This window comes from Rhinoderma darwinii, chromosome 1 (genome assembly GCF_050947455.1).
Source record: "Rhinoderma darwinii isolate aRhiDar2 chromosome 1, aRhiDar2.hap1, whole genome shotgun sequence".
In the NCBI taxonomy this organism is placed as follows: Eukaryota; Metazoa; Chordata; class Amphibia; order Anura; family Rhinodermatidae; genus Rhinoderma; species Rhinoderma darwinii.
Window position 1 is genome coordinate 414,921,475 of NC_134687.1, and position 72,089 is coordinate 414,993,563.

Below are 72,089 nucleotides of genomic sequence, written 5' to 3' on the forward strand. Positions count from 1 at the left end.
GCTGCAGCCAATCACAGGCTGTAGTGGCGGTCACGCACGTCAGGATGACGTCAGAAGGCCGGCCTCCAGGGATGACGCTTCATCCCACGTGACCTCCTCTGCAGCCAATCACAGGCTGCAGCGCACTCTACACTACACTACACTACACTACATTACAAATCTTCGTGGGAACGTCTTAGGTGAGTTTATTTATGTATGTATGTTTGCATGTATTTATGTATGTTGTCATGTATGTATGTGTATATGTGCATGTCTGTATGTATGTTTGCATGTATGTATGTTGGCATGTATGTATGTTGTCATGTATGTATGTATGTATGTTGTCATGTATGTATGTATATATGTGCATGTATGTTTGCATGTATGTATGTATGTTTGCATGTATGTATGTTGTCATGTATGTATGTATGTATGTTGTCATGTATGTATGTATGTTGTCATGTATGTATATATGTGCATGTATGTTTGCATGTATGTATGTATGTATGTTTGCATGTATGTATGTATGTTGGCATGTATGTTGTCATGCATGTATGTATGTATGTATGTATGTTGTCATGTATGTATTTATGCTGTCATGTATGTATGTATGTATGTATGTATATATGTGCATGTATGTTTGCATGTATGTTGGCATGTATGTATATATGTGCATGTTTGTATGTATATTTGCATGTATATATTTGCATGTATATATTTGCATGTATGTATGTATGTTTGCATGTATGTATGTTTGTATGTATGTTTGCATGTATGTATGTTTGCATGTATGTATGTTGGCATGTATGTATGTATGTATGTTGTCATGTATGTATGTATGTATGTGCATGTATGTTTGCATGTATGTATATATGTGCATGTTTGTATGTATATTTGCATGTATATATTTGTATGTATGTATGTATGTATGTTTGCATGTATGTATGTTTGTATGTATGTTTGCATGTATGTATGTTTGCATGTATGTATGTTGGCATGTATGTATGTTGGCATGTATGTATGTATATATGTGCATGTATGTATGTTTGCATGTTTTTATTTTTGCATGTATGTTTATATATATGTGCATGTATGCAATTATGTTTGCATGTATTTATGTTTGCATGTATATTTGTGCATGCTTGTATATATGTATGTATGTATCTTTGCATGTTTGTTTGTATGTATGTATGTATGTTTTCATGTGTGTGTGTATGCATGTATGTATGTATGATAGTTTGCATGTATGTATGTATATATGTGTGTATGTTTGCATGTATGTATATTTGCATGCTTGTATATATGTATGTATGTTTGTATGTATGTATGTCTGTATGGCCATGTATGATACTGTCTGCTGGCGCCCTGTATCTAAGTCAACTTCGCGGCAGGCTTCTATACATGGTATAACAGTCAGTATCACACATTAAACTGAATCTAAGCCTACGACATGTTTTATTTCATTTTTATTTTATTTATTTTTTTACAGGTTTGGTGTTTGGACTACGTCGGTTTCGAGGACTACTTAGATGACAGTTTTTTTTTCTACAACAAAATGGTTAATGAGGGTTGTGCTGGGGGTGCTTTATTTCAATAAAATATTTTATCTATATCTTTGTCTTTTCTTTTCAAATTTTATTTCTACCACTTTAGTAATGGCCGCTGTCTGAGTGACAACATCCATTACTAAGGCGAGGCTTAGTGTTAGCCGGTGCAGAGGCTAACACTAACCACCATTATTACCCCGGTACCCACCACCACCAGGGGTGCCGGGAAGAGCCAGGTACGATCCAGTACCCAACCATCTGTTGTGATGGTCGGGCTCTGGGGCGGCCGCAGGCTGGTATTATGAGGCTGGGAAGGGCCAAAAACAGTGGACCTTCCCACCCTTGTAATGCTAGGCTGCTGCTGCTGTGTTGTATCTGGCTGGTTATAAAAGTGGGGGGGACCCCACCTCATTTTTTTAAATTATTTATTTATTAATTTATTTTTATTTTTTTTAAAAGACATGGGGTTCCACCCATTTTATCATAACCAGCCACATACAACACAGTGTTATTAACCTGGGAATGGACAAAACCAGTGGCCCTTCCCACCCATGTAATGCCAGACTGCTGCGGCCTTGTATATGGCTGGTTATTAAAAATGTGGGGGACCGTCTATTGTTAAATTTGTTAAATTCCCAAAAACAAAAAACCACGTGGGGGTCTCCCCCATTTTTATAACCAGCCCGATACAACACAGCAGCAGAAGCCTAGCATTACAAGGGTGGGAAGGTCCACTGTTTTTGGCCCTTCCCAGCCTCATAATACCAGCCTACGGCCGCCCCAGTACCCGACCATCACAACAGATGGTCGGGTACTGGATCGTACCAAGCTCTTCCCGTCACCCCTGGTGGTGGTGGGTACCAGGGTAATAATGGGTGGTTAGTGCTAGCCTCTGCACCGGCTAACACTAAGTACCGCCTTAATAATAGACGCTGTCAATCAGCCAACTGCCATTATCTAGGCACTAATAAAGTTTAAAAAAAAACACAAAGACAATTCTTTTTTATTGAAATAAGAAATCCCCAACAAAACCCTCGTTAACCATTTTATTAAAATTTGAAAAAACGTAGATCTACGCAGTAGTCCAACGAATCGAAGATGTAGTCCAATCGGTACATCAAAATCTGCAACAACATAAAAAAACAGTTATCAATGTGAACAATACCAATACTTCTACTCACCTACACACATATATACACGCACACACAAACACACACATATATACACAAACACAACAAGATATACACACACACATAAACAGACAAACACACACACACATATACACGAAGTCACACATATACAAACAAAACACACATACCCAAACACACACACACACACACACACACATATACACAAACACATGTACACAAACAGACCCATATATACACACACACACAAACATATACACAAACACATATACACAAACACACCCATATATACACAAACACACACACATAAACACACACCTATATACACACATATATACAAGCACATGTACACAAACAGACCCATATATACACACAAACACACACATATACACAAACACACCCATATACACAAACACACATATACAAAAACACACACACACACACACAAACATATACACAAATACACCCATATATACACACACATATACACAAACATATACACAAACATATACACAAACACATATACACAAACACACCCATATATACACAAACACACATATACACAAACACACATATAAAAACAAAAACAGACAAAGACACATACCCAAACACACATATATACACAAACACACACATACACAAACACACACACTGCTTCTTTTAAATGCTGCTGGGGAACCCGCTCGATCCACTATATAAGGCTGCGCTGCAGTGCAGCATTTAAAAGAAACAGGACCCTGACCTGTCCATAGAGTTTAAGGCAGCACAAAGTATTTCAGGAGATGAGCGTGCAGATTCAGTGCTGCTGTAAACTCTGCTCTTACCATTACGTAGCTCAGTTGTACCTCTCCTCCACTCCTGTCCTCAATAACACCTTCACATGATTGGCAAGTCACCACGTAATGGTAAGAGCAGAGTTCACAACAGCACAGAGTATTTCAGGAGATGAGCGTGCGGATCTTGTGCGGGGTGGTGACTTGCCAATCATGTGAAGGTGTTATTGAGGACAGGAGTGGAGGAGAGGTAACACACTCAGCTACGTAATGGTAACAGCAGAGTTCACAGCAGCACAGAGTATTTCAGGAGAGGAGCGTGCAGATTCTGTGCTGCTGTGAACTCTGCTCTTACCATTACGTAGCTCTCAGTCTGTTACCTCTCCTCCACTCCTGTCCTCAATAACACCTTCACATGATTGGCAATTCACCACAAGATCCGCACGCTCATCTCCTGAAATATTCTGTGCTGCTGTGAACTCTGCTCTTACCATTACGTGGTGACTTGCCAATCATGTGAAGGTGTTATTGAGGACAGGAGTGGAGGAGAGGTAACAGACTGAGAGCTACGTAATGGTAAGAGCAGAGTTCACAGCAGCACTGAATCTGCACGCTCATCTCCTGAAATACTCTGTGCTGCCTTAAACTCTGTGTACAGGTCAGGATCCTGTTTCTTTTAAATGCTGCACTGTAGCACAGCCTTATATAGTGGATCGAGCGGGTTCCCTAGAAGCATTTAAAAGAAACAGGATCCTGACCAGTCCACAGAGTTTAAGGCAGCATAGAGTATTTCAGGAGATGAGCACGGCCGGCCACGGGCAGCCGGTCGTTTTTCCGAGCCGTGCTCCCATTATGCACACGACCGTAAAAACACCCGTTATTGCGGGTCATAATTACGACCCGTAATAACGGGCTCATAGACTTCTGTTACCCGTACTGTCATTATAAAGTATAGGAGCACGGCCCGTAAAATAAAAAAATAGAACATGTTCTATCTTTTTAACGGCACGGGCACCTTCCCGTGAGAAAACGGGAAGGTACCTGTGGCTAACAGAAGTCTATGGGCCCGCTAATTTGGGTCGTAATTACGACCCGTAATAACGGGTGTTTTTACGGTCGTGTGCATGAGGCCCCGTAATGACGGGTGGCTACATGTGTGCACCCGTCATTACGGCAGCGTAGCTAGGCGACGTCAGTAAATAGTCACTGTCCAGGGTGCTGAAAGAGTTAACTGATCCGCAGTAACTGTTTCAGCACCCTGGACAGTGACTACCGATCACAATATAGAGTAACCTGTAAAAAAAAAAGACGTTCATACTTACCGAGAACTTTCTGCTTCCTCCAGTCCGGTCTCCTGGCCGTTGCCTTGGTGACGCGTTCCTCTCGACATCCGGCCCGACATTCCTTGATAACGATACAGCCCATGTGAGCGCTGCAGCCAATCACAGGCTGCAGAGGCCTCTGCAGCCAATCACAGGCTGCAGAGGCCTCTGCAGCCAATCACAGGCTGCCGCGTCAGAAAAGAAGGTCGGACTGGAGGAAGAAGAGGGACTCGTCACCAAGACAACGACCAGGTACGTATGAAATGCTTTTTATTTTATTTTTAATCAGCAGCCTCTTTTCTCTATCAGTGATTGATAGAGACAAGTGGCTGCCGATTTGTATAATATTTTTGACCGGGTTCGGTCAAAACGGGTTCGGCCGAACCCGGTGAAGTTCGGATTCGCTGCGAACCGAACTTTTCCGAAAGTTCGGACCGAAACCGGGTTCGGTTGTCCCGGTTCGCTCATCTCTAATCATAGATATACCCCAAGACAACACAAAATGATTGTGGGAAGACCGCTACTACCAGGTCCCAGATTGATGGGGGAAGAGCAAGCCACTCAACATGGATAGTTTAAGCCACTAAATGGGCAAGGAGTATCTCACTATTGCTTAACATATTAGGGGTGGCACATTATACCCAATATAGGTAGCAGCCTCCCCTACGGCGTGGTCTCATCGGCTCTACCAAAGAAATAACAAAGGGGGGATTTAAAGAGACACAGCAGTCAGGGGCACTTTCTTTATCTGCAGCAGTGTTCACCAGCCTGGCAGTGTGCCCAAACAGCCGTTTATAACCAAACACGGGGTATTACTGCACTTAAGAGAAGCTGCTTAAGAATTTATAAGGTGTGTGTCTCCAGTGGCACAAGCTGGGAAAAACTTATTGCGCACTGAAATGGCATATCTGTGGAAAAATTGCTAAATCCATTGCACACTCATTTTTGAAAAACACCTATGGGGTCAAAATGCTCACTACACTCCTACATGAATGCCTTGAGGGGTGCAGTTTTTGTAAAAAAAAATATTGCACTTCAGGGGAGTTTCACTTTGTTGGTAACTCACTGGTTTTTGCAAGTGCGACATGGCACCGAAAAGCATTCCAGCTAGATATGTGCTCTTATCCTTTTGCGCCTTGTGTGCCCAAGCAGCAGTTTGCAACTACTAATGGGGTATTACCATACTCGGGAGAAATTGTGTAACAAAATGTGGGGTGCAAAGCTGAAATGGTGCCTGGTAAACATCCTAATAAAAAGCAAGCCCTAAAATCGACAAGGTGCTACTTCATTTATGAGGCCTGTGTTTGAGCCAAGTACCACACTAGCGCCATATGTGGGTGGGACATTTCTAATAATTACAGAAGCAGGGAATTAAATATTGAGCTTTGTGTCTCTGTTAACACTTGCTGTGTTACAGAAAAAAAATGGATTAAAATACAATATCTGCAGAAAAAAAAAAAAGTTTTACATATCACCTCCACAGTATTTAATTCCTGTGAAACACCTAAAGGGTTGAGAAACTTTCTAAATGCTGTTTTGAATACTTTGGAGGGTGCAGTTGTTAGAATGGGGTCATTTATGGGGGTTTCTAATATATAGGCCCCTCAAAACCACTTCACAACTGAATTGGTCCCTAAAAATACTGTATATGTTTTGGAAATTTTCTTGAAAATGTGAACAATTGCTGCTAAACATATTAGCCTTATAACGTCCTAAAAACAGATAAAATAATGTTTTTAAAAAATAAATAAAAAAATATCTCTCTCTCTCTCTATATATATATATATATATACACACATACGTATATATATATATTTTGAGGGTTTAGCATCAGGAGAGGTTGGTACAGCGGTTTCTTTGTAGCCAGAGACAGGGACACCGTGCATTAAAAGTCATAACAGGGCTTTGCCTGTGTTTTTATTCTTGTCAAAGAGACAGCCTCTTGTACAACAAGGCAAAATACAAAATAAATCCTGCTCGTCTGAGCACTAACTAAACAAGATATTATCTAACTATACCAAGTGTCTTCCTACCAGGCACTGGACACAAAGTAACACAGGTCTTTACTCACATAGCATACAGGCTACTCCAGCCTTAGTAGTTTCCAGTCTGAGTCAGGGGTGAGACTCCCACACACTGTGTTTGCACCTTTTTATACACAGGCTACAGGTGCAGATAATTGAGCAGCAGCCTTGTCCTACAAACAGAGATGGACTAGGGTTTGGGGAACCCGCCCTGCTCTTCTCCAATCCAACTCCAGGCCCTTTTTCCGGCTTTTCCTTAAGCCGAGATTGGAAAGCTAGAGCTTTCTATGCAAGAACTACTCATTCCCTGGAGCCTAGGATACATATGACAGGATTCTAGGGGAAATGTACCTTCCCTCAATGACTTTACCTGTCACTGTCTCACATACCCTCTTCCTCTGTTCGAGCCCGTGGAATCGGACACATTTAGCTACAAGGCAGTGTGTCCTAGACAAAGCGTCAGCATTGCCCTGCAGTTTTCCTGCTCTGTGTTCCACAGTATATTTGAAGTTCTGCAAAGTAAGAAACCACCGTGTAACTCTTGCATTTCTCTCTTTAGCTTGACACATCCACGTAAGAGGAGAGTGGTCTGTAACCAACCTAAACCGACGACCCAATAAATAATATCTCAGGGACTCAAGTGCCCACTTAATTGCCAAGCACTCCCGTTCAACTATGCTATAGTTTTTCTCAGCCGGGGTAAGTTTTCTGCTCAAATAGGTCACAGGATGTTCCTCACCACCCACCTCTTGTGACAGAACTGCTTCGAGCCCCACATTAGAAGCATCAGTTTGGACAACAAACTCCTTTTTGAAGTCAGGAGTGACTAAGACTGGTTGGTTACACAGGGCCAGTTTCAACTCTTGAAAGGCGCTTTCAGCCTTCGTGTCCCACTTGACCATGACAGACTTACTTCCCTTGGTAAGATCTGTCAGGGGCGCTGCTGTGCTGGCAAAGTTTGGAATGAACCTGCGGTAATAACCTACAATTCCTAGAAAAGCTCTGACCTGCTTTTTGGTTGAGGGCAGGGGCCAGTTTTGGATAGCCTCAACTTTGTTGACCTGTGGCTTTATCAACCCTCTCCCAATTATGTACCCCAGATACTGTGCTTCCTCCAAGCCTAAGGATCATTTCTTTGGGTTTGCTGTTAACCCCGCGGCTCTGAGGGAGTTTAGTACTGCTTGTACTTTTGGTAAGTGGCTTTCCCAATCATCACTAAAGATTATAATGTCGTCCAGATATGCCGAAGCATACCGACGATGGGGTTTGAGGACTATGTCCATTAACCTTTGAAAGGTCGCTGGAGCCCCATGTAGCCCAAATGGTAAACAAATATATTGAAACAGACCACCCGGGGTGATGAACGCAGTTTTCTCTTTGGCGCCCTCCGTGAGGGGTACTTGCCAATAGCCTTTGGTTAAATCAAGTGTTGAAAAATACCTTGAATGGCCCAGTCTCTCTAGTAACTTGTCAACTCTTGGCATTGGGTATGCGTCAAACTTTGACATCTCATTTAACTTGCGGAAGTCGTTACAGAAACGCAATGACCCATCTGGTTTCGGAATCAATACAATGGGACTTGACCATTCACTTTTTGACTCTTCAATAATCCCAAGGTCTAGCATTTTCTTGACCTCCTCAGATATGGCTTGTCTACGAGCTTCAGGGACTCTGTAGGGTTTCAAGTGGACCCGAACCTGAGGCTCGGTCACAATGTCATGTTTTATTATACTGGTCTGTCCTGGCAGTTCTGAAAACACGTCTGTGTTTCTCTGCACAAACTCTTTTGTCTCCTGTTTCTGTGGCTTTGCGAGGGATTCTGACACATACACATCTGGGTTAGGACTATAGGGGGTCCTTACTGCCACGAGGGTCTCTCTTTCTTTCCATGGCTTAATTAAGTTTACATGGTATAACTGCACTGTCTTCCTTTTACCTGGTTGGTAAACTTTATAATTTACATCCCCCACCTTTTCAATTATCTCATACGGCCCTTTCCATCTAGCAAGAAATTTGCTTTCTACGGTTGGCACTAAGACCAACACTCGATCACCAGAGTTAAAATTTCTAACTTTAGCCGTTCGGTTATACACCCTGCTCTGAGCATCCTGAGCTTGCTCCAAGTGTTCCTTAACTATCGGCATGACTGCAGCGATTCGGTCTTGCATCAACGTGACATGCTCAATTACACTCCTATAAGGTGTGGACTCTTGCTCACAGGTTTCCTTGGCTATGTCCAGGAGACCACGGGGTTGTCTGCCGTATACAAGTTCGAAAGGAGAAAACCCTGTGGATGATTGAGGAACTTCACGTACAGCGAACATCAAATAGGGCAGAAGACAGTCCCAATCCTTCCCATCCTTACTAACCACCCTCCTCAACATGCCTTTTAATGTCTTATTGAATCTTTCGACAAGACCATCAGTTTGAGGGTGATATATAGAGGTACGCAGGTGTTTAATTTTCAGCAGTTTACATAATTCATTGGTGATTTTGGACATAAAGGGAGTTCCCTGATCGGTAAGGATTTCCTTAGGTAAACCAGTATGGGAAAACATGTAAAACAACTCTCTTGCAATGGCTTTTGAAGAGGAATTTCGCAAAGGGACTGCCTCAGGGTAGCGTGTGGCATAGTCCAACACCACTAGGATATATTGATGTCCTCTAGAGGATTTGACTAAAGGGCCGACCAGATCCATGGCAATTCTTTCAAAAGGGATCCCAATGATAGGCAAAGGCACCAGCGGACTCCTAAAATGTGGCATAGGAGCCGTTATCTGACACTCCGGGCAGGACTCGCAATACCTCTGAACTTCCGTATATACCCCCGGCCAGAAGAATCGTTGTAAGATACGCTCTCTGGTCTTTTCGCAACCTAGATGTCCACTCAGCACGTGTTTATGAGCCAGGTCCAACACCGTTCTACGATACGGTTGGGGTATCACCAGCTGTTCAACAACCTCCCCACGTACGTTATCTATCCAATACAGCAAATCCTGGTTAACCGCCATGTGTGGAAACACCTTATCAGCCCCTGGATGTTGGGGCACTCCATTTAATACCTTAGTATTTTCCCTGGATTTTACCAATGTGGGATCGCTAAGTTGAGCGGTCCCAAAATTGTTACGTGATACATTTAACTCTGGTATCTCAGAAATTTCCTCCTGCTCATCTGTTTCACCAGCAAAAATAGCCAGAGGAAATTTATCAGGCTCAGTGGTCACCCCTACTGCTGGCACCTCAGCATCTTCGTTAAAGGGTTCTGGGCTAATCACAGCGCACACATTAATACTATCATTAACATTTACAGTGGAGGTTACATCTTTCTTCCTCCACAAGTCCCAGAACACTGGGAAGTCTCTCCCCAGGATCACACTGTGCATCAGGGACTTGACCACACCCACTTCATGGCAAGCGGTTCCACAGGAAGTCTCTAAAGTGACCAAAGCGGTGGGGTATTCTTTAGTGTCCCCATGTATGCACAGGACCCCTATACTATTTCCGCTGAATGTTCCAGGGTCTATCAGGCTGGCATGCACCAGGGTAACCAGACTCCCAGAATCCAGCAAGGCACTCACAGTACACCCTTCCACTTTTACGACACACATTTGTTGCTCAGTCTCGTAAACAGTCTCAGCAGAACAAACAGGACGTGCAAACAAGGATATTCGCCTTGCTGCATCACACTCCATTGGCTCAGTAGTCAGGGGACAATTGGCAGCAATATGCCCAGGTCCATAACACCGCCAGCACTGTATGCGGCCCCGGTCCCCAACTTGAGACCCTGGTCTGGCCTTCAGTGTCTCTCTGGGATTTCTTCCCTCCGTCTGCTCCCCTTCTGAGCCACCTCCCTTAAAGACATTTCTCACCCCTCTAGTAAATGGAACAGTCTTACCGGGTGCTCCGCACGATTTGCTGTTCCTGGGGTTAGAACATCCAGGCGGTACTTCTTGGAGTAGATCCTGAGTAGCTCTGTACCTTTCAATCAGGTTCACCAGCTGTTCCGCATCTGTAGGATCTCCTTGACCGACCCAACGCTGAACCTTCGGTGGTAAGGAGCGGATGTATTTGTCAAGCACCACTCTCTCCACGATCTGCGCAGGGGTTGATTCCACTGGCTGTAGCCATTTCCTTGCAAGATGGACAAGATCATACATTTGTGATCGCGCAGGTAGGTGTTCCACGAAAGTCCAGTTGTGCACCCGTCGAGCATGCACATTCATATTAACAACCAGACGGGCAAGGATCTCACCCTTCAGCTTGGAGTAATCCTTGGCATCCTGCTCATTGAGATCAAAGTACGCCTTTTGCGGCTCTCCGATTAGGAAAGGTGCCACCACTGCTGCCCACTGATCTGAAGGTAACTTCTCTCGTTCTGCCACTCGCTCAAACACCATGAGATAGGCCTCAACGTCGTCGGTGGATGTCATCTTCTGCAGAGATGTCTGTACCGCTGCACGAGTGGTTTGGCGCAAACCATGAGGCCCCGCTGACCGCTCCACTAAGGCCTGAATTTGGTCTTGCAAATAGCGATTAATTTGCTGCTGTTCTTTTAAGGCCAGTCTGTGGGCTTCACCCAGCAGAATATTGGTTTCAGCCTGTGCACGCATGGCTTCCTCATGCACCATTCGCTGAGTCGCGCTGGCTTCTTGCAAAGCTGTGCTTATCTTCCCCTGGTTGATATTAGCCTGAATCAGCTGTTTAAGTATTTCATCCATTTTAACAGGCTCTTTTAGCCCTGTTGCCGCCTTCACCCAAGACATACACTTCCAAGCACTCTCGGTGAGAAAAAATTGTGTTGTTGACCCTAGCAACGATTTTCCACTTGGAGCAGCAAAAAGTCCTTTTAAATAGGTGTATGTCTCTTTAAGACCGTGCCCGCATCCTCCAACATATGTGAGGGTTTAGCATCAGGAGAGGTTGGTACAGCGGTTTCTTTGTAGCCAGAGACAGGGACACCGTGCATTAAAAGTCATAACAGGGCTTTGCCTGTGTTTTTATTCTTGTCAAAGAAACAGCCTCTTGTACAACAAGGCAAAATACAAAATAAATCCTGCTCGTCTGAGCCCTAACTAAACAAGATATTATCTAACTATACCAAGTGCCTTCCTACCAGGCACTGGACACAAAGTAACACAGGTCTTTACTCACATAGAATACAGGCTACTCCAGACTTAGTAGTCTCCAGTCTGAGTCAGGGGTGAGCTAATTGAGCAGCAGCCTTGTCCTACAAACAGAGATGGACTAGGGATTGGGGAACCCGCCCTGCTCTTCTCCAATCCAACTCCAGGCCCATGTATGTAGAAATAAATAATAACGGTAAAAAGTTAAGTTGAAGGATAAAAGTAGATTACACATCAGAATACAGTAAGACTGTAATATCTACAATTATACACAGACACATCATATATAGTATCACAATATCAATTCATATATACATCCATATTAAATTGATCACAGGTCCAATCATCCATATACATAATACATAATATTTGGAAAAAAGGGGGGCAATTTACATATATATAATAAAAAATAATAAATAATAAATAATAATAATAAAAAAATATATTAAGAAATAATATGATAATACAAGTGAGAGTGAACAACACGTGCAAAGTGAAGTGATAAATAAAAAGAAAGTAAATAAAGTGAACCACACGTGACAAATAATACCTTTAAAGATCTATACTTCTGTTTATTAATGTTTTAATACATACAAATAAATATAGGTCAATTCCCAAAATGTGATACCAAAAAATTTGAAAATAATATTGATAATGTATGAATATATGTGAATATATTTTAATATCTAATACGTGTAACCAAAATATACACTTAGCGTATTTTAATTGTTTGTGCTTTTTAGGTCTTGATGGCCATTATGTTCTTGTATTTATTGTAATAAAGGATATATATTTTTTGCAAATTTCTTGTGGTATTTGGTTATATTTTTTTCCCCTACGGGGTGTCATTATTTTGTCCTCACATACAGTTATAGGTATTCATATACTGTAATAAGCTGGGCACTAATAGGCAGCAGCCAGAATGCACAGTGAAGTGACAGGCTATACTGTAATAAGCTGGGCACTAATAGGCAGCAGCCAGAATGCACAGAGAAGTGACAGGCTATACTGTAATAAGCTGGGCACTAATAGGCAGCAGCCAGAATGCACAGAGAAGTGACAGGCTATACTGTAATAAGCTGGGCACTAATAGGCAGCAGCCAGAATGCACAGAGAAGTGACAGGCTATACTGTAATAAGCTGGGCACTAATAGGCAGCAGCCAGAATGCACAGTGAAGTGACAGGCTATACTGTAATAAGCTGGGCACTAATAGGCAGCAGCCAGAATGCACAGAGAAGTGACAGGCTATACTGTAATAAGCTGGGCACTAATAGGCAGCAGCCAGAATGCACAGAGAAGTGACAGGCTATACTGTAATAAGCTGGGCACTAATAGGCAGCAGCCAGAATGCACAGAGAAGTGACAGGCTATACTGTAATAAGCTGGGCACTAATAGGCAGCAGCCAGAATGCACAGTGAAGTGACAGGCTATACTGTAATAAGCTGGGCATTAATAGGCAGCAGCCAGAATGCACAGAGAAGTGACAGACTATACTTTAATAAGCTGGGCACTAATAGGCAGCAGCCAGAATGCACAGAGAAGTGACAGACTATACTTCGTGCTGCTGGAGAACTGACTAAGATGCTGCACTGATAGGCACAGGAGCGGCTGAAGGGACAATGTTAGTAGTTTATTGCATCATAAGTTATCTATCCAGGGATAGTTGCCAGTATTTATTTTTTTTTTCAACAAATCCATCACCTGGGGACAATATTGTACTTGTATGATACTGTTTGCATTTCCCCGCCTCTCCTGTGCATTCTTTGCTTTCTCGGCAGTGGAAAAGCCGAGTACGAGAGAGAACCTTATAACAGGAAGGGAATCAGTGCGCGATACTTGAAAGATAGATCCGCTCCAGCATGTTCCCAGCACCTTTCATGCCTAGCAGCATGCATTTCCATTGTCTCAAATTAGCATCACCAAAGTCCTGTGAGAGTGCAGGAGCCTAGCATACAAAATCCTGCAGCCTCACAAGACTGTTGATGCCTCTTTAACCCCTTCCTGACATCTGTTGTATATATATATGGCGCACGCCGGGTGGGGGAATATGGAGCGGGCTCACGGGCTGAGCCAGCTCCATAGAGCGAGTGTGTCAGCTGTGTGTTACAGCCGACACTACCGGGTAACGAGCGGGATCCCGTTTGAGCACGATCCCGCTTGTTTAACCCCTTAAATGCCGTGGTCAATAGTGATCGCATTTAAATTACTAAAAACAGGGGGGCGACCCCCTGTAACGTCCCAATGCCTGGGGTGCTGTTGGTTGGCATGACAGCCTGGGGGCCAGATGAAGTCCCACAGTTCCGCCATCTTTGTACTCTCCGGCAGGGCTTCATAGGAGACTGTCAGAATCATGATATAATACAATACATTAGTATTGCAGTATATCGTGCAAGCGATCTAACGTTCGCTGGTTAAAGTCCCCTAGGTGGACAAGTAAAAAACAGTAAAATAAAGTTTTTTTAACAAATTAAAAAAAATAAAAGAATTAAAAGCTAAAAAAAAAAAACCTTTTCCCATTTTCCCTCAAGCACAATGTAAAAAAAATAAAAAGCTAACATAACTGGTATCGACGCGTCCGTGAAAGTCTGAACTATTACAATATATAATTATTTAGTCCGCACGGTGTACGCCGTAAAAAATGTAAAATTAAAAACATCAGAATTGCTGTTTTTTGGTCCCTTCATCCCTGTCTCACGTACCCCAAAATGGTACCAATAAAAAACTCCAGCTCGCCCCGCAAAACATAAGCTCTCACACCGCTAAATCAAGGGAAAAATAAAAAAGTTATGGCTCTCAGAATATGGCGACAAAACTCAAATTTTATTTATAAAAATCAGTTTTTTTCCTTGTAAAAGTAGTAAAACATAAAGAAAACTATATACATTTGGTATCACTGTAATTGTATTGACCCGCAGAATAAAGTTAACATGTCGTTTTTACCGTACGGTGAACGCCGTAAAAACAAAACCACCCAAAAGTTTGAGGAATCACTGTTTTTTTCCTATTCCACCCCACATATATGTTTTTTTCTCGTTTCCCACTACATTATATGGCACAAAAAATGGTGCTGTGAAAATCTACAACTCGTCCTGCAAAAAAGCCCTCACACGGCAATATTGAAAAATAAAAAAGTTATGGCTTTTGGAAGATGGGGAGGAAAAATCAAAAATTTAAATCCAAAAAATGGCTGCGGAGGGAAGGGGTTAAGGGGAGGGTTACACGCACATGGTTGAGGCAGAAAAATAAATTGCTGCAGCTGATTTTCAAAGCGTTTTTGATCTTTGCAGGTGTTTTTGAAGCATATTTTAGCGCATTTTTTGTAGTGCCAGGGGAAAATCAGCTTGTAAACTGTTTCGAAAAGTGACGTCACTTCTTTTTTACAAGGCGTTTTATAATTCAGCAAGATAAAAATACGTCTCATATGAACTACACAGTATATTTTCCATTTAAATGAATCGGAAGATGTTTGCAGGCGTATTGCAAGTGTATTTTGGAGCGTAATATGAGCGCTTTACGCTCCAAAGTATGCCTAAACATAAGCTTTGTGAACATGCCCTTAGTCTTACCTCTTCTCAAAACTAAAGAAATATAACTCATAGCAAAAGTTCTTCATGCGGCTTTTAAATATTAATTTCCTACGAACCGGAACCAAGACCTGAACTGCATATTCTAGATGAGGCCGCCCTGTCCCTTCATCCTATGCCTTTTTTTTAATACACAACAGTATCTTGCTGGCCTTAGAAGCGGCAGATGGGCTCTACACATGACCCTATTATATTGTTATGATCTTCAAGTGTACACAGATCCTTCCCTACAAGCAATAACCTCCTGTTGTTGAATAAATGGTGTTGAGCTGTAAACTGTGCAAGTACCTTCTTAAAAAAAAACAAAAAAACTTTCCTAAGTACAACGGATTTATCTGAAATTGTGTTCATTGTACATAATTCAATGCTCAGTAGAGGGCGCCATAGGCCTAAACCAGAATGCAAGTCACCTCAGAGCTGAAGAATTTTGTCTAGAAATGTAGGTCTAGTTGGCAATAGATGCAGTTATGGGTTATGTTCACAAAGGGCAGATACGCTACGTAAAAGTAAACAGCGTATACGTCCTAAAGCCAGTAGAGAATTCTGCCCGAAAAACTGCACAAAATTGTAGCGCAGATTTTTGGGTGGAATATCGGCTGCGGAAAGACTGTTGAAGAAAAACATGGGGGAAACCTGCAACAGAAGAGCATTGATTCTATCTAGGAACGCACCACAGGTCAGTTTATGAACGTTTTTTCGGCTGATTTTTTTCTACTCTGCTGCTGCTGTAATATGCTGCAGTTTTTCCACATTGAAATCTATTGCGGAAAATCCACAGCGTTTACGCTGCGCGTGAACATACCCATACTCTACTTAACCCATTATTGAGTCCCGCAAAAGACAAGCCCACATACGGCTCAATCAGCGGAAAAATAAAAAAGTTATGGCTCTTGATATGCTACAATGCAAAAAATATATATATATTTTTTAAGTGTTTTTATTGTAATAAAACATAAAAAAAACTATACATATTTGGTATCGCTGTAATTATACCGACACATAGAATAAAAGTAACATGTTATTTACACCGCACGGGGAACTGCATACATTATAAATGCAAAAAACTATGGCGGAATTGCTGTTTTTTTTCCATTCCCAAAATAAAAAATGTAACAAAAGTTCATCAATAAAATATATGTACACGAAAATGGTGCCATTGAAAAATACAACTTATCTTGCAAAAAACAAGAGCCCTATGTCGACGGAAAAATAAAGGGTTATAGCTCTGTGAATGTGAGGGTTAAAAAATGCAGAAAAAAAAAAGGTTGGCCTAAAATAGGCAGGTCACTAAGGGGTTAAACTACATTTTATAGGGTTGAGCAAGTTACGAAATGATATTTGAACAATATTCATCAGGCAGGTTTGCGGTGCATTAGCCGCGTACACGGTGTGACACATGTTTTCGTTGCAGAGATACTGGAATATTTTAGGTGCACCAGCGTGAGTCAATAGAGGATCATGCGTTACGGTAAAACAAGGTGGGTGGGGTAGATATCAATGTGTTATAGTCTGATTACAAGATATGTCGTAGATATCAATGTGTTATAGTCTAAATACAAGATATGACAGGCGGACATGGGGAAGCAGCGCTTGTTTGTTACCTCCTGACACTACAACACACTGCGGACGGACGTCTTAGAGTCATAGTGAGTATTTATAATATATTGTACAGCACTTTCACTTCCTACTGCATGTGTGGATTACTGACAGTTATTTCGTTAATGGCGTGTTTTGTAACGAGTCGTTGGGTAAGTAGTTATTCTTTTTTTATTTCCACATCTTTCACAATTTTTATGTAATACATTGTAATCATTACAGACGTATGGTCCGTATACTCCTCGACAGCAACTGGTACTAGGGGGCTTCAGAACAAAAAATACCATGTATAAATGAAAAATAAAAACATCCGTCCAAAAATGTAAAATGACGCACACATTATATTTTACAAATAGACAGGAATGCCCAGTGTCGTGTATGGATTCAAGATCTGTTATGTAAAATAGCCTCGTAGAAAGAGAAGGATGAACTAGGTGAGAACCTTATGAAAGTCTCATTCCTCTATATCTTACATTCCTATCAGTGAGTAAAGCAAAATGCAAAAAAAAATAACAAAGCCTTAGGGCTTATTTACACGACTGTCGTATACGTCCATTTGACGGCCGTTAAAACAACATGTCTTATTTTCTTCAGTTTTCACGGATCCCTCAATAGACTCAAGTCTATGAGGGATCCATAAAAACGGGTCCCGCACGAGTGCAACTCAGACGGGAAAAACAGCTCTTTTTCACATCCGAATTTGCACTGGGTCGTTTGAATCTAGCCTTACACTGTAAGGGTATGTTCACACGTAGTGTTTTCAGCCGTTTTTGCCATGTGCCTGCTGCAGCCAATCACAGGCTAAAGCATCACCAGGCCTGCAACGTCATCCAGGGAGGCCGGAGCGGACGTCAGAGGAGGGAGAAGGTAAGGCTATGTTCACACACAGTGCTTTCAAGAGTATTTCGGGACGTTTACACCCCGAAAAACGACTGAAAATCGGAAAGCAGAACACCTGCAAACATTAATTTCAATACGAAATACGGCGTTCTGTTCCGACTGTGTTTTTTTTACGAAAACGGCATGTAAAAAGACGCCCGCGAAAAAGAAGTGCATGCCATTTCTTGTGCCGTTTTTGGAGCCGTTTTTCATTGACTCTATTAAAAAACAGCTCCAAAAACGGCCGTAAAAAACGCTTAAAAAACATCTTAAAATCAGTAGCTGTTTTCCAGGAAACAGCTCCATATTTTCAGACGTTTTTGATTAACCCCTTCCTGACATTTGATGTATCCATACGCCAAAGTCGGGTAGGGGGAAGTATGGAGCGGGCTCACGGAGTGAACCCGCTCCATACGATGCCGTGTTGGCTGTTTGTTACAGCCGACACTTCAGAGTAACGAGCGGCATCGCACTAGCATTTAAATCATTATAAAGAGGGGGGCGACCCCCTCTAACAGCTCATCGCGTCCCCCCTCCTGCAACGCCATCGCGGGGGGGTAATGGTTGCTATGGGGCTTAACCTCTTAACGCTCAGTGACGTACTATTACGTTATGGAAAGCGCCCTGTTCGTGCTCCATGACGGAATAGTACGTCACGGGAGTAACGGCAAAAAATAAGTCCTTGCATGGCTTTATTGATGGAAAAATAAAAAAGTTATGGCTCTTAGAATAAGGTAACACAAAAAGTGAATGATTGTTTACAAAACGTATTTTATTGTGCAAACGCCATAAGACATAAAAAAAACTATAAACATCTGGTATCGCCGTAATCGTATCGCCCCGCAGAATAAAGTGAACATGTCATTTATAGTGCACGGTGAACGCTGTAAAAAAAATAGAATAAAAAAACAATAGTAGAATTGCTGTTTTTTAGTCACCACGCCACTTAAAAATAGAATAAAAACTGATCAAAAAGCCGCATGCACCCCAAGAAAACTACAATGTATTCCTCAAGGGGTCTAGTTTCTAAAATGCTGTCACTTTTGGGGGGTTTCCACTGTTTTGGCACCACAAGACCTCTTCAAACCGGACATGGTGCCTAATAAAAAGGAGGGCTCAAAATCCGCTAGGTGCTCCTTTGCTTCGGAGGCCGGTGCTTCAGTGCATTATCACACTAGGGCCACATGTGGGATATTTCTCAAAACTGCAGAATCTGGGCAATAAATATTAATTATTGCGTTTCTCTGGTAAAACCTTTTGTGTTATAAAAAAAAGTGGTAAAAAAAGGATTTTCTGACAAAAAAAAAAGTAGATTTCACCTTTACTTTGCTCTAAATTCCTGTGAAACACCTAAAGGGTTCATAAACTTTCTAAATGCTGTTGTGAATACTTTGAGGGGTCTAGTTTCTAAAATGGGGTGTTTGATAGGGGTTTCTAATATATGGGCCCCTCAAAGCAACTTCAGAACTGAACTGGAACCTAAAAAAATAAATAAATGAGGCAATACTTCGCTTCTTACATTATACTGATAATGAGCCGTGCCCACCCCGAGATAACCCCAGTTTTGACCGTTTGTATAAATGGAGACCCCTATTAGACCGTTTCAGTGCCCGGTTTTCCCAAGCATACACCCCCGCGAAGTGTATTTCTATTGATGAGTCCTTGGTACATTTTAAAGGGAGGGCTCAATTCCGCCAGTACCTGCCGGGTAAGAGGGCAAGGTATGGCGTAAAGATGTATAAGCTGTGCGAGAGTGCATCAGGGTATACCTACAAATTTAGGATATATGAAGGGAAGGACAGCAGTATTCAGCCCCCAGAATGCCCCCCCCTTACTGGGAGTTAATGCGGGATTTGGTGCACCCACTGCTGGACCAGGGTTACCTCCTCTACCTGGATAATTTTTATTACCAGTACCAGTACAGAGACCCCCAAACCAGACTGCATCCTGGGCTACAATAGGTACATGGGAGGGGTGGACTTGTCAGATCAAGTCCTGAAGCCCTACAGCGCCATGCGGTGTGGTATAAGAAGCTGGCCGGGCACATCATACAGATGGTTTTGTACAACGCGTACGTGCTACATCGATGTACAGGCCAGACGGGAACTTTCATGGAATTTCAAGAGGTGGTTATCAAGAAACTAATTTTTATGGACCAAGAAGGGGGGGGGGGCACCCAGTACTTCTGGAGGCGAGGCCACACGCATCGTACCAGGGCAACACTTTCCGGGAGAAGTTCCCCAAACTGGCAAGAAAGGAAAAAGTCAAAAGAGGTACAAAGTCTGCTATAAGAGGGGGATAAGGAAGGACACAATATATCAATGTGACACGTGTCCCGAAAAACTAAGGCTCCGTTTGAAAGAGTGCTTCAAAATGTATCATACATCCCATGATTTTTAATCTACCCCAGTTTTACTTACCCTGATGCACTCCGCACAGCTTATTCCCCCTCGTCTTTCCCCTCTGAACCCTGCTGCGTGCCTAGGCAGCTGATTACAGCCACATGTAGGATATTGACGTACCCGTGAGAACCCACATTACAGTTTATGGGGTGTATGTCTCCGGTCAAAATGCTCACTACACCTCTAGATGAATGCCTCAAGGGTGTAGTCTTTAAAACGGGGTCACTTCTTGGGGGTTTCAACTGTACTGGTACCTCAGGGGCTTCTGCATACATGACTTTGCACCAAAAAATCCCCAGTAGGCCAAATGGTGGTCCTTTCCTTCTGAGCCCTCCCATGGGTCCAAACGGCAGTTTATCACCACAAATGGGGTACTGCCGCACTCAGGACAAATTGGGCAACAGAATGGGGTATTTTATTTCTTGTGAAATTTAGAAATTTTCAGCCAAAACTACATATTATTGGAAAAAATAATTTTGTTTTAATTCCCAGCCCAATTCAAATAAGTTCTGTGAAAAAACTGTGCGGTCAAAATGGTCACAACACCCATAAATGAATTCCTTGAGGGGTGTCATTTCCAAAATGGGGTCACTTCTGGTGGGTTTCCATTGCTTTGATACCCCTGGGGCTCTGCAAATGCGACATGGCACCCGAAAACCAATCCAGCAAAATCTGTACTCCAACAAACACATAGCACTCCTTTGCTTCTGAGCCCTCCCATGGGCCCAAACGGCAGTTTATCACCACAAATGGGGTATTGCCGCACTAAGGACAAATTGGGCAACAAAATGGGGTATTTTGTTCCCTGTGAAAATAAGAAATTTTGATAAAAAATGCCATCTTATTGGAAAAAATGTAATTGTTTTTTATTTCACAGACCAATTCAAATAGGTGCTGTGAAAAAACTGTGCGGTCAAAATGATAACCACAACCATAAATAAATTCCTTGAGGGGTGTTGTTTCCAAAATGGGGTCACTTCTGGTGGGTTTCCATTGCTTTGATACCTCTGGGGCTCTGCAAATGCGACATGGCACCCGAAAGCCAATCCAGCAAAATCTGGACTCCAACAAACACATAGCGCTCCTTCCCTTCTGAGGCCTCCCATGGGCCCAAACGGCAGTTTATCGCCACAAATGGGGTATTGCCGCACTCAGGACAAATTGGGCAACAAAATGGGGTATTTTGTTTCCTGTGAAAATAGGAAATTTTGATCATAAATTACATCTTATTGGAAAAAATGTCATTTTTTTTCATTTCACAGCCCAATTAAAATAGGTGCTGTGAAAAAACTGTGTGGTCAAAATGAAAACAACAGCCATAAATTAATTCCTTGAGGAGTGTAGTTTCCAAAATGGGGTCACTATTCAGGGATTCCTACTGTTTTGGCACCTCAAGACCTCTTCAAACCTGGCATGCTGACTAAAATATATTCTAATAAAAAAGGGGCCTCAAAATGCACTAGGTGCTTCTTTGCTTCTAGGGCTTGTGTTTTATTCCACGAGCACACTAGAGCCACACAAAAAAAATTGAATAAAATTGAAATTCAGCAAGAAAAATGAAATTTGCAAATTTCACCTCCACTTTGCTTTAATTCCTGTGAAATGCCTGAAGGATTAAAAAACTTTCTAAATGCTGTTTTGAATACTTTGAGGGGTCTAGTTTTTAAAATTGGGCGTTTTATCAGGGTTTCTAATACATAGGCCCCTCAAAGCCACTTCAGAACTGAAGAGGTACCTTAAAAAAAAGGCTTTTGAAATGTTCTTAAAAATATGAGAAATTGCTGTTTATGTTCTAAGCCTTGTAACGTCCAAGAAAAATAAAAGAATGTTCAAAAAACGATGCCAATCTAAAGTAGACATATGGGAAATGTGAACTAGTAACTATTTTGGGTGGTATAACCGTCTGTTTTACAAGCAGATGCATTTAAATTCTGAAAATGCTATTTTTTATAAATTTTCCCTAAATTTTGCAAATTTTCACCAATAAACACTGAATATATCGTCCAAATTTTACCACTAACATAAAGCCCAATGTGTCACGAGAAAACAATCACAGAATCGCTTGGATAGGTTTAAGCATTCCGACGTTATTACCACACAAAGTGAAATATGTCAGATTTGAAAAATGGGCTCTGAGCCTTAAGGCCAAAACAAGGCTGCATCCTTAAGGGGTTAATGAAGGCCCCCAGGTCCGCCAGCTTTGTACACCTATTAAGCCTTGCCTCCGGCAGAGCTTAATAGATGCCTCTCAGTATCATGATATACTGCAATACATTAGTATTGCAGTATATCTTGCAAGCGATCTAACGATCGCTGGTTGAAGTCCCCTAGGGGGACTAATAAAAAAAGTAAAAATTAGTTAAATAAAGTTATTTTTTTGTGTAAAAAAAAATAAAATATATTAAAAGTTCAGAAAACCCGCCGTTTCACATTTTCCCCCTAATGCATAGTAAAAAAATAAATAAATAAACATAATTGGTATTGCTGCGTCCGTAAAAGGCTGAACTATTATAATATATCATTATTTAACCCACACGGTGAACGGCGTAAAAAAAAAATAGTAAACGCCATAATCTCTATTTTTTGGTCACCTAATCTCCCACAAAAAATGAAATAAAAAGTGATCAAACCGTCGCATGTACACCAAAAGGGTATTATTAAAAACTACAGCTTATCCCGCAAAAAATAAGCCCTCATACCACTTAATCGACGGAAAAATAAAAAAGTTGTGGCTCTCGGAATTTGGCGACACAAAATAAATTTTCTTTTTTACACTTACGTTTTTACTTGTAAAAGTAGTAAAATATAGAAAAAACGATATATATGTGATATCGCCGTAATCGTATTGACCCACAGATTAAAGTTAACATGTTGTTTTAATTGCACAGTGAATTCCGTAAAAACGGCGCGCAAAAAGCCATGGAGGAATCACTGTTTTTTTCATTTTCTACCCCACAAATAATTTTTTCCCGTTTCCTAGTACATTATATTGCAAAATAAATGGTGCTACGAAAAACTACAACTCTTCCCGCAAAAATCAAGCTCTCATAGTACTATATCGACGGAAAAATAAAGACGTTATGGCTTTTGGAAGGTAGGGAGGAAAAAACGAAAATGAAAATCTGAAAAAGGGCTGCGGCGGGAAGGGGTTAAGCGTGTGAATATACCCTAAGAGCGAAGTGCTTTAACTTTTATCTAGCTATAGTCTTAAAAGTTCTTGCCAAATTCACTGATGTGTTAGCCCGTACAATACAATAGGCGGATTATTCATATTAAATGCATTTGCCAAATGTATCCTAGAGGCAGGGGTGTAACTAGGAAAGACAGGGCCCCATAGCAAACTCTTGACCGGGGCCCCCTTTATAAATAGTGCCCTCTGTAGAATGTGCCATACAGCCCCCCGGTAGACAGTGCTATATAGCCCCGCCTATAGATAGTGTAACACCGCATTTGTAGATAGCGCCCCTGTAGATATCGCCATAAAGCCCCCACTGTATATAGCGCTGTACAGCTCCCACTGTATATAGTGCCACACAGCCCCACTCCCTTGTATACAGTGCTCACAGCCACCCTTAGTAGAAAGTGCAGCACACAGACCCCTGTAGATTGCGCCACACTCAGGCCCCTGTAGATAGAGCCACAGCCCTCCCCTTGTAAATAGTGCCATACAGTTCCCCCATGTGTATAGTGCCACACAGCTCCCCCTTGTGTATAGTGCCACGCAGCTCCCCCTTGTGTATAGTGCCACACAGTCCCCCTTTGTGTATAGTGCCACACAGCCCCCCCCCCCTTGTGTATAGTGCCACGAGGCAATGGTGCATCTGAGAAAGTTGTGTCAGCCAGGGAGATGTCACTCAAACATAGAAAGGTGGGTTTGGAGGCCGGACTATGTGACTCTTCAGGATAGCGGCACCGCCCCATGAACCTCTAATGAGTAATTAGCATATAGTGTGCGCTGTTTTAAAAGTGGATTTTAAGGATTTTGCTGCATCTGAAAAAACATACAAGGGAATGTTTGGAAATATTGTCAGGTCATGTGTTACCGCATTGAGGCGGTTCAAGGGGTTAAAACTACCTGACAGATTCCCATTAAATATACAATGAATTGAGAGCAATTCCATCTGCCCTGCAATTTTGTTATTATAAATATATCCTATATAAACTACAGATCCCGAACCAAGATCTGACATATATACAGTACCACAACCAAGCTCAGTACATAAATACAGTACAACAACCAAGATTAGTACATATATACTGCAGCAGAACAAAGCTCAGTACATATATACAGTAACAGAACAAAGCTCTGACATATATACAGTACCAGAACCAAGCTCAGTACATAAATATAGCACTAGAACCAAGCTCAGTACATAAATACAGCACTAGAACCAAGCTCTGACATATATACAGCATCAGAACAAAGCTCAGTACATATATACAGCACTAGAACCAAGCCCATACATATATACAGCCCCAGAACCAACCTCAGTACATAAATACAGCACCAGAACAAATCTCAGTACATAAATACAGCACTACAACCAAGCTCAGTACATATATACAGCACCAGAACCAAACTCATTACATATATACACAGCACCAAAACCAATCTCAAACATATATACAGCAACAGAACCAAGCTCAGTACTTACATACAGCATCAGAACCAAGATCAGTACATATATACAACACCACAACAAATACAGCTCAATTTAGTGCAACCCCTGCCGTTATAGGTTTGTACGGCATAAAACTACAGCTCTCAGCATGGCCAGAACAATGGTAAGGATATGCTGGGAGATGCTGTTTCACAAAAAAATATCATACCACCATCATCTCGCTGCAGATCACACAGTGACTACAATACTGATTAGAGGCAGAATAAACATTTACATTAGGTGACTCACCGGTGACGTCTCAGATTCTAGTTCTTTTCTTCTCCCTCAGGTCCAGACATCTATGATGGATTTCTACCGGCCATGACCCATTTCTGCAGATTTCCGCTCAGATGTCTTCAGCTTCTCACTTTTAAAACATTTCTGCACCTATAAACAAAGTTACAATTCTCAACACCTCTAAATATAATAAAGCACCATACACTGCACCTCTAACTATAATAGCACCGTACACTGTGTCCCTGATTATAATAGTACCATACACTGTCACACACACACACACCGTGCCACCTGTAGATAGTGCTCCCATAGCCCCCTGTAGATAGTGACCTACATAGAAGCCCCTGTAGATAGTGTGCTACATAGAAGCTCCTGTAGATAGTGCCCACATATGGACTCCAGAGCTGCAAGGCAATAGTGCTAACCACTGAGCCACTGTGCTGTCCTACATATAGCTTCCCCTATAGATAGTGCTCCACGTATAGCCCAACTCTGTAGAAAGTGTCTCACATATACCTCCCCCTGTATATAGTGTCCCACATATAGCCCAACCCTTTAGACTGTGCACTACATATAGCCAACCTGTTGCTAGTGCCCACAGGTAACCCACCCCTGTATATAGTGTCCCACATATAGCCCACCCTATAGAAAGTACCCTAAAAAATAGCTCCCCTATAGATAGTGCTCTACATATGGCCCACCCCTGTATAGTGTCTCACATATAGTGCCCCACATATAGACCCCCCTGTAGATAGTGCCCCACATATAGACCCCCCTGTAGATAGTGCCCCACATATAGAGCCCCCTGTATATAGTGGCCCACATATAGAGCCCACTGTATATAGTGGCCCGCATATAGAGCCCTCTGTATATAGTGGCCCATATGCCCTACATATAGACCCCCCCTGTAGATTGTGCCCCACATCCCCAAATACAGACCTCCCCTGTAGCTAGTGCCCCACATATAGACGCCCCCATATATAGTGGCCCGCATATAGACCCCCCTGTATATAATGGCCCACATATAGACGACCCCCCCTGTAGATAGAGCCTCCACTATAGATAATACCACTCACATCTTTATGAGAAAAAATATATAAACTTGACATACTCACATGATCCCGTTCCCACGCTGTTCACTGGCGATGCAGACATGCTCTCTCCTGAGCATGTCTGCTGGAGCTGAACGAGCGTCGTCCAATGACGCTGATTGGCGGGGCAGAATGACTTGGCCCGTCAATTAGCACCTTCCAAGCATGGAAGCGGCGCGATGATCTCATCGCGCCGCTAGCCAATCAGCGTCATTGTAAGGCAATGGATGGTCGGGCACGGAACATGCCCTGCCATTCATTGCTAATGCATGTATTTGGCTGTCGCTAACACCGGGGCCCCCTCCGGTGCTAGCGATACCTACAGGCATGAGAGGGCTTGTGTCGCACTGCCCATACTTTGAGGCTCGGCGGCGCGCGCCCCGGTAGCGCCGCTCTAGCAGCCATAACGGCTGCTAGCGGCGCCACTGGGCATATGGGGGGGCGTGTCGGCTGGTGGCACGGGCCCCCTCAAGCCCCCGGGCCCCGTAGCAGCCGCTACGGCTATGTACGGCTGCTACCGCGGTAGTTACGCCACTGCCTGGAGGTGAATCAATTTAATCTCATAGCTACCTATATAGGACAAACTCTGGCATGAGATGACATCCGTTTTTACACTTTGTTTTCACTCTCTAATGTGATAAAAACAAAATCATGATGTGAAACTATCTTGGGGTTAAAATAATGTATTAAAAAAAAAAGCAATTCTGCCATTGTCTTTTTGGATCTATTTTACTGTATGGTATAAATAACATGATAACTTAGGGCCGGTTCACATCAGCATTTGCTTTCCGTTGAGGGGTCCTGTAGGAGGTTTTCGTCGTGCAGGGGCGTAGCTAAAGGCTCATGGGCCCGGGTTCAAGAATTCAGCTTGGGCCCCCCTACCCCTCCCCAACACCACCATCATCAGACCCCTGCGTGCGCTTATGCCCAGACGCCTTGCCCAACAGCCCCCATAGTATAATGCCCCCACACAGTATAATGCTCCCATAGCTGCTCCCACACAGTATAATGCCCCATAGCGTATAATGCCCCCCATATCAGCACCCACAGTATAATGCCCCACATAGCTGCCCCCATACATTATAGTGCCCCCCATATCAGCCCCCATACAGTATAATGCCCCCCATATCAGCTCCCCATACAGTATAATGCCCCCATATCAGCTCCCCATACAGTACAATGCCCCCCATATGAGCTTCTCATACAGTATAATACCCCCCATATGAGCTCCCCATACAGTATAATGCCCCCATACAGTATAATGCCCCTCCATATCAGCTCCCATACAGTATAATGCCCCCCATATGAGCTCCCCATACAGTGTAATGCCCCCATATTAGCTCCCCATACAGTATAATGCCCCCCATATGAGCTTCTCATACAGTATAATGCCCCCCATATGAGCTCCCCATACAGTATAATGCCCCCCATATGAGCTACCCATACAGTATAGTGCCCCCCATATCAGCCCCCCCATACAGTATAATTCCCCCATATCAGTCCCCATTCAGTATAATGCCCCCATATCAGCCCCCCATACAGTATAATTCCCCCATATCAGCCCCCATGCAGTATAATGGCCCCCATCTTATCAGCCCCCATTTCATATCAGCCCCCCATGCAGTATAATGCCCCCCCCCCATATCAGCCCCCCATACAGTATAATGCCCCCATATGTGCATAATAGAAAAGTAGCATAATTACTTACCTATCCCCATTCCTTCGCCTCCTCCGGTATAAGCTATGAGTGACTCAGCGCAGGCAGGCGCGATGATGTCGCTACATCCCGCCTGCCAGCGTCGAGCCACTCAGGGCACAGTGAATGCTGGATCAAGGAGACGTCAGCTCCTTGCTCCAGCATTGAATGGCACCGGGACCTCGGTGAGTGACTCGCGACCCCCCGGAGGTCTTCACACGAATCCCCAGGGGGACGCGACCCACAGTGTATAATGTATTGTGTTGTATTGTTCAGTTTGCGGTGGAGAGAGGAGGGGGGCTGTAATTTAACGGGCCCCCAGTCTCCACCGCAAACAGCACAGTACAACACAATACATTACAAGGCAACACAATACATTACAAGCCAACACAATACATTACATTACATTACAAGACAACATAACACATCACAATACATTACAATACAGACTCTGCAGCTCACCAGGAGTCCTCCGCACCAGGTCTTCCACTGTACTAGCTGGAAGATGTGTCACGTGACAACACGGTCACATGGTACACTAAGTGTACCATATGACCGTAACCAGGAATTGCCGGCTTCACGGCACAGAAAATAAATTATTAACCAGCAAGCTGTATGGCAACGGGGGCCCGTGGGCCCCCCAGGCTTTGGGGCCCAGTCGCAACTGAGACCGCTGCGACCCCTATAGCTACGCCACTGCCGTCATGGAACCCCGCAACGGAAAGTCAAACGGAAACCACAGCTTCCGTTTGCATCACTATTGATATGAATAGTGACGGAAACATTGCTAATGGTTTCCGTTTGTCACCGTTCCGGCAGGTTTCGATAGCGCAATCGACTGCGGAAACCTCCGATGGAACCCCTGACCGGAAAGCCAGCCCTGATGTGAACAGGCTCTTAATTCCCTGGTTCTATAGGATTATGATCATACCAAAATTGTATCGTTTTTTGCTTTACTTTGTTTTTGTGTCTGCTGCATTACAAGAGCCATAACATTTTTATTTTTCCATTGACCTAGCTTTATGAAGGCTTATTTTTTGCTGGACAAATTGTAGTTTTCATTGGTACCATTTCAGGGGTACATAGATCTATTTGATTATTTTTATTCCGTTTTTTTGGCAGGTGGGATGAACAAAAAATATAAATTCCGGCATTGATTTTTAGTGGGTTCTATTTGTATGGCATTTACCATACGGGACAAATAATGTGTTAATTTTATAGTGCGAGACGTTACGGTTGTGGGTATACTTTATGTCTATGTGGGGGGAAGGGATTTTATTTCTTTTTTAGTTTCTATTTTTTCTTTTTAAACTTCTATTTGATGTTTTCTTTTATACCATTAAGGGACTTGATCGCTTCTATAATACACTGCAATACTCATGTATTGCACTGTATTATGGCTGTCAGTGTTAGGCTTCGTTCACATCTGCACTAGAGCTACGTTCCGACGTTCCATCAGAGCTTTCCGTCGGAACAGAGCCCTGACTGACACAAACGGAAACCATCATTTTCCGTTTCCATCACCATTGATTTCAATGGTGACGGATCCGGTGCTAATGGTTTCCGTTTGTCTCCGTTGTGCAAGGGTTCCGTCGTTTTGGCGGAATCAATACTGTAGACGACTATGCTATTAAAATCAATTGTGATGGAAACTAACCCCCTCCCTCAGTGAAAGGACTTATGTGCTGTGGTTGCTCTTTATAATACACTGCAATACTTCTGTATTGCAGTGCATTATGCCTGTCCATGTAAAACGGACAGCCATCTGCTAAGCCATGCCTCTGGCATGACCTAGCAGGCATACACTACAGGCAGACCTGGGGGCCTTTATTAGGCCCCCGGCTGCCATAGAAGACACCGGCACCCGGCGATCTTATCGCTGGGTGCTGGTGGGATAAGAGGAAGCTCCTTCCCTCTCTCCAAAACAATTCAGATGCGGCGCTCGCTATTGAACGCCGCATCTGAGGGGTTAAACGGGTGAGATCGATACTAATATCGATCTCACCCGTTAGAGCAGGGATGCCTTCATACCTCTGGTAGCTGAGAGCAGGGAGATTTAACGGCTCCCTGCTCTGTTTATTTATTCCGATGCAGTGCCGTAAAAAGGCAATTGCATCGGAATAAAGCACGTTAGTGGCCGCCATATAAAGGCGTATTGGCGGTTACTAACGGGTTAAAGTTACTTTTTTTTAAAAAAAAATCTGCTAAACTGTGCTGCTCAGTCATGTTGTTTCACACAGTTTTCTGAAGAAAGAGAAAGAAAACTTTGAACTGAGGTGAAAAAGGAAAATGTAAATGTTTTAAAAAAATCTAGCTGTTAAAAAAATTCTTCCAATTCATCCCAAAGGTTTTCAATGGGGTAGAGGATAGGACTCTGTGCAGGTCTCTCGAGTTCCTTTACACTTGTGTTTATGGACCTCGCTTTGTGCCGAGGGGAACAGTTGTGCTGGAACAGGAAAGACCTTTCCCCAAACTATTGCCACAAAGTTAAAGGCATACAATTGTCTGAAATGTCTTTGTATGCTGTAGCATTAAAAGGGTATTCCTATAATCAATATTTATCACCTATCCACAGTATAGGCAATAAGTGTCGGATAGCTGGGGGCCCCAGCGCTAGGACCCTCACCTATGACTAGAACGGGAGTCCCGAGATCAACATTCTTTCTCACTGCACTAGCTGCAGTGAGAAGGAGCCTAAATGGATCGTAGGTCAAGCATGGGCCCTGCCGCTCCCTTCAATGTCTATGGAACTGACAGAAACAGCTGTACTAGACTGTCTCATCAGTCTCTTATGCCTCATGCACACGACAGTGTGCATCAGCCGGGTCCCGTCAGTGATCCGAGGAAAGATAGGACATGTTCTATCTTTGCATGGATCGGAGAATCAGGTCAGTTGTGACGGACCCGATACACCCGCTAAAGTGAATGGGTCTATGAAAACTATCGTGTGCCACTAGGATGCCGTGAAAAACGGCCTAAGTGGCACTCGGTTGTGTGCAACCGCACATAGACTTTGAATGGAGCAGTACCACTCATCTGCCGCATCATTCAAAGTTTATATTTACTGCGATCTTGCAGTGAGGAGGAATGGGGTATTAGGGACCCCTGCTCTAGTGATCAGTCTGGCTACCAACAGTGGTACCTCAGCAATCAGACAGTTATCGCCTCTGCTGTGGAGAGGTGAAAATGTTGATTCTGGGAATACTCCTTTAATACGCTAAAATGAAGGGGCCTATCCCAAAGCCTGAAAAACAGCCTGAGACCATTCTCCCATTTCAGTAGACAATATGCAAACCCAGATTTCTACATCAGACTGCCAGATAGTAAAACTTGAGTCACCACGCCAGTGAACTCATTTTTACTGCCTCAGAGTCCAGTGGCAATGTACATTAAAAAAAACTCTAGCCACCACTTGGCATTGTGCATGGTGATCTTTGGCTTGTGTGCAGATGCTGGTCCATGGAAACACATTTCATGGAGCTCCTGACACACAGTTCTTGTGCTAATTTCACTTCTAGAGGCATTTTGTAACTCTGTAGCGATTGACACAACAGAAGGTAGGCAATTTTTACATTCCATGTACTTCAGCACTCAACGGACCCATTCTCTCCGTCTGCGTGGTCTTCGGCTTCATGGCTGAGTTGTTATTACTCCTAGATGCTTCCACTTCACAATAAAAACACTTAACATTGTCCAGGCAGATCTAGCAGATCAGAAAAATTTAACTGACTGGTGGCAAAGGTGATATCCTATAACAATGCCATGTTTAAAGTCACAGAGCTCTTCAGTACAACCCATGCTATTAGCATTGTTTGCTTACGGAGATTATGTGGCTGTGTGCTTGATTTTATGCATCTGTTTGCAATGAGTGTGGCTGAAACCTAATAATTATGAGGATTTGCCAAATACCTTTAGCCATATAATAAATGATTGACCATTTCTAATTTGAATTGCCTGCCTATGCAAATCAGCCTGGTTATAGAGAAAAAATATATATAAAAAAAAAGCTTGTACTGTAGGCTTTTACAAATGTGGGCAGTGAAATCATGAACCACATCTACTAGACATTTATGGCATATCCCATGGATATGGCAACAATTTTTCTTTTAGGTATACCCGTTTTAGAAAAGTCTCACGGCTGTGGGGTATGTGGACCCACTAGGCAGCTCCGCCGTAGCAAAGTAACAGCTGGCCAAACAATGGTCATTAAAAGTCTTTAGGACAAGAGTACCTGGATAGAAGCTTAGACAGATAATTGGCGTAGTAGACGTTAGATGTAGCAAACGTTTGGTGTAACAGACCTTTGGCACAAATGACACTCTCTATTTCGACAATAGACTTCGCACTGGAACAAACACAAATACTGGATACGGAATACAAGGAACGGTAACACTGGATACAGGATACAACTAAGGGACTATTTGCAATGACAAACATGGGCAGACAACGCTCTGGCAAGAAGGAAGAGGGCAGAGTCCTTTTTATAGTTCCTGGTATGCTGGGCATAGAATCGGAGAGATTTTCCTGGTGCGCGTGCGCTCGTTCCCGGCCTTAAAGGGCACACTAGCAGCAGCAGAGAACAGTGCAGTGTACCGGCGTCTCAGAGGAGGGAGATACGTCCATTAAAACAAGAGGTGGTTATAAGCCTTGTGTGATAGCTGCTAGGTCACCTGCAGCACCCCCTTTAGCAAGGGTGGCAGATACTCCATGTGGAATCGCACAGGTCACCGCACACCCCTAAGGCCGGTCTTAGCGACCATTACTCACATAAGCAGACTAAACAAGAGCAGGCCATGCAGTCCCTTAGTTTCTTTAGCCAGATCAATTTCTGTACTTGTGCAGTTAGATTCAGTATTCAAATTAAATCACTTAAAGAGCAAAATAATAGATCCACTTTAAGGCCGGATTTACACGAGCGTGTGCCTTTTGCACGCGCAAAAAACACGGCGTTTTGCGCTCGCAAAAGGTACTTAACAGCTCAGTGTGTCAGCCGCGTATGATGCGTGGCTGCGTAATTTTCGTGCAGCCGCCATCATTATGACACTCTGTATGTTTGTAAACAGAAAAGCACGTGGTGTGCTGCACGTGATTTTCACGCACCCATTGATTTCAATGGGTACGTGATGCGCAAACAATGCACAAATAACGGACATGTCGTGAGTTTTACACAGCGGACACACGCTGCGTGAAACTCACGGACAGTCTGCACGGCCCCATAGACTAACATAGGTCCGTGCGAGGCACGTGAAAACCACGCGCGTTGCACGGACGTATATCACGTTCGTCTAAATAAGCCCTAAGAGTATCACTCTATATGAAATATTAAGAAATATTTTTGCATTTATAAATGCACACAAATTTGCTTAACTGGAGTTTACAATGAAAACGTTGGCTAAACACACAGTCAAAATGTATTCCAAGGAGCAGCAGTAGAGGCAACACAGTGACTAAAAAGCATGAGTGGGCATCTCTAAAAAACTGTAAGGCCCTGTTCACTCGATCCGTATTTCAGCGCGTATTTTGGCACGGAATCAAATACACCAACAATCTACCTCCGATGCAAGTCAATCAGGATTCTGCAACCCTATTCACACATTCCAAAAATGTTTTTGCCCAGGTTTTACTCCACGCTATAGTCACATGCTACCTGTACTTACGGAATCCCCCCGTTGACTTCAATATAGGGAAATCACATGACAATCTGCTGGACATTCTGCTTGCCAATTTAAAAATACACCACAAAAATCTGCAGGACAGTGCGTGGATTTCTTTGGCGGATTCCCTTGAAATACGATCAGGATTTTCAAGTAGAAATTCGCTATATATCCACTCACACTAAGGTCACATTTGTTGTAGCAGGTATCAGTGCCAATAACTTATGTGACCCTATGAGCTGCTGACTTGGTGGTTTGAAATATCATTAGATCTTGAACTACTCCTTTCCAAGAAGTCTGATTAATATCTGTACTTCCCACTCACTGACTAACAGTCCAAGTATTTTTATTTTGAGTAGCTGTGAAGATCCTATATAATAATTGCAGAGGTTATTCACTTAAAAAATGGTTAAAGGGTAACTAAACTTTCAAAAAACTTTTGACATGTCATAGTGACATGTCAGAAGTTTTAATTGGTAGGGGTCTGAGCAATGAGATCCCCACTGATCGCTAAAATGAAGCAGCTGAAGCCACTTCGATTCTGATCAGCTTTTCTCGAAAAACCGAGCAAATGATGTATGGGCTCAATAGAAAGTCTATGAGTCTATATACCGCTTTCCAAGAAAAGCTGATTGAAAACTAAGCAGAACAGCGCTTCTGCAGCTTAATTTTAGCGATCAATGGGGTATCATTGCTCGGAACCTCACAGATCAAAACTTCTGACATCTCACTATGACACGTCACAAGTTTTTTGAAAGTTTAGTTACCCTTGAAGTCAAGGATAGAATTTCCTTCACTTGGGGCAAAGATTCAGTGTGCTTTCCTAGCACTGTAACTAAGTACAGCCAAGGTAGAGTGGTTTGTTAGTGCCAACCAAACCCACCTGGGGCACATACTCAACACTAGAAATTTTCAAACTTCTTTTGATATCTATGGACTTCTTTTTCTCTTGTTTATATATACGATTTGGAGTCTTTATCTTCAACAAATGTAGTGGGTGGTTGTGATTCTTGTTCCCCACCCTGACATTCATGTGTCCTGTGAGACTTTTTTGTCTAATAACATACTCAACACTGCAGCTTTGGAGGCAAAGGGTTTTCCGGGTCTTACATTTTAATAATTATTTTTGTTTTATACCTAATTACCTTCATTGTCTTTGGCTCAGGGCAGTAATGAGGGCAGACTAGTAATGGTATAATTTATTTGAAAAAACGGGACCCCATACGGCCGTATGGGGTCCCGTTTTTTCAAATAAATTATACATTTACATCGCGGTGGTCCTTCAAGATTGACCGGCTGGGATCTCGGCAGCAGCACTCATCCATTACTTATCTACCTACTACACGCTTCTGACATTGTCACCTGTGGTAAGCCTCCATCTGTCAAACATAGTTTGTTATTTCTTGGGCTTACTCACACTATGTGGCGCCGTGCTTTTCTCTCTCAAATCTCTAGACTTGTAATGGGGGATATATAGGTAAATAGTTTATTTTTTTTATTTACATAGGTCTGTGTAAAAAAATATAATTAATAATGACCAAGAACACCCATTTAAAGAGGATCTGTCATGTCCTTTCACATCAAAAGCCAGCTGAATAGCTTACCAACCGCTGTAGCACTGAATGCAGCGCTGGTTTTCTTATTTTCAAGTTGCCTGTGTTCCCCTGCAATCGGTCCCGTTAGTTTCTGTGACCTGTGCGAGTAAACTGTCGAGAAGGCGATCTCCAGTACTCAGTGTCAAATTTAGTCATAGACGCTGAGCGAAGGGGAACGCCCACATGACAGTCTACTCGTACAGGTCACGAAAACTAACGGAACCGGTTGCAGGGAAACGCGGGTGGCTTGAAAGAAAACCAGCGTTGCACTCAGCGCTGCAGCGGCTGGTAAGCTATCCAGCTGGTTTCTCTTTAAGTCCTTTCAGGCTTTGTCTAAATGATTACTATACATAGTTTCTGATTAGTTTTTTCACATTTACTCATCAGGATATAACTACCTGACAGAAGGCTACATCATCATGTCTGAGGCAGTAAGTAACAATACCTGAATTACTTTGTTTGCTTGATATCACAAAATATTAGCACTTCACAAACTATTAATTGACTTACTGTAGCAGTAAAATTGGCAATGCAGAGGGAGATTTCTCAAGTTATGCAATCTTTTTTATTGATTACTTGTTTGATTAAATATTTATTGTATATATAGCAGACAGGGCCATAGCCAAAGGCTCATTGGTCCCGATGCAAAAGTTCTTCTTGCCCCCCCCCCAACTTCTCATGGGCGACGACCCGCAGCTTTCAGCTGCATCGCTGGGTCTCCTAAGTGATCCAACGATGCAGCAATAGCAGAGCCAGGTGTGTCTCTAAGGTGACCCATCAGTTATTGATAGCCTGTCCTGAGGACAGGCCATCAATTTTTAGGGACTGGACAACCCGGGCCCCAGCAGACTACTTACCCTTCGGCTCCAGAGGCCCTGACTCCATTGAGCGTTGTGACTTCATGTGTGGCGCACAGAGTTTTGACATCATGATGCGGAGTCGTCAGAACCTCCGCTGCGCTCCCTAACAGGGGACAGTATACTGTCAGCTACTATAGTAACAGGGGCCCGTGTAGTTTATTACATAGGCCCCAGTTACTATAGTAACTTTTTATAGACGTGGTGTGGGGGGCTGCGGGCTCCCCTGGCTTTGGGGCCCGGTCACAATTGGGACCCCTGAAACACCCTATAGTTATGCCACTAATAGCAGAAGTATTTAATTTTTTTGCTGCACACCATGGCCAATCATTAAAGAAGCACTCCGGGAGTTTCATATCCCACGACAGTTTTTACAGGTATTTACAATTGAGACACGCATATGTAGCTGAGATCAAAAGAAAGACTCTGATTATACAATAAGATGCTATATTACAATATGTTGCTCCAGTAGGATATATGAAGGGTCTCATATCGGCTTTATACAGCTATTATTAGATAAATGCTTAAAAAATATTCCCTTTGGATAGGATGCATAAATGCGATGAGGATATACTAGGTATTACAGCGGATCAGTGGAATGATATTCTAGAAGCTGTCCCTGCTACATCTCGGGGGGAGGTTGCACGGCTGTCACAGTTATACATACTGCATAGAGTGTACAAGACGACACAATTACTATATCGCATAGGAGTATGTGCAGATGCGAGATGTCCAAGGTGCAGACAGGAAACTGCGGATGTTATACACATGCTATGGAGTTGCGTGCAATTGCATGAATATTGCTCAGAAATGTTGGACATTATAGCTAAAGCATACTATATGAGTAAAGAGAGACCCTAAGATCTGTATTTTAGGTTATGTTGAAGAATTTCCAACAGATACACAGGGCAAAACGGTGGTGGGACGTCTTTTTTATGTAGCGAGGAAGCTAATAGCATTTCACTGGATAAAACCTGTATCCAGGGCTGTATGTACCACTGGGCTTTTTTTTTTAAACTTAACTTGTGACCTGACCGGCCAGCGGTCAGGTCACTCACAGGGCAGGGGGGTGTGCGCTTCACCAGCGCTCCTTAGTCTGAAGGACACTCCCACTGTTAATGGGTTGGCCAGAGCAGCTGTGGCCAATCCGAGAAACAGTGGGCGTGTCCTCTTAGGGCACGTTCAGACGTGGTGGAATTGCTGTGGAATTCCACTGCGGACAGTCCGCAGTGGAAATCTGTAGCAGACAGTTTGTCCATTGGTTTCCACACCTTTTTAGTTATCTTCGTGCAGACGTTGCTGAAAACTCCGCTGCGGACCATAGGCTGCGGTGCTGAATTTGGTGTCCGCAGCATACACTGTCTGTTGCGGACTTGATGCGTACATGTTGTTGAATTTCTCCATTGACTTCAATGGAGTTCCAAAATGACGCAATGAAATCCGCAGATGTAATGTGTGTTGCGTTGCGGGTTGCTTTCAGGAACAGGATATTTCATTATTCTGGCTGGACCTATGTGTGTCGAGGTCTATACCCAGACCAGGATGGAATGTTTGAAAGAGAGCAGGGTTTGATTTGCACCTGAATCCGCAACGACAAATCCGCAGCATTTTACTTAACATTTTAGCCAAATCTGCAAGAGAATCTGCAACGCGGATTATGTGCGGCCTTGATGCGGACAGTGTCTGCAGAATTCCGCCACGTCTGAACATGCCCTAAGAAGCGCTGTAGGTGAGCGGATGACAGAACAGGACAGGAGGGCAACGCAGCAGGTCAGGTAAATATTGCTACATGTTTAGTGTAATGTAATGTGTACTATCAGTACACAGGCTAATGTACTGGCATATAGATATATGCCAGTAGATGAAAGGTGTATTCCGGTTACAACAAGTTATCCCCTAGCCGTAGGGTAGGGGGTAACTTGCTGATCGGTGGGTGTCCAACAGCTGGTTACTAGAACGGGGGTCCCATACCCCTCGTTTGAACCGTGCGGCAGGTCGCTCATCCGCACTGCCGCTCCATTCGTTCTCTATGGCAGAGCCAGAATTAGCCGAACGCTATACTTGCCCAGTTCTCGTAAACTCTGGGGGTCCCAGCTGTCGGATACCCACCGATCAGCAAGTTACCCCATACCTTACGGATAGGGGGGAACTTTTTGTAACTGAAATACCCCTTTAGAGTTTAAAAATAAAAAAGTAAAAATAAAGTAATGTTAAATAAGAATTAAAAAAAATAAAAAATACACACCCATTTTTTACAATAACCATAAAATAAGTCTCAATACATAAAATATACACACATTCGGTATCGTTGCAACCGTAATAAACCTGCACAACAAATTTATAGCGTCATTTATGATGTGTACAGTATAAAAAAATAAAATAAAAACTGCTTTCGTTCACTTATTAATGTGAGGCACGAGGTGTTATGATTTTTATACCACCATGTGCCTCTCATTAATAGTAATTAACCCCATCATGTACCTTACACATGAACCAAATGTTGTCCATTATGACTGAGAAACACGATGGGGTTAATTACTATTAGGTATCATTTACACGAGCATAATATACGCACGTGCGATGCGCGTGCTTTTCGCGCGTGTCGTACACACCTATATTAGGCTATGGGGCAGTGCAGACAGTGCGTGAATTTTGCACAGCGCGAGTGCTTTGCGTAAAACTCACGACATGTCCTTTCTTTGTGCGCTGTTCGCGCATCACGCACCCATTGAAGTCAACTTCCGTGCGAACTGCGTGATTCGCGCAACAGCTGTCAAACTCTGAATGTAAACCACTTTTCTGTTTACAAACATCCAAACGGAGTGTCATAATGATGGTGGCTGCGCGAAAATCACGCAGCCGCGCATCATACACTGATGACACACGCAGCTGTTAAGTGCCTTTTGCGCACGCAAAACGCCGTGTTTTTTGCGTGCGCAAAACGCACACGCTCGTGTAAATCAGGCCTTAATGTGAGGCACACGGAGGTTCAAAATTCATCACACCTCGTGCCTCACATCAGAAAACGTTAGAACTATTTTATTATTGTTGGCAAAGTATTGTTTTGGTATCGAGAATCGCAATACTACACAAAGTATCGGTATCGAAGTTTAAGTTCTGGTATCGTGACAACTCTAATGTAATGTACTGTCTTCAATTGTATCCGCGTCCTTAGGAAGCGGATACAATTAAAAGCGCAGGTGAAGCAAGGGAACTATTAATTCTCTTCCTCATCAGTGCCGTTGAAAAATATGGAACATTTCCTATTTCAGGCCGTAATAACGGCACGGGCAGGCCCATAGAAGTCTATGGGGCTCCCATAATTACGTGTGGCTACGTGTGTGCACCCTTAAATATGGGAGTGTTGCTAGGCGACGTCACATGATAGTCACTGTCCAGGGGACTGAAAGAGTTAACTGATCGGCAGTAACTCTTTCAGCACCCGGGACAGTGACTATGGCTGGAGTTAACAATATTAAGAGTTAACTTACCTGCTTCTTCCTCCAGTCCGGCCTCCCGGGATGACAATTCATCCCATGTGACCGCTGCAGCCAATCACAGGGCAATCACAGGCTGCAGCGTTCACATGGACTGCCGCGTCATCCAGAAAGGTCGGACTGGATGTCAAAAGAGGGACGTGTCACCAAGACAACGCTACGTATAAACTTCTTTTACTTTCAACCGCTGCGGAAACTCTGCCCGAAAGGGCTGCCCCTTCTCTCTTTCCAGCACTGATAGAGAGAAGGGGCTGCCGATTAGTGCAGAGAAAACGGGTCTGTAAATACGGGTGGAATACTGGTGACACCGGACCCGTATTTACGGGCACGGATCCGTAAATACTGGTGGAATACGGGTCGAATACGTGTGGAAAATGACCCGTACATACGCCAGTATTTACGGGAGGAAAAAAATACGTTTGTGTGCATGAGGCCTAAGGTAGTAGCAATGAAGTTAAAAAAACACCTACACAGAAAAAATATTTTATAGAAATAAAAGCCCCCATACAACCCTCGTTAACCATTTTATTGAAAATAAAAACGCTGCCATCAAAGTAGTCCTCAAATCCGACGTAGTCCAGAAACCGAACCTGTAAAAAAACACACAAAAAAAAACACATTAGTAACACTAATAACTAAAGAAGCAAAATGATCATTATACTTACCATCCTGGGTCTGTGACACTAAACTAAGCAGTGACAGCTTTAAGCTGTCATTGATTAGTTTATATCACATGTTCCCAGGTTACCTCCGTTCATTGGCTTACTTTTCATTGGCCTACTTTTAAATGTAGGACGATGTACTAAGGTAACCGACAGGGCATTTCCTGCTCCAGTCGGGAAGGGCGTCTGCAGGAGTTTTTTTTTTCTAAAAAATAAACTGTGACCTAATCAATAATAGGGGAAATGGGCCCCAGTGTTCATGTGGGGAGCAGTGGAGGGAATGTTAATGGTGTAGCACTGAGCATTTATTTTAGGGTACGTCCGTACATAGTGTAATTGCAGATTTTACGCAACTAATTTAATTGCGAAAAATCCGCAGCGTAATACAGTAGCAGTAGAGTGGATGATATTTGAACAAATCTCACAGCATGTAAATTTATGTTGTGGAATCGCTGGTTTTCTGTTGCAGTTTTTCCCTATTGAATTCAATGGGGAGGTAAAACCCGCAACAATTAGCCCTGCCTGTATCGCATTCTAAAGCTAAGTTTATTGGAAAAGTAAATGTTATGTTAATGAACGAAAGGGCTGTGTTTTATAAACTAAAAGTACCTAAAAAATGTGAAAAGCTATGGCAGCCTTGGCTGGACACACCTGGGTTAGCGAATTCTTCTTTGCTAAGCGACAGGATACTTGACTCACCTACGACACTGAACCTCCCGAGCTTAGGGAATAGATAAAGAAATGTTGTTATTTTCTGGGTGTTGAGTTATATCCATATATGTAACCTACTGGAATGTGTAAGTATCCATGATGTGTGATGATCCCTGATTCTGCTTATGTGGCCTTCGACTCCCTACCCTACGCGATAGCCTCCTATGATAGTGTATTACTGTTGGATGTACAATATACAAATATGCCTGGAACTGGGAGGGGTGGGGGTGGGTTTTAGGAGCTAATTGAAATGTGTTTATGTTTTTGATTTGTTGAAAATGTAATAAAAACATTATCTGATTAAAAAAAAAAAAAACCACTACAGGAAAAAAAATATTGTTTGGTGCATTCATAATAAGCATCCAGTAAATAGCTGTGCAATTCATTTTCTTGCTGGTGGTTTCTTTAATTATCTATTCCTTCGGTTATATCACGGGACTCGCACTATGACTCTCCGAAGAATACAGCATCTTCAGTATGGACTGGAACTCAGTCTCTCTATGCAAGCCTGGGAATGTCATAGGAAGGCATGGAGAGACTGACTTCCGGTCCAAACTTATGACACTGTATGATTCAGAGAGTCAGTGGGTGGGTCATATGGTATAATCGAAGGAACAAAACGGAGCTGATAATTCCATAAGAAAGTAATTACGAAGGAACCAAACAATAAAAAAAAATTCCTGGCCTGCATCTTTAAAAGGGTTGTGCCATTAGGACAACCCTGCCCGTATGCCCTATTAAAAAATGTAAACGTCATAGATGGGGGTCCCTCTGCTTGCAATCAGGGCCGGCCTTAGTATAGATGGCGCCCTGTGCGAAATTATCTTTCGGCACCCCACCCCATCATAAAAAAAATTCACCATAAAAAAAGTATAATGCCCCCCACAGTATAATGCCCTATATAGTGCCCCACACAGGATAATGCCCCTTTAGTGCCCCCATACAGTATAATAATAATATTTAATAATATAACCCCTTCAAGGAAACAGTATTTTGACCTGTAATTGTGCCCACACAGTATTATGTACCCCCTATAGTACCCCTACACAGTATAATGTCCGCTTAGTGGCCCCCACACAGTATAATGCCCCCCCCCCGCTTGTAGATAGTGCCCCCCTGTAGATTGTGCCATACAGCCTCCCTATAGACATTGCCATACATCCCCCCAACTCCCCCTTGTAGATCATGCCATATCGCCCCCCACCTCCCCCTTGTAGACAGTGCCTCCAAACGTAAAAATTTTACTCACCTAGGCCCCGTTCCCACGTTGAACTGAGCTGCTCAGTGTAGGCTGGCGTGATCCTGTAGCCTAGTACAGAGTTTCCTAACCTTTTCTGACTCTCCCTACCAAAAGTTGTTTCGAGAAAGACAGACAGAAAACGGCTTAAAAACAAGCACTACACTCTTAGGGTATGTTCACACAGCGTGTTTTGTAAGGCAAAAAAAATCTGCCTCAAGATTCATTCAGGAATTTTGAAGCAGATTTTGAAATAACAGCGTTGTTTGACCTTTTTTTTTGCGCTTTTTTTAAGCCGTTGAAGCTAATGCAAGATATGCAGGCAAAAAAGCACCAAACGAGCACCGCAGGTATTTTCGGCCTCCTATTAATTTCAATTGGAGCTCAGAGGTGGAAACCACTTGAAAACCATCAGCTCCCACTCACAGTAAAATGATCATCAGTGCCCCACTCACAGTAAAATGACCATCAGCCCCCCACTCACAGTAAAATGACCATCAGTCCAGCACTCACAGTAAAATGACCATCAGCCCCCCACTCACAGATTCCCCTTGTAAGTAGGGTCACAAAGCCCCCTGTATATAGTGCCACACAGCCCCTTGTAGGTAGTGCCACAAAGCCCCCTTTAGGTAGCGCCACACTACCCCCTGTAGGTAGTGCCACACATCCCCCTTGTAGGTAGTGCCACACATCCCCCTTGTAGGTAGTGCCACACAGCCCCTTGTAGGTAGTGCCACACAGCCCCCTGTAGGTAGTGCCACACAGCCCCCTTGTAGGTAGTGCCACACAGCACCCTGTCGGTAGTGCCACTCCACACAGCCCCCTTGTAGGTAGTGCCACACAGCCCCCTTGTAGGTAGTGCCACACAGCCCGCTTTTAGATTGTGCCACACAGCCCCCTTGTAGGTAGTGCCACACAGCCCCCTTCTAGGTAGTGCCACACAGTCCCCTTGTAGGTAATGCCACACAGCTCCCTAGTAGGTAGTGCCAAACAGCCCACAGCCCCCTTGTAGATAGCACCCCCCTTTTTGTAGAAAGCGTCACTGTAGCTCTCTGAAGGAGCGGAATCCCCTTGTAGCCGGGGATTCCGCTTCTGGAGTGCTCTGCTTGATATCTCTGTCCATATATGGACAGTGACATCAGGGGCAACTCCTGAAGCAGAATGCCTGTCCACAGCGTTGCCGAAGCTGTGACCGGGGATTCTATACCACGAGAAGCCCCTGTCATCTGTGTCCATTTACGGACAGTGACGTCACTGGCTTCTCCTGGAGTAGAATCCCCGGTCACAGAGTCGGCCACGCTGTAGACGGGGATTCCGCTTCAGGAGTTGCCCCGGATGTCACTGTCCATATATGGACAGAGACATCAAGCGCGCCGTCCAGGAGCGGAATCCCCAGGCACACAGGGATTTCGCTTCTTCAGGGAGCTACAGCGGCACTAGTAGATAGCAGAGCAGGGAGATACCTCCCTGCTCCGCTATAGTGGCGTTTCTACCACTGTAGCAGCCGCAGCGGCTGCTAGAAGCCGCTAACCGTGGGGGAAGGGGGCATCCTGAGGGGCCTTGCCGGGGGGCGGGCGGCCAGGCGGCCCGGGCGCCCTCATGCCCGGTGTCGCCGCTAGCAGTCACTATGGCCGCTACAGCGGTAGCAACGCCACTGAGTGAAGAAGTGCCCGGGCGCTTTTGAAACAAGCAGGGGAAGGGAGCCAGCGCAGCGCACCTGCTGGAGTGATGCACCCTGTGCAATGGCACAGGTCGCACACCCATGCTTGCAATGCTGTCTAATAGCCAATGCGGAGAGCAAGGATCGATGATGCAGAACATAGAGCAGCGCACAATTAAAACAAAGTTAGGTGGTGCAGAGGTGAGTTTATTTTTCAGCAGGCTCCCATTTAAAGAAGGGCTTGTTTAGATAGGACAACTCATTAACATTCATTTAATGAGTTCTCTGATGTTATGTTGAAATACATTTATTTTACATTTTAGTCTATTGCACATAGTCGGTAACACCATTTGAAGTAGACGCGTATCAATAATCCAAATTTCTGTCATATCTTCTGAAAAACAACAACCCAAAGAAGGCAATTTATGTTGTACTTAGGATATAATACAGCCAACATGATTTTAGAGCATATGACTTGGTAGTATATCATATTACATTATATCACTTTAATACCTTTCTGTCTTTTTACATTAGACTTAAATTGGAAAAATGTTGGCTTAAAATATAATTTTTTTTGTAATAAATCAAAATTCTATGGCAGCATTTATCCACAGAAGAGGTCTATTGTGTACATCACCAGTCCTGTATTTCAGTGTTAATAATATAGCATTGCAGGTCACATCACTCCCTACTCTGTCAAAGGGCAAAGAGACAAGAGAAATCATTTCCAGCGATCATACAGATTGCAATTTTCACTGACATCATCATGAACTTAAGAGGCTCTGTCACCAGAATATAAGTGCCCTATTTCCTACATAATCTGATCGGTGCTGTAATGTAGATAACAGCAGTGGTTTTTATTTTGAAAAACGATCATTTTTTAGCAAGTTATGAGCAATTTTAGATTTATGCTAATTAGTTTCTTACAGACCAACTGGGCGTGTTTTTACTTTTGACCAAGTGGGTGTTGTAAAGAAGTGTATGAGGCTGACCAATCAGTGACCAATCAGTGTCATACACTTCTCATTGTTCCAGCCCAGCTTCTTTCACTGCACAATCACACTGTGCTGTGGATCATGCTGGGCTGGAACAATGTGAAGTGTATGACACTGATTGGTCACTGATTGGTCAGCCTCATACACTTCTTTACAACACCCACTTGGTCAAAAGTAAAAACACGCCCAGTTGGTCTTTAACCCCTATCCGCACCAGGACGTAACTGTACGTCGTTGCAGGAAGTTACTTCCCGCACGAGGACGTACAGTTACTGAGTTAATCCCGGTGCACACTGTCGGCGACAGTGTGCACCGGGAACCAGGAGGTCAGCTGTCGCCGACAGCTGACACTCCCCTCTTGCCGGCCAGCGGTCCTTTGCCGCTGATTTCGGCGCATTAACCCCTTAAATTCGGCGATCGGGTGCAATCGCCGAATTTTAGGGGTTTCTAACATATCGGCAGACCCCCGTCCGAAATCGCGGGGTCTGCCGATAGTTAGTATGGCAAACGGAAGCCAAACAATGGCTTCCGGGTCTGCCATGGACAGAAGCCCATCAGGACCAACCTTCGGCTGGTCCTGATAGGCTTCCTGTCAGAGTGACAGAAAGTCACTGTGCCGTTCCCGATGCACACTGTCGGCGACAGTGTGCATCGGGAACTTGGAGATCAGCTGTCCCCGACAGCTGACACTCTCCAGTGTTGCCGATCAGCGGCTCATCGCCGCTGATTTCGGCAATTAACCCGTTACATGCGGGGCTCGATTGCGATCTCCGCATGTAGCGGGTTTGTAGCGCATCAGCAGCCCCCATGCAATCGTGGGGGCTTCTGATGCTTGTGATGGCACCCGGGGGCCAGACAACGGCCCCCAGGTCTGCCATGTATGTCAGCCTATGAGGATCAGCCTCTGCTGATCCTCGTAGACCAACTGTCAGAGTGACTGTGACGTCACACTGACAGTTGGAATACATTACACTACCTAAGTAGTATAATGTATTCTAGCAGCGATCAGAGCTGCAGGTCAAAAAAAGAAAGTGTAAAAAGTAAAAAAAAAAGTTAATAAACAAAAATATAAAGTGTAAAAAGTAAAAAAAAGTTAATAAAAATGTTTTATAAAAGTGTAAAAATAAAAGGTTTTGTTTTCCTATAATAAGTCATTTATTATAGGGAAAAAATGAAAACGTTAAAAAAAAGTACACATATTTGGTATCGCCGCGTTCGTAACGACCCAATCTATGAAACTATAATGTTAATTTTTCCGCACGGTGAACGCCGCAAACAAAATAAACTGAAAACGGTCAGCATCGCTATTTTTTGGTCACCACCCCTCCCAAGATATAGAATAAAAAGTGATCAAAAAGTTGCATTTACCCCAAAATGGTACCAATGAAAACTACAACCCGTCCCGCAAAAAACAAGACCTCCCACAGCTTTTTTGACGAAAAAATAAAAAAGTTACGGCTCAGAATAGCGTGTCCCAGAAAATAAATTATTTTATAGAAACTTCATTTTATTGTGCAAACGCTGCAAAACTTAAAAAAAACTATACACATATGGTATCGGCGTAATCGTACCGACCGGCAGAATAAATTAAAACGTAATTTATTGCGCACGGTGAACGCTGTAATAAATAAAGAATTTAAAGCGCCAAAATCGCTGTTTTTTGGTCACCCTAGCTCTAAAAAAGATCCTGAGGGGCCAAAATGCTCACTATACCCCTAGAAAAATTCCTTGAGGGGTGTAGATTCCAAAATAGGGTGACTTTTGGGGGGTTTCCACTGTTTTGGTCCCTCCGGGGCGTTGCAAACCCGACATGGCACTGAAAACCAATCCAGCAAAATCTGCTTCAAAAAATCCAAAAGGCGCTCCCTCCCTTCTGAGCCCTGCTGTGGGTCCAAACATCAGTTTACGACCACATATGGGGTATTGCCGTAATCGGGAGAAATTGCTTTACAAATGTTGGGCGGCTTTTTCTCCTTTATTCCTTGTAAAAATGAAAAAATTCTATGTTTCCACAGAAAAATAGGTGATTTTCATCTTCATAGACTAATTCCACTAAAGTCTGCAAAAAAACTGTGGGGTCAAAATGCTAACTATACCCCTAGAAAAATGCCTTGAGGGGTGTAGTTTCCAAAATGGGGTCACTTTGGGGGGGTTTCGGCTGTTTAGGTACCACAAGACCTCCTCAAACCTGACATGGTGCCTAAAATATATTCCTAAAAAAAGGAGGCCCCGAAATCCACTAGGTGCTCCTTTGCTTCTGAGGCCTGTGTTTCAGTCCATTACCATACTAGGGCCACATGTTGGATATTTCTAAAATCTGCAGAATCTGGGCAATAAATATTGAGTTGCGTTTCTCTGGTAAAACCTTCTGTGTTACAGATTTTTTTTTATTACAAATGAATTTCGGCAAAAAAAATGAAATTTGTAAATTTCACCTCTACTTTGCCTTAATTCCTGTGAAACGCCTAAAGGGTTAAAATATTTTCTGAATGTGGTTTTGAATACCTTGAGGGGTACAGTTTTCAAAATGGGGTGATTTATGGGGACTTTCTAATATATAAGGCCCTCAAAGCAACTTCAGAACTGAACTGGTCCCTGAAAAAATAGCCTTTTGAAATTTTATTGAAAATATGAGAAATTGCTGCTAAAGTTCTAAGCCTCGTAACGTCCTCGAAAAATAAAAGTACGTGAAAAAAAATGATGCAAACATAAAGTAGACATATAGGAAATGGTAACTAGTAACTATTTTGTGTGGTATTACTATCTGTTTCACAAGCAAATACATTTAAGTTTAGAAAAATGCAAATTTTTGCAAATTTTTGCTAAAATTTGAAGTTTTTCACAAATAAATATTGAATTTATCGACCAAATTTTTTCACTAACATAAAGTACAATATGTCACGAGAAAACAATCTCAGAATCGCTTGGATAGGTAAAAGCATTCCGGAGTTATTACCACATAAAGTGACACATGTCAGATTTGAAAAAATAGGCTGTGTCCTGAAGGCCAAAACAGGCTGTGTCCTAAAGGGGTTAAGAAACGAATTAGCATAAATCTAAAATTGCTCATAACTTGCTAAAAAATGATAGTTTTTCAAAATAAAAACCACCGTTATCTACATTACAGCGCCAATCAGACTATGTAGGAGATAGGGCACTTATAATCTGGTGACAGAGTCTCTTTAGTCTGAGCCATAGCCAGGCTTTCCTTCACCCTGGGCAAAGATTTAGTTTGCTGCCCCCATCCCTGCATCTAAATATCCTGGCCAAAGGCAAAATTACTTTTTAGCACCCTCTTGGCACCCAGCATACATGGCCCAGTAACCCCCTGCAAAGCTACGCCCCTGAACTCAGTGGATGGTGCTGAAAAGTGGATTCCTTGGCAAGAGCTACAGAACTTTCTCCTGGTAACTAATGGACACAATGGCACAGCACAATGGTCCTAAAGGTCCAACAGGGGCTGACGACATAGTTATTTAGCAAAATGTTTATTATGCTATTTATTTAACGTAAGAATTGCCCAAAAGAGAACCTGCCACCTTCCACTGTAACATTCACAACAGTATTTTCAGTGCCTAACACAAAACAGAAGCTCTTGGCCTACTCAGCTACTTTTCTAGATCTCAGTCAATAATACCAGGTAGTAATACATACACAATACATGAAATATCAATCTTGTGGGATGTAAAGGGAGAGGCTGTAGGCCAGATCTCTTCAGTCTGTGAGAATTATCATTTATGCAAAAATACAAGGTTTTAACGGTTTCTTTTTAATCATGTAAATTGAAAATTGTAATAAGAAGCAGAATTCATGCAATTTTCCCAATAAGGTGACAGATGTTTTTTTAAAGATAAATATTCAGAACCCCTTTCACGTACAATACAATCCTTGTTACTGGTCGATAAATGAATTTTAATGAAGTTTCATCTACTTCTACTACTGAAATATTAAATTATAATATGTTAAATCATAAAATTACTGATATAATAACTGTCATTTACTTATTTTTATTAACAGAATTTAGTCCTTGAACGGATAGTAACTGCCAATATAACTCCTACAAACTTCACTAAGGAACTAGCCACTAGCTCCAGTATTGGCATTTCAATTCTCTCAATTGCCTTTACCATTGGATTTCCTGGAAATGCCTTTGTGATCTGGACTATTTTGACCTGTATGAAGAAGCGGACTGTCACCTGTATTCTCATTTTACATTTAGCTATTGCAGACATTGTTGTTATGCTCACAGCACCAGCGTTTATCCATCTTCTAGCTACTGGTAAATGGGAATTCGGGAATATTTTCTGTAAGTTGTGCCATTACATCAGCTGTTTAAGTATGTATGCCAGTATTCTCCTTATCACCTCAATGAGTATAGACCGATTTCTTGCCGTCTCAAAACCATTAGCTTCTCTAGCCATAAGAACTAAATCAGCTGTTAGGAATATGGTTTGGGCAATATGGTTGTTGGCATCTGCCCTAGCCATTCCCATGCCACTTTACCGAGAAGTTATTTCCCATAAAAATAAGCCTCAGTGTATACCTTATCATGGTTCTACTGGAAATGAGATTTTTCAATATCTCTTTGAGCTTATAACAGGTTTTGTCATTCCTTTCGCAATCATAATATTCTGCTATGTCTACATTGGTCTAAGGTTGCGTACTGCAAAGTTTCAGACCAAACATAGAACAAGCCGACTGGTCATCATGATTATAGTAACGTTTGCAGTCTTCTGGTTTCCATATCAAGTGGTGAATATAATGCAAGTATCAGGAAAACTCTTCTCATCAGAAAAACTAATAAAAGTGGCTAAAGGTGTGAGGCCTAATGCTACTGCGTTTGCATTTGTTAGTAGCAGTGTTAACCCTATTTTATATGTATTTGCTGGTGGCAACTTCATAAAGACAGCAGGAGCGGAATTCATGGCCAAGCTCTTTGAAGGTGTTGGCTCTGATTCCAATAGTGTACGCAAAGTCTCCCAAGTGCTTTGGCAGAAAAGTCAAGTTGAGTCGGTGGAACAGGACAATGTGAACAAATGAAGTTTGTGCTTTGCTTAGATGAGTGGTGATTTATTAGTAGGTCCTATAAAGGTACAAAGTTGTGAATTTAATGTAACTTGTTTGACGGAGTAAAAAGTATATATGTTTTTAATGAATATGACACAACAAATTTTTGATGAACTTACGTTGTATAACGCTACGCTGTATTGTGATATGGCTGAATTAACAATGCATGTAACATATCTGAATAGGACTATAACACTGGTTCACATTCATTTTAGTGAGTTTCCTAGGTCAAAATTTGTGTAAGGAGCTTTATTAAAATATGTCTATGGCCGCATGCACACTAAACTGTGTGTACAGAGCCTGTATGCAGCACGTGGAATCCCTAAGATTCAGTTTTACTGGGCCATGGGTACACCATGTGCTGCTTTATGGTGCCTCTGTGAGGCTCCTTATTCTGCCCTAGAAGCACTGCTAATAGGGGGGAATACCCCCATAATACAGCATGTTATGGAAAATGTCACGTTTATTTTTAGAAATCTATGGGCTCATACTATATCTTTGTGTGCCTCCAAATTACATACTGAGGCACACAGAAGTTTTTATTCTCACTGATTCAGACAGAATCGGTAACATGTACATGTGCATGTGGTCTTAATTGTAAAGTAATCATTCTGTGATTTAGAACATGTCATACAGATTAGTATTTTCAGCATACTTATAATTTATGGGCAGATAAAGACAAATAACACACTGGAAAACCTCCAAAGAACTGGATCTGGCTTGCTGCAGGTTAACAAAATTCTAGGCTTCAACAATCAGAATAGTTAAAGGGGGGAGTGCTAGGGCAAATATGTTTTATTCTTTCTGTGTTAAAAATCTTCCCTGATGTCCATAAATAAGGAGAAATTATAAAAGAACAGCTTCTCATTATTTCTTATATAGCTACAAAGTGATTGCACATTTTTTACTACCAATAAGATGGTATTAACTTAGAGGAACATTAAACCTAGAAATTATTGAGGAAAAATGAAAACAGAAATAGAGAAGAGAATCCTGCTCTCATCTATCTATCTATCTATCTATCTATCTATCTATCTATCTATCTATCTATCTATCTATCTATCTCTATCTATCTATCTATCTATCTATCTATCTATCTATCTATCTATCTATCTATCTATCTATCTATCTATCTATCTATCTATTATCTATCTATCTATCTATCTATCTATCTATCTATCTATCTATCTATCTATCTATCTATCTATCTATCTATCTATCTATCTATCTATCTATCTATCTATCTATCTATCTATCTATCTATCTATCTATCTATCTATCTAACTATCTATCTATTCTCAGCAGTAATGAGCAGTGTAGTTGAGAATCCAGCACTGAGGTGATATATAACGCTTACTAAAAGCAGCAGCAACATGGATATTAAACAGCAATACTGAGCAGTATAAGGGTATGTTCACACGCTTAACCAAAAACGTCTGAAAATACAGAGCTGTTTTCAAGGGAAAACAGCTCCTGATTTTCAGAAGTTTTTTAAGCCACTCGCGTTTTTCGCAGCGTTTTTTACGGCCATTTTTGGAGCTGTTTTCAATAGAGTCTATGAAAAACGGCTCCAAAAAGGTCCCAAAAAGGGACCTGCACTTCTTTTTCACGGGCGTTTTTTTTTCAAAGCGACCGCGTAAAAAAACGGCCCGTCGGAACACAACACAGTTTTTCCCATTGCAATAAATGGGCAGATGTTTGGAGGCATTCTGCTTCCAATTTTTCAGCCGTTTGTCGGCTGTTAACGGCCCGAAAAATAAGCCATGTGAACATACCCTAACAGTAAAACCATCACTTGGGTGAGATATAACATTTACTAGAAGCTGCATCAGTGTCTGTGTGTCTCTCTGCCTCTCTCTTGCTTTGCTTCTGCTCCCTCCTCCCCCTCCCCTCTCCATAGACTGAGAATCCTTTTTATCTCACAAAACGGATTTAGGCAGTGAATTGAGAGTGAAAGATCAGTACAGGAGGCATGGGGAGGAGCCTGATAAGTGGAGAAAGAGACATTTTTCTCTAATAAGAAATATTACAAAGTTTCCTATATTCGCTTGTACTATTGATGTAATGACGGGGTAGGGAGACTGACAGGTAAGCCCTAATCTACCCGCCACTCAGTCCCTGCCTACTTGCATGGCCCGTCCTAGGCGACGGCGTACAACTGGGCGACGGTCCCTACGCTCAATAAGTGCAGGACAGACCAACAGACAAGGGTACGCAGAAGCTAAGGGAAATGGGGTAGTTGCCCATGGCAACACCGTGAGCAACAAGAGTAGTGAACGAGCCGAGTCAAACCAGGAGTGTATGAGGTACCAAACACAGAGCAGGAGAGTAGTCAATAAAGCCAGGGTCAATATGAAGAAGAGGTCAATAGTATAGCAGGAGCAGCAGAGCCAGGAAACCAGACAGAATCAGAGGCAAACGAGGAGCAGGAAATTAAGGTATAAATAGACGGAGGGCGGGAGCTAGCTCCGTCTGGCCAGGCTGTGATAGGTTCTCCCACTCCTTAGCCTTCCAGCCTGAGTGGTAGCAGATCGAGTCACTCTAACAGACCTAGGCACAGATGCAGGCTGATTAACAACGGGCGTCAACAAAGAAGCTGTGTCAGGCAAATCCATTATAATTGATTTATGCAAAGTCTGTTAAAAAATTACTGACCATTTAAGGATAGGCCATCAAAATTACAGTACTAAAAAAAAACACTTTAATTACAGAGATGGTGGTCACCCTGCTGTCACATGGGCTCTTAATCCATATTTACTGTTCCTGTCCTTGGGCTTTGTCTGGTATTGCATCTAAGTCCCATTCAAGTGAATGGGTCTGGGCTTTCATACATGAAAGACATAACCCAGAAGCAAGAGAGATGCTGTTTTTGGACAACAAATATACCATTTAAATCAGTTCATACATGATAAATCAATCAATTTGTCTATCTATTTATCTATCTAATATTTAATAGCATTTGATTATGAATTCTGTAAAAATGTGAAAACCTTTTTTGCAATAAATCACAATGTTGCTAATAAATCAAATGATTCTTAATGCTTTCTTTATTACATATGTTTTCTTATCTTTACCAACTACCTATGTTTCCAAATATATCCAACAGTTAAGTACCTATTGAGGAACATATAGATGAATACTGCTTCTAAACAAACATACGCTATCATCCATCCCATGGGGAAGTGTCTAAATATGTACCTGATTCTATAATGACAGTTAATGCTACTTGTGCAACCAGGCAGTGTTATTGCGTTCTAACCTAAAACATTGTCATATGCTGTGACAGCAGGAAACTTTATTTGCAATACCCTGAAGGACGCCGTTGAAATATCCTGCAGATTCTCATCTACACACTTTGGACAAGTATTGTCTGGAGTCTTTGTATATGTGCTAATGAATATTGACACATAATTCAGGGTACCCCAGGATCATACGAGACATCATTATGACTGAGAATGTAAGTATAATACAAATCATAAGTTCCTGTATTAAAGCTATTTTAAATTAAGATGAAGTTATGCTTTTGATTGATGAAGATGGCATTGGTTATATGTTTAGCAAATATACCATCAACATCTTTGTAATAAAGCTGCATTTCTTTGTTGTGTTTACTTTTACAGTATAGAAAAATATGCTATTTGGAAACCAGTAACAAGTAGCTGTTGATGGATCTGTGCTTTAGAGTGCATAATAGTGTCCTATTGTGAATTAGTTATGGGTCTGATTAACTGCTCAAACTCCCTGAAACCCTGCATATAACACATACATACCCAATGCAAGTTTTAGGTATTCTTATGTAAGGACTCACGCACACAGAAGAGTCCAGTGCACAGATCCTGTACAGCCATTGAGTGACGCTGTACAAGACTCCGTCTGGTGCCATATGTACAGAGATAATCTTCCCTAGAACCAGTGCTTAAGAATACCTCCAAACATATTAAGTCCAATAGAACATCAGATTCGTACAAAATAAAATTTTAAAAAATATGAAATTGGAGGCATACGCAGATACAGTAAAGGCCGCAAAGACGTCTATGGCAGCTCTATTGCGACTTTGTACAAAATGAAACCAGATAAAGGCTGTGTTTATGAGCACTTAGATTGTGTGGATGTTCATGTGTTACTTGTAAGGGGGATGAATATGGGGGAATGGAGTGTGTCTTTGGATGTAATTCTCATTTTACTTTGTGTGCAGTGGCGTAGCTAGAAGGGCTGCAATGACCACAGGCCCCCTGCCACATCAACATAATACTTTCTGTGTCCTCCTCCATATCCCACGCTGTGCACCTGTCAGCACACAAGGCAGCAGAGAGAAGACGGTCCACTTGAACACTGCCTCACAAGTTAAGATTTATGTGCAAGGCCTGCACTTTAGCTATTGATGACATATGTAGGTGACAGTGGAGCAGATTGTGATCCGCTCCATGGTCTATACCAAGCATCTGATTTACTCCATGTGTCGGCCGTGCAGTGAGTGACCTCACTGCAAAGAACATTTATGTCCGGCCACGCAGATTGGCAGTACATGTCCCGCCGTCGCTGTTTTCACCTGGAATAGTGGCGGAACTACCACTATAGCAGCCATAGCAGCTGCTACAGGCCCTTCGCATGAGGAGGCCTGTGCCGCCCGGCACTTAACATTTACATGCCAGGCCGAGTGGCATGGGCCCCCTCTTTCCTTGTCGCTTGGGTAGCACCAGGAATCCAGGACGGCGCCGGATGCCCGGTGATAGCGACTGCCACATTCAATTGTATCTGCGTCCTCAGGAAAGAGATACAATTGAATGCTGTGGCGGAGCAAACAGCTAGCTCACTGCCCTACCATTCACTAGGCTACTAACCACGGTAGGCCTTCAGCCTATAAGATACTAGGAGAGGATCCCTGCGCAGGCTGGCATAATGACATCACTGGATCACTCCGACCTACGCAAGGGTCCGGTCTCAGCATCACGTAGGCTGTGGAGCAGCTCCATTTGTCGCAGGAACGGGGCTAGGTGAGTACAAGGTTTTCTTTATTTGTTTGCGGGGTGTGGCACTACCTGCAAGGGGGGCTGTGTGGCACTATCTACAATTTGGGGTATTTGGCACTATCTACAAGAGTGGCTGTGTGTGGCACTATCTACAAGGGGGGCTGTGTGGCACTATTTACAATTTGGGGTGTGTGTCACTATCTACAAGAGTGGCTGTGTGTGGCACTATCTACAAGGGGGGCTGTGTGTGGGACTATCTACAAGGGGGGCTGTGTGGCACTATCTACAGGGGACAGTGTAGCACGATCTACGGGGGTTGGGACCTTCTACAGGGGTCTGTGTGTGGCACTATCTACAAGGGGGCTGTGTGTGGCATTATCTACAAGGGGGACTGTGTGTGGCACTATTTATAATAGTGGGCTGTGTGTGGCACCATCTACAAGGGGGGCTGTATGTGGCACTATCTACAAGGGGGGCTGTGTGTCACTATCTAGAGTGGACTGAGTGGCACTATCTACGGGGGTGGCACATCTACAGGGGTCTGTGTGTGTCACTATCTAGTGGACTGTGTGGCACTATCTACAGGGGGTGGCACAACCACAGGGTTCTGCGTGTGGCACTATCTACGGGTGTGGCACAACTACAGGGGTCTGTGTGTTGCACTATCTACAGAAGGACTGCGTGTGGCACTGTCTACAGGGGGATTGTGTGTGGCACTATCTACAGGGGCCTGTGTATGGCACTATCTACAGGGCCCTGTATGTGGTACTATCTACAAGGGGCTGTGTGTGGCACTATCTACAGGGGGATGTGTGTGGCACTATCTACAGTAGGTTTGTGTGTGTGTGTGTGTGCGTGCGTGTGCGTGTGCGTGCGTGTGCGTGTGCGTGTGTGTGTGTGTGTGTGGCACTATCTACAGGGGGCTGTGGGATCATTCTTAATAGGATCTCATAAAATGGGGGGGGGTAGATGTTCTATCCCCCCCAGACCCCCACCCCTATTTTATGAGATCCCATTAATATAGATCTATCATAGACCTATATTAATGGGATCTCATAAAATACGGAGGTAGGGAGGGGGGAAATGCATGCAGGGATAGCTAACATAAAAAAGAGGCTCACCCCTCCCCTTTGCCCTTTAAAAGTTAGCAAGAACAGATGGAAATAAGTCCTTCCTGTCCCAGTGTTTTGAGTTTTAGGAGTTTTTTAAATTAGCTATCATGACTATGAAATAACATAATTAAGTGATAAAAAATGTTAACATATCAATGCTTAAAGGGGTTTTCCAGGGACACAATTTTATTCCAGGCGGGCAGCACACGAGCACTGAGGAGTTGCATTAATGAGAAGAAAATGGGGCAGGCATTGAGGGGTAAGAAAATAATTCAACGGGGCGGGCATTGAGGAGACTGTGGACCAACAATAGGATGCCTCAAACCCGGGAATACGTCAGAAGTCCCGGGTTTGAGGCATTCTATTGGTCCACAGCCTCCTCAATGTCTGCTCCGTTCATTCTTTGCTTCTACTTCAATAGCAGCACAGCACTGATGAAAATGGTGCCGTTATTGAAGAAGAAACAAATAATGAACAGAGCGGACATTGAGGAGGCTGTGGACAAATAGGATGCCTCAAAACTGTGACTTCTATTGGCTTGCATTACCAGGGTGGGAAGGGCCACTGTTTTTTGCCTTTTCCAGCCTAATAACAACAGCCTACCGCCGCCCTATTGCCCGACCATCCTTACAGATGATCGGGTACTGGAACGTACCCAGCTTTTCCCGGCACCCCTGGTGGCGGTGGGTACAGGGCTAATAATAGGGGACAGTGTTAGCCTCTGCATCGGCTAATATGAAGTCCCGCCTTAGTAATGGACACTGTCAATCAGCCAGCAGCTCTTAATAACGAACCAATGGGGACATATCCCTAAAAGAAATATTGTACTCAATGTAAAAAGTACAAAAAATATCTTTATTAAATATAATGACAAAATAACACAATAATAGGAAAAGAGAAATGATACAAAATATACGGAGACATAAACAGCAGGGTCAGATGTACAAGACCGTGACCGACAGAATCAACCGTCCACTAATGACCTTAAGCACGCTCAGATAATGGTAAATAACACAGAAGCCCAGGGATGTATAATGTGACATATGGCACAATGTTACCAGCCAAAAATTTTCTTTACATCTATGAGGATCGTACATGGTCGCTATTGCAAATCAGAGGCGGAGAAGATTTATATATATATATATATATATATATATATGTCATTCCTATGTTGAATATGTTCCCGATGTATTGTGTATTTTTTGTAGTATTATTGCTGCTTATACATGTGCTTTTTATATATGTGCGGTGAGTGCTGCGATATATATTTATTTCTATATTACATATTTTTGGTATATACATTATTTTTTTATTACTACATTTATTCTTGTGTATATACTTTTTGCTGCAGCACTTTGTACATTTATTAATGCATTTATATGTGTATATTCACTTTTGGGATATTTTGCATTATGGATTTAACCTATTATCATATATTGGATTTTACATTATCTGCTTCTGTTTATTTCTGTATATAATTAGATGGACTATATATATATCTTATATTTTATATATATTTTATTTATATATATGTATTGCACATTTTATGTCTGTATGTTCTATATAAATTCACACTTGTATATGTATTCACTGTATACACATGGTTGTATTATATATATTTATTATTTTTACTACGGGTGGTTGCTATCACATGTTTATACTATTATGTATCTATTTTGATTTAGTCATATGTATATCTCTTGCACTTTATATTATATTTATTATTGAATAATATATTTTTCACTTGGTCTCTTATTGTGCACGGTCTTTCACTTTCATTTGTGCACTCCACTTTTTATATTTTTTATTTTTTACTCTTAATATATTGTTCCATCTATCATTCTTTAGTCCATCTTTTGCGTTTAGTTCCTGTCCGATCTGTTTCATTTTCTATTAATCTCCCACTCACTGTGTTAGCTTTGTCATATGTTGTCTCCCCTGTGGCGTCTGCACGGACGCTCGGCTGCGCATGCGCAGTGTGGCTCGCATCCGGGAGTGCCGCTCAGCGTCTAATGTTGTCATGGTGATGTTCACCATGCATCTGACGCGCGGCGCGTCCCGTGTTGTGGGCGTCACTGGGCGTGGGTGCCGAGCGCCGATTTGCACTCATCACAGGTGAGTTCAACCTCGTTTTATTCACTTATAAACCCTCTGAGTATCACACCAAACTAGCCTCCTGACGAAGCCGGTCTATCGGGCGAAACGCGCGTCGAGGCGTCTGTTCACCCATCCAGCTCTTCTGACCCCTCACGCTCCTCAAACATGTCTCAGGGTATGTGTTCATTTGGTCTAGCTACGGCGGTTATTTCTTCTTCTGCTATCTGAGCCACTACACCTTCTGATATACACCAGTATCTGCATTTTTTCTTGTGCCAGCATTGCACGCTCCATTGGATGCATATTTATTCAGATGCACCCTTTATTTATTATGCTGGCTTTGATGCATTATTACATGTAGATTGCCACATGCATATTGCTCTTTCTATGTGTTACTATATATCGTGTAGGCTCTGTTTGTGTATAGGTTATCATCTCTGTACACTGTCATTTTTTGCTGGTAACATTGTGCCGTATGTCACATTATACATCCCTGGGCTTGTGTGTTATTTACCATTATCTGAGCGTGCTTAAGGTCATTAGTGGACGGTTGATTCTGTCGGTCACGGTCTTGTACATCTGACCCTGCTGTTTATGTCTCCGTATATTTTGTATCATTTCTCTTTTCCTATTATTGTGTTATTTTGTCATTATATTTAATAAAGATATTTTTTGTACTTTTTACATTGAGTACAATATTTATTTTAGGGATATGTCCCCATTGGTTCGCTTCTAGGTTTAATTGTTATAGGGGACCCCACTACATGCCATCTTTTTGGTGTGAGGTTTTTGGTTAGGTTGTCTTAGCAGCTCTTAATAAGGCAGAAGTAATAAAGTTTAAAAAAAATACAAGGACATTAAAAAATATTTTATTGAAATAATAAAAAAAAAACACACAAACCTCGTCAACCATTTTATTGGGACTAAAAATAGCTGTCATCGCAGTAGGCCTCGAATCCGACGTAGTCCAACATCCGAACCTGTAAAAAAAAAAAACACACAAAAAAAATTAGTAACACATAAAAAAGCAAAAACATTATTATCTTAACTTTCCTGGGTCCAGCGCTGGAGCCGCAATGTCAGCGAGATGGGCCCTATATCATGTATCATGTGTGATACTGTCTTTTGAGCCACTGTATCTAATCCTATCCATAGCTATAGGCTCAGAGTGCTACAGATATGCTGTCTTATATATTTTTTTTGGGGGGTGGACATATGTTAGGAAAAGGAAACTTACTGCTGGGGCCCTGTACCTAAGTCTATAATGTGTGATACTGACTGCTGGGGCCCTGTATCTAAGTCTATCATGTGTGATACTGTCTGCTGGGCCATGTATCTAAGCCTATCATGTGATAGTGTCTGCTGGGGCCATGTATATAAGCCTATCATGTATGATACTGTCTGCTGAAACAAAGAGGGTATGTGGGACTACCTACAGGGGACTGCATGGCACTGTCTACAAGGTGGATGTATGGCAGGGGGACTGTGTATGGAACCATGCAGGGGGGTTGTGATACTGTATACAGAGAGCATTGTGTGGGGAACGCTCTACAGGTGTCTTTGATTGTGGGGCTATGTATCTAAGGCTACATTTACATGAGCGTGACAGATTTAGGCGCGTAAAAAACGCACGTAAATCTGGTCGTGTTCGTTGCAGTTTGCAACACTGTGCTTTGCATATGGCTTGTGTTTTTCCTGCATTTGCAAGCACTTTTTTTTTTCAATGTAATTGATGCGTGAAACACGGACAGTACATGGATGTCGTCCGCATGTTTCCGTGGTTTTCACGCACTAATGTGAGAACGCACTAATATAGAACATGCAGTAAGTTTCACGCAACGAACACACGCTGTGTGAAAACTCACACATGAGTGAATAGCCACATTGATATCAATGGGTCTGTGTGCTGTGCGTTGGTTCAACGCACAGCCCACGGACGAGATTCACGCTCGTCTGTATTAGCCCTAAGTCTATCATGTGTGATACTGTCTGCTGGGGCCCTGTATCTGAGCCTATCATGTATGATACTGTCTGCTGGGGCCATGTATCTAAGCCTATCATTTATGATATTGTCTGCTGAGACAATGCATCAAATTCTATCCAGCGAAGTAGCTAAAGGAGCCTTAGTCTTATAGATATAATATCTCCGATATATATGTAAAAAAAATATATATATTTTTCGATGGGGGGGGGGGGGGGGGGTAAATATATGTCTCTGATCTTTTAAGACCCTGGTGCCCAGGGAAGCCCGTGACATCTCTGTCCATATATGACAGTGACGTCAGGGTCTCCTCCTGGAGCAAAAGACCCGGCTACTGCGTCGGCAACGCTCTGTCAGGGGTTCCATATAGGAGCGGAATCCCCGGCCTATGCTCTAGGGGGGAGTCCCAGACAGTGGCGCTATCTACAAAGGGGGGGGGGTAACTCTATTTTCAAGGGGGTATGGCACTATATAGGGGCACTATCTACATGGGCACTGTCTATGTGGCCACTGTGGCACTTTATATGTGGGCACTGGCACTAGGGGCAGCTAAGGGGGCAACAGACTGTATGGTGGCAGCTAAGGGGTCATTATACTGTATGGGGGCAGCTATGGGGGCATTATTCTGTATGGGGAAGCAATAGGGGCATTATATTATATGGGTCAGCTGTGGGGGCATTATACTGTATGGTGGCAGCTAAGGGGGGCATTATACTGTATGGTGGCAGCTAAGGGGGCATTATACTGTATGGGGGAAGCTATAGGGGCATTATACGATATAGTGGAAGCTATGGGGACATCATACTGTATGGTGACAGCTAAGGGGGGCATTATACTGTATGGGGCAGCTATAGGGGCGTTATGCTGTATGGGGCAGCTGTGGGAAAATTATACTATATAACGGCTGCTATGGGGCATTATACTGTATAAGGGCAGCTATAGGGGCTTTATACAGTATAGGGCAGCTATGGGGGCATTATGCTGTATGGGGGCAGCTTTGGGGGTAATATACTGTCCGGGGGCATCTGTGTGGGCATTATACTGTTTGAGGGCATTATACTGTATGGGGCAGCTATGGTGGCATTATGCTATATGGTGGTAGCTATGGGGCATTATGCTGTATGGGGGAATTTAATTGGGCATTATACTGTATGGGTTCATCTGTGTGGGCATTATACTGTATGTGGGCATCTGTGTGAGCATCATACTCTATGGGGGCATCTATGGGGGCATTATACTGTATGGTGGCAGCTAGAGGCCATTATACTGTGTGGTGGCAGCTATATGGTATTATACTGTGTGGGAGGCACTATAGAAGCATGATACTGTGTGGGCTGAAACGGGTGTGTATGGGCGGGAATTGGGTGGTATTGGAGGCGTGTCTTAAAGGGAAAAAAATTGCTGCGCCGTTGTCCCTCTTTGTGATAATTGAAAGTTGAGGGGTATGATTATGCTGCTGAAATAAATCTAGGAGCTGTGTGTGAGCAGCTGCTGGTGGTGATGCTTAAAGAGGCTCTGTCACCAGATTATAAATGCCCTATCTCCTACATAATGTGATCGGCGCTGTAATGACAACAGTGGTTTTTATTTTGAAAGACTATCAATTTTGATTATAATTTTGAAGTTATAAACAATTTTAGATTTATGCTAATTCATTTCTTAATAGACAACTGGGCGTGTTTTACCAACTGGGCGTTTTACAGAGGAGTGTGTGACGCTGACCAATCAGCATCATACACTTCTCATTGTTCCAGCCCATTGTTACAGCGTGATTATACAGTGAAAGAAGCTGGGCTGGAACAATGAGGTGTATGATGCTGATTGGTCACTGATTGGTCAGCGTCATACACTTTTCTTCACAACGCCCAGTTGGTAAAAAATAAAACCACGCCTAGTTGTCTATTAAGAAACTAATTAGCATAAATCTAAAATTGTTTATAACTTTGTCAAAATTGATCGTTTTTCAAAATAAAAACCACCATTATCTACATTACAGCGCCGATCAGATTATGTAGGAGATAGGGCACTTATAATGTAGTGACAGAGTCTCTGTAAAGTGCCCTTCAATTTCTGGATACTAAATGATTGTGTAAACCCTATGACCAACTGAATGTGTCTATAGAGGATTGTGTACAATGGGCCTGAATCGCCTGTAGATATAAGATTTGTATCTGCCCTTATATCAACAGATTTCAGACGGTGCCATTTCTGCCATTAGCGACTGTGTTGCCTTTTTATGTGTCAATGTCCCCTCATCTTGAGTATAAGCCCACATGTCAATAAATAATTATTTGTGCAGCCACAGTGTTTCACTGCAAGACAACTCAACAGTATAAGGCCTCATTCACATGTGTCCGTTGCGTAAAACTCACTGCGTGTCCTATTTTAGTGCGTTTTTGCAGCCGTTGTCGCCCCTTTAAAGCATTTGGGTGCGTGAAAACCACCAACAGCATACGGATGCCAAAAAAAAGAAGTGCTTGCACGGATGTGAAAAACGCATGCCACACGCAAAGCACACTGATGCCATACGCAACGCACACTGATGGCACACGGACATGAAATTCAAGAAATATGCAGTGTTTTTTACGCACGTAAATCGCACATGCTCGTGTGAATGTAGCCTAACACGTCACGTGCATTTCTTCAAACTTCATCTGACCCTCATACCTGAAGCATTGTAGGTTTCTGAATGAATGCCAACATTGCCAGAGCACGATTATCACTATGGTGAAATCAGGGCCGCCATCAGGGGGTATTAGGGGTACTTCTGTAGGGGGCCCGGCCGAACTTAATTGAAAGGGGGGCCCGGCAACTGCCGCGGCTTGCCTTTGGTAGAAAAAAACAGGCCCCAAAACAATGTCGTGAGCTGCGGGCCCCCCTCTCGTCAAACACCGCCGTGAGCTGAGGGCCCCCCTCTCAACAAACACCGCCGCGAAATACCGCCCGCTTGCGCGCGCACCCGCGCACGCATGACCGCAAGCACGCGCCCACGCGCGAACGACCGGGCGCGCCGGAACGCAACCCGCTCGTGCCCGCCGCCAACTGGGAAGGACAGCCACACAGGGACAGCGGCGCACAGTCTAATTACCTGCTGGCCCGCCTCCGACTCCGCCCTGACTCCGCCTCCTCGTCCTCCTCCGCCTCCTCGTCCTCCTCCTCGGCCTCCTCGTCCTCCGCCTCCTCGTCCGACTCCGCCTCCTCGTCCGACTCCTCGTCCGACTCCTCCTCCGCCTCCTCCTCCTCCTTCTTCTCCAGAGCGTAGCTGCGTAAGGAGAGGGGGAGGAGTCCAGTTCTTGAGCGGCGGCAGGAGTTCTACGATCCCTGCCATTTTCTGGAGCCTGGAGGTGAAGGACTGGACGTCTGGACCGAAGACATCGCCTGAAGAGGACTGGAGTGGGAGCAGCTCTTCTGACACAGTGAGTAAAGTGTCTCAAAGTGCTGTTTATGTATGGCCCTGTTCACACAGAGTATTTTGCAGGCCGAAAAAAAACTGCCTCAAAATTCCTTAAAGAATTTTGAGGCAGATTTTGACCTGCCCACACTATCTTGCCGCGTTTTTTTGCTGCGTTTTTTGCCCGCGGCGATTGAGGACAGCAGACAAAAAACGCAGCGAAAAATGCATTTTCTGCCTCCCATTGATTTCGATGGGAGGTCAGAGGCGGAACAGGGCAAGAAAGGACGTGCTGCTTTTTCTTTTTTCCGTGACTGGCTCCCATTGATTTCAGATTAAATCAGTGGGAGGCGGTTTTGGAAGTTGTTTGGTGCTGATTCTGACGCAGTGTCTGAGTCAGTATCAAGGCCCAAAAACTCTGTGAACTGGGCCTTATTGTTAGGGCTTATTCAGACGAACGTGTAATACGTCCGTGCAACTTGCGTGATTTTCACGCGCCTCGCACGGACCTATGTTACTCCATGGGGCCGTGCAGACTGTCAGTGATTTTCACGCAGCGTGTGTCCGCTGCGTAAAACTCACGACATGTCCTATATTTGTGTATTGTTCGCGCATCACGCACCCATTGAAGTCAATGGGTGCGTGAAAATCCCGCCCAGCACTCCCGCAGCAGTATAAACTATGAATGAAAACAGAAAAGCACCACGTGCTACAAACATACAAACAGAGTGTCATAATGATGGCGGCTGCGCGAAAATCACGCAGCCACGCATCATACACTGCTGCCACACGGAGCTGTTATGGACCTTTTGCATGCGCAAAACGCCACGTTTTTTGCGCGCGCAAAAAGCACACGCTCGTGTAAATCCGGCCTTAGGGTAGGAACACACTAGGCATGAACACTGCAGATTTTATGCAACACATTTTATTGTGGAATATTCGCAGCGTATTACAGTCGCAGCCGAGTGGATGAGATTTGAACAAATCTCATCCACACGCTGCAAAAAAAATTGACCTGCAGTGTGGCTTTTGGCTTTTTATGCCGCAGCATGTCAATTTATGCTGCAGAATCGCAGCTCCTCTGTTGCGGAAATGCTGCGGTTCTGCCGCAAAAATCACAAATGAGAAAAAAAAAAGGTACTTTTTTAAATTGATAAAAAAGTTTCGACTTCCCCCGGCCGTAGTCCTGGTGACGCGATCCTCTATTCTTAGCGCAGCTCGGCCTCCTGTCATGACGTTTCATCCCATGTGACTGCTGCAGCGGTCACATGGTCTACAGCGTCATCCCAGGAGGCGGGGCTACGTTCAGAAGAGAGAGAGATGTGTCACCAGGACTACGGCCGAGGTAAGTCGAAACTTTTTTTTCCCTGCAGGATTCCCGCAGCGGACATGCCTTACGAAACCTGTGCCACTATTTGGTGCGGTTTTGCTGGCAGAATTCCCTGCGGCTACCGGGGCGGATAAGCTGTGGAGTTTTACTCAGCATATCCGCCTAGTGTGTCCCTTATGATGTCGCTCCTGGAGCTGCTGCCTGTCTCTAAATAGGCAGTTGGTCCAGTAGAATTTGGAATTATTTTTTTTTGTGAACCAGCTTAAAAAAATACAAAACTTTTGTGTTAGGGCCTGTTCACATCACCGTTCGCTTCCGTTCCGGGGTTCCGTCTGAGGTTTCCGTCGGGTGAACCCCGCAACGGAAAGTGAAAGTGACAGCACAGCGGGCAAAAAACGCGGCAAGATAGTGTGGGCAGGTCAAAATCTGCCTCAAAATTCGGTGCGCGGTTCCAGGCGGTCGCGGGTGCGCATGCGCGGGAGTTTGCGGGTGCGCGCGATCGGTCGCACGGGCGGCGGTGTTTGACGGCCCCCATGACGACCCCCATGCTACCCAGGGCCGCCATCAGTGGGGGTATTAGGGGTACTGATGTGAGAGGCCCGGCCAAACCTAATTGAAAGGGGGGCCCGCAGCTCACGACATTCTTTTGGTGAAAAAAACGGGCCCCATTGCAGGGGCCTGTTTTTTTTCTACCAAAGGCAAGTCGCGGCAGTTTGCCGGGCCCCCCTTTCAATTAGGTTTGGCCGGGCCTCTCACATCAGTACCCCTAATACCCCCCTGATGGCGGCTCTGTGTACCATGATATAGTGCTGGACTGAGTACCGTTAACAGGCGGTGCCACGGTAGGGGGGCCCAGAAAATTTAGCTGTAGGGGGCCCTGAAATTCCTGATGGCGGCCCTGGGTGACATATGGCAAAGTCTGCCCTGTGTCAGTGAAGCCTAACTTTCCATGTAAGGGGTTGCATGGTACTTTAATGTGATTTTTATGTATCAAGAGAGTTGCTGGAAAAAAATCAAAACATGCAACTCAGATGACCGATACCATGTGTGTATTTTCAAATATGCTATGCTTTAAATTTATTTTCAGAACAATTTATACCATTTTGAATAACCGCTTATAGGCCCCTATCATTTAAGCTGCTAATTTGATGAGAGCAGGGTGTATAGTCCCTTTTTCACGGGACAATGATCAGCGTTTGCTTGTTCATTGGTTGATCTGCACATTTATGCTGCATTAAATGTTGTCGGCAGCAATTCTCCTCATGTAAACAGGAAGATGTGCTGCCGATATGATGTAAAGTTATGGGGATGAACGATCGTAGTAACGATCGCTCAACCCCATACATAACCAATCATTGCTCTTTGTGAAAGGAGCAAACGAGCGCCGATCAATGAGCTGTCTTGTTGTTCGGCGCTCGCTTTCACGGCCCATATGGGCCATGTAATAGGACCTTTAGTTACATAGCACTTCCTTCATGGCTCTCTAGAAAATCACTCTCTGGTCTCCCGATCCACTAGTAATTGTGACCCACGGATGGAAATCCTAAGCATAGTAGTTTCCAAGCAATCTAAGGGCCTGTTCACATCACTGTTCGCTTTCCGTTCCGGGGTTCCGTCTGAGGTTTCCGTCGAGTGAACCCCGCAACGGAAAGTGAAAGTGAAAGCACACTCCGCTATTGATTCCGTCGGAAAACCGGAAACCTGCCAGAATGGTGACGAACGTAAACCATTAGCGATGTTTCCGTCACCATTGAGATCAATGGTGACTGAAACGGAAGCTGTGGTTTCACTTTCACTTTCTGTTGCGGAGTTCACCCGACGGAAACCTCAGACGGAACCCCGGAACGGAAAGCGAACGGTGATGTGAACAGGCCCTTATTGACAGGGAGTATTATTATTATATTAGTATTATTATAATACACCCCTTTGCACAGGTTAAAGATATGATATGTCCGACCCGGCCTGTGCAAAAGGAAGTCACAGTGATTATACAAATTGCAATTACATTTTTTATCTCTTCTCTATTGACAGTACAGTGTGGCTGAACAGATGATTACGCTCAACGTTGCAAATTCCACTGCATTTACAAATTCCAGTTCATTTCCAAAATCATCGGGCAGTCTTGGCATTGCAATTCTTTCAATCGCCTTCATCATTGGATTCCCAGGAAATGCATTTATCATCTGGACAATCTTGACACGTATGAAGAAACGCACAGTCACCTGCATCCTTATTTTACATTTGGCCATGGCAGACATCATTGTCATTCTCACAGCACCATTTTACCTCCATCTACTTTCCACTGGTAGCTGGACATTTGGTCATTTCATTTGTAAGATGTGCCATTATATTGGCTGTCTAAGTTTGTATGCCAGTATATTCTTTATCACCTTCATGAGCATGGACCGCTTTCTAGCTGTTGCTAGACCCTACTTGTCCCAGAAAATCAGGACAAAGCTGGCTGCCTGGATTATAGTTCTTGTAATATGGGTACAAGCATCTTTGCTTGCAATTCCTATGCTAATTTACCGCACAGTAAAAAAAAAAGAGAATGTACAAATTTGTACCACCATTGAAAGTCCAGTCAATGGGGGTTTCCAGCACGTAGTCTTTCAGTATATGTTGGAAACTATGATGGGATTTGTTATACCTTTCACAATCATAGTGTCTTGCTACGCCTTCATTGGAATAAGGTTGCGTACAGTCAAGTTTCAGACCAAACATAAGACAAGCCGACTTGTCATCATGATCATAGTAACCTTTGCCGTCTTCTGGATCCCATACCATGTGGTGAATATGATACAGGTTGCAGGAGAACTATCTTCATCAAAAAAACTAAAAGAAGCCTCTAACTACGCCAGACCTAATGCTACAGCCTTTGCATTTCTTAGTAGTAGCATTAATCCTGTTCTATATGTTTTTGCTGGTGGCAATTTCATTAGGACTGCTGGCGTGGGATTCATGGCCAAACTCTTTGAAGCAACTGGTTCTGAGGCAGGCAGTTTAAGAAAAGTTTCTCAAGTTTTCCAGCAGAGGAATCGAAAGCAGTCATCAGAGCAGGGAAAATTACAGGAACCTGCAGCGGAGTGAACATCAGCATTCTCATATTCCTACAAATAAGAGACATACGTGCAAGCACGCAAAAGAGGGGAAGAACTAATAAGGAAAATATCCATGATAAGAAAAATATGAATGCGGCACATAAGCAGAAACATCAATTTGGTTAATCCAAACGGCCAGTTTTGAAGAGAGAATGTTTGTCTCTAAGACAGAACTGCCACCTCCCCATGAAATAAACTAATTCCACAAAAAAAATCTGTATAAAGAATCTAGGTTTTCACGCATCAAGACATAATGCTTCTCTTGTATACTAATAACATAAGTTTAGGACACAAATTATAATAGACCTGTAAAGGATCTGCCAGACACAGCTTCTGTGTCGACGCCCGTGTTTAATCAGTCTGCACCTGCTCCTAAGTCTGATAGAGTGACTCGATCATCTACCACTTGGGCTGGGAGGCTGAGAAGTGGGAGAGCCTATCACAGCCTGGCCAGACGGAGCTAGCTCCCGCCCTCTGTCTATTTATACCTTCATTTCCTGCTCCTCCTTTGCCTGTGATTTCCTGGCTCTGCTGCTGCTGCTTGTACTGTTGACCTCTGCTTCATGTTGACCCTGGCTTTGCTGACTACTCTCCTGCTCTGCGTTTGGTATCTCGTGCACTCCTGGTTTGACTCGGCTTGTTCACTACTCTTGTTGCTCGCAGTGTTGCCGTGGGCAACTGCCCCATTTCCCTTAGCTTCTGTGTGCCCTTGTCTATTTGTCTGTCGTGCACATGTTGAGCGTGGGGACCGTTGCCCAGTTGTGCGCCGTTGCCTAGGACGGGCCGTGCAAGTAGGCAGGGACTGAGTGTCGGGTAGATTAGAGCTCACCTGTCTGTCTCCCTACCCCGTAATTACAAGACCTCTTAGGGTTAGTTCACATGGGGTTTTTTGGCGGTGATTTTGACTCGGAAACCGTGCCGGAATCAGTGCCAAAAAACAGATTAAATCTCCCCCATTGATTTCAATAGGAAGCAGAGGTGTTTTATTTCCCAGGCGGCTTTTGGCCATTAATGGGGGGGGGGACTGCATTTTCTTACAATTTCTGCCTCTGACCTCCCATTGAACTCAATAGGAGGCAGAAAAAACCTGCAGCACTTGTTTTTCGCTGCAAAAATATAGGAGGAATCCTCCAGCTCACCAATGATGCGTCTTTAGTCCAGACTGCGCTCGGATCCTCCTGACGGCACACGGCAGCAATTGCAGAGGATAGGAAAAAAAAATATTTTTTTGATCCAGCACTGATAGTTTTAAAAGGAAACAATGTTTCAAATTTTATTCCAAAAGAGTTTAAAATTCCATAGTAAACAGGGGTGGTTGCAATGGTAGTTGTGGCTACGCGTTTCAGACAACTCTCGTGTCCTTACTCATTTCATATCATGAGTAAAAAAAATTAATACATTTTTTCCTATCCTCTGCATGTTTTGCTGCGTTTTTCACTCACGGTCCTTGCATCGCCAATGCTGCTCTTCTTCCACTATTAGAAACATGTATGTATATACAGTATTTTTTACATCAGACACTAAACATCACATGTTCCAAATCAGTACTCACCATTTTTCTATAGTTTTTTTCTTTACACTCAATTATTCAAGGCCACTTTATTACCAGCTGAATTATGGCATTAACCATTAATAGCACTTCAGGGTTACCCTCTATTTGAAACCACTGCCACTACTACATACACCAAAAGTAAATCCTGAACACTGTTTTGCCGATCTCTGTTGAAAAACATGGACATTTGTCCCAATATGGACTTTTAATAGTCATTATAAAGAGAAGGAATAAGATTATTAATAGGACACCATTGTCAATAATATCGTTCTCACTATGATGATGTTCATTATCGGCTTCAATGCATAGCTCTAGTCCAAAAAAACAAAAAGGATAAATCCAGATAGTTGAAAGGCCCACAGTACTAAAGATACCCAGGCGTGGTTGTGCTTAAACATTATCTGTTTTTATGGGTAGTCCTTCTTAAACCTCTTGCTAATAGGCTCTATTTTTGGATTTTTTTTATTTTGTTTTTAAATAAATATAACATGAATAAGCAGTAATAAATATGGGAAGACCTATTAATGATTTATTGTTATTTAAGGTTAACTTTGAGTTTTTTACATAACCATTACATTCTTTGCAGTGAACAGTGGCATGTATTTAATATTTTATTTTGATAAGTTAACCCCTTAAGGACACAGCCTATTTTGGCCTTGTGGACACAGCCGATTTTTGCAAATGTGTCACTTTATGTGGTAATAACTCCAGAATGCTTTTGCCTATCCAAGCGATTCTGAGACTGTTTTCTCGTGACATGTTGTACTTTATGATACTGAAAAAATTTTGTCGTTAAATTCAATATTTATTTGTAAAAAACACCAAAATTTAGAGAAAATTTGCAAAAATCTGCATTTTTCAAAATTATAATGTATCTGCTTGTAAAACAGATCGTAATACCGCACAAAATATTTACTAGTTAACATTTCCCATATGTCTACTTTATGTTTGCATAGTTTTTTGAATGTGCTTTTATTTTTCTATGACCTCACAAGGCTTCGAACTTTAGCTGCAATTTCTTGCATTTTCAAGAAAATTTCAAAAGCCAATTTTTTCAGGGACCAGTTCAGTTCTGAAGTGGCTTTGAGGGCCTTATATATTAGAAACCCCCTATAAAACACCCCATTTTAAAAACTGCACCCCTCAAAATATTCAAAACCACATTCAGAAATGATTTTAACCCTTTAGGCCTTCACTTGAAATAAAGCAAAGTAGAGGTGAAATTTACAAATTTCAATTTTTTTTTTACGAAATTCATTTGTAATACAGTTTTTTCTGTAACACAGAAGCTTTTACCAGAGAAATGCAACTCAATATTTATTGCCCAGATTCTGCAATTTTTAGAAATATCCCACATGTGGCCCTAGTGCGGTAATAAACTGAAATACCGGCCTCAGAAGCAAAGGAGCACCTGGTGGATTTTGGGGCCTCTATTTTATTAGAATATATTTTAGGCACCATGTCAGGTTTGAAGAGGTCTTGTGTGCCAAAACAGTGGAAACCCCCCAAAAGTGACCCCATTTTGGAAACTACACCCCTCAAGGAATTTTTCAAGAGGTATAGTTAGCATTTTTAGCCTACAGGTTTTTTGCTAAATTTATTGGAACTGGTCTGTGAAAATGAAAATCTACTTTTTTTCTGAAAAAACATACAATGTTTTCGTTTTTACAAGGAATAAAGGAGAAAAAGCCCCCCAACATTTGTAAAGTAATGTCTCCCGATTACGGCAATACCCCATATGTGGTAATAAACTGCTGTTTGGACCCACGGCAGGGCTCAGAAGGGAACGAAGGCTATTTGGATTTTGGAGCGCAGATTTTGCTGCATTGGTTTTCGGTGCCATGTCGTGTTTGCAAAGCCCCTGGAGGGACCATAACAGTGGAAACTCCCCAAAAGTGACCCCATTTTGGAAACTACACCCCTCAAGAAATTTTTCTAGGGGTATAGTGTGCATTTTGACCCTACACAGGTTTTGCTGAATTTATGGGAATTATGCCGTGAAATTGAAAATCTAAATTTTTTCTAATAAAATGTAGTTTTAGCTCAGATTTTTTCATTTTTACAACAGATAAAGGAGAAAAAACACCCCAATATTTGTAAAGCAAACTCTTCTGAGCACAGCAATACCCCATATTTGGTAATAAACTGCTGTTTGGACCCACGGCAGGGCTCAGAAGGGAACGAGGGCTATATGGATTTTGGAGCGCAGATTTTGCTGCATTGGTTTTCGGTGCCATGTCGTGTTTGCAAAGCTCTGGAGGGACCATAACAGTGGAAACTCCCCAAAAGTGACCCCATTTTGGAAACTACACCCCTCAAGGAATTTTTCTAGGGGTATAGTGTGCATTTTGACCCTACACGGGTTTTGCTGAATTTATGGGAATTATGCCGTGAAATTGAAAATCTAAATTTTTTCTAATAAAATGTAGTTTTAGCTCAGATTTTTTCATTTTTACAACAGATAAGGAGAAAAAACACCTCAATATTTGTAAAGCAAACTCTGTTTGGACACATGGCGGAAGTTAGAAAGGACGGAGCGCCATTTGACTTTTGGA

The 72,089-nt window shown here is 43.0% G+C and overlaps 2 protein-coding genes across 4 annotated transcripts; both read left to right on the forward strand.

Annotated features, from left to right (window-relative positions):
- The first annotated feature begins 17,071 nt into the window (after positions 1-17,071).
- LOC142742868 (leukotriene B4 receptor 1-like) lies at positions 17,072-50,857 on the forward strand. 3 transcript variants are annotated; one of them, XM_075853051.1, is made up of 3 exons: positions 17,072-17,149; positions 35,702-35,745; positions 48,951-50,857. In XM_075853051.1, exons 2-3 carry the CDS (start codon positions 35,734-35,736, stop codon positions 49,971-49,973), a joined length of 1,035 nt encoding a protein of 344 aa, XP_075709166.1. In that variant the 5' UTR covers positions 17,072-17,149; positions 35,702-35,733; the 3' UTR covers positions 49,974-50,857. The 3 variants fall into 3 exon arrangements, with proteins under 3 accessions (XP_075709166.1, XP_075709175.1, XP_075709183.1); XM_075853060.1 differs by lacking the exon at positions 17,072-17,149 and adding an exon at positions 17,191-17,251; XM_075853068.1 differs by lacking the exon at positions 17,072-17,149 and adding an exon at positions 35,005-35,086.
- A 2,514-nt stretch (positions 50,858-53,371) lies between these two features.
- On the forward strand, positions 53,372-68,324 carry LOC142742884 (leukotriene B4 receptor 1-like). Its single transcript, XM_075853083.1, has 2 exons — positions 53,372-53,457; positions 66,913-68,324. Exons 1-2 carry the CDS (start codon positions 53,446-53,448, stop codon positions 67,969-67,971), a joined length of 1,071 nt encoding a protein of 356 aa, XP_075709198.1. The 5' UTR covers positions 53,372-53,445; the 3' UTR covers positions 67,972-68,324.
- The last annotated feature ends 3,765 nt before the right edge of the window (positions 68,325-72,089 follow it).